The 72,089-nt window shown below is 39.4% G+C and overlaps 2 protein-coding genes across 2 annotated transcripts in view; one reads left to right on the top strand and one right to left on the bottom strand.

The window, feature by feature from the left end:
* LOC124709229 (mucin-19-like) overlaps nt 1–9,607 on the top strand; it is a 1,054,314-nt gene extending 1,044,707 nt beyond the window's left edge. Inside the window, exon 5 of the mRNA XM_047240824.1 lies at nt 7,727–9,607. Within this exon, the coding sequence (XP_047096780.1) occupies nt 7,727–8,219 (493 nt within the window). The 3' untranslated portion in view covers nt 8,220–9,607. The remainder of the gene's footprint in view (nt 1–7,726) is intronic.
* Nucleotides 9,608–34,148: 24,541 nt separating this feature from the next.
* Nucleotides 34,149–71,730, bottom strand: LOC124805493 (odorant receptor Or2-like). The gene is made up of 4 exons (XM_047266060.1): nt 71,631–71,730; nt 59,366–59,470; nt 45,743–45,898; nt 34,149–34,483 (listed from the first exon to the last, which is right to left on the bottom strand). The coding sequence occupies exons 2-4, from the start codon at nt 59,438–59,440 to the stop codon at nt 34,430–34,432; spliced, it is 285 nt and encodes a 94-aa protein (XP_047122016.1). The 5' UTR covers nt 59,441–59,470; nt 71,631–71,730; the 3' UTR covers nt 34,149–34,429.
* Between the last annotated feature and the right edge of the window lie 359 nt (nt 71,731–72,089).

The following is a 72,089-nucleotide window of genomic DNA, read 5'->3' as shown; positions in this document are numbered from 1 at the left end:
GATGCTATGGAGGGAACGGTGAATGGAAGAAGAAGAAGAAGAAGAAGAAGATACCAAATGGTGGATAATATGAGGATAAGAAGCAATTGTCAAAAAAGATGAGGGGCAGCAAATGACAGGAATGCATGGAGAACTAAAGATGATGATGCTTACGCCGCGTGGTTTGAAGCGCCTTGCCACGGTTCGCGCGGCTCTCCCCCCCCCCCCCCCCCACCCCCACCCCCCCCCCCCCCCCCCCACCGCCCCCGGTCGGCTCACACGGTCATGGGTATGTGTTTTGTCCTTAGCGTAAGTTAGTTTAAGTAGTGTGTAAGATTAGGAACCGATGGCCTCAGCAGTTTGGTCCCATAGGAACTTACCACAATTTTCCGATGATGATGATCCAATAATGGACAGAAAAAAACTGATCCTCAGGCTGCTATGTACAAACCTTAATCAGCTGGAAGAGCGAACTGCGCACAAGAGCTGTTTATGGATCTGAAAGTGGCCAGCTGTCTCTCACATTTTTGTTTTCGCTTATCGCTCAATTCTTCCGTGACGACCTACACAGAAGGCGAAGGTGTTGCGTAAGCCGGCGGTCTGGTGGCATTAACGAGGGGAGCTGGCGCCGGCTCCAGGCATCCAGGGAAGCCCGACCAATGAACGGGGCAGCCTCCTGCGTGCTCGCTGGCGTTACGCAAGCAGCCCAGCTGGTGCGCACCGCCTCAGCATCTGCCGCAGCTCGGTGCTGGAGTTCAGCAGGTCGCGAACCGACGGGTGATGAAGCCAAAGTTGCTCAGGTTTCTAACAGCGCAAGTTGTGGCGAAGATGTGACGAGCGTACCTTGAACACCAGTGATTTACTAGACGTGGTTCTATGGAAGTGGCATGCCGTTGCTTGAGCCGACTCACCCAGTCAGTTACGTAGGGGGACCACTGTTCACTTTCAATAGATCATTGCCTCTGGTGAAAAAGTGAAAAGTGACAGACGAAAATCCGTAGTCTGGCAGTTAACCACGCCCCGCGGCTCAGTGGTAATAGCGAAGCGTCATGGGTAACATGCGAAATCGACGGCTTTTTGCACAAACACAAAACCTTCACAACTTCGTATCAGAGGGCGACGGATGTTCCCTAGAGACTTAACATTGGTAATTTTGCAGCCGTTCTTACCCAGTAGTACTTCAATTAACGTGTGTCATGCGGGTAAGAATAAATGTTATGCGTCGTTTACAATCGATTTCTTGTTATTATTTTTACCAAAAATGTTTCATCTATCGTGTTAGGCATCTTCAGTGATCTAGAGAGAAATATGATAAATAATTGCCTAAAGGTAAATATTTTATGCAAATGTAGAGTTCCCTGAAGCACATTTAGGTTAAGTTAGTATTTTGTTTTGGCTAGCCATTTTACGTCATCTTGAAGCAGAAATAATATTTTTGATGGGAGAGCGTATCATCTGGGTAATGTATTCACTAGACTCGTGTGGAATGCATTTGAAAAGATTGAATTCTTGCAGTGCCGTCGCAGTTCATCGTATCTTTCGCCATATTTGTTGCATGAAAAACAGAAACACAATCTTTTAGAAAATAAAATACAGAGAAATTATGTACATGTGGAGACACACATTTTCCCGTCATTGACAAAATGTATGTTATTCAGCAGCATAAGTTTTCGACGGACATGTGCAAAAGCAGTCGGCGGCCTTTGACAGAAATGTTTTTAGACCCAAGTTGGAAGCCTGTAATTTCACAAATTCCTTTTATTCTCTCCGGAATTATCAAAGCTTCATTTAACTGCACTGTCCTAACTTACAAAAACATTAAGAAATATTGTTTGTGTAATGTAATAGTAACTCAGATTCGTTTTACGGGCCGGACATTCTCGTCTGGGTTAGCTAGGTTACACTGTCATCCCAGGTGGTTGCCCGATTGTTTCCTAACCGTAGCCCACGGCTGCCCTTTATTATTTGAAATTAATAACTTACTATTACTACCAAATTTCGGTATAGTAACAAGCGAAGCTGACTCAGTGTTTTAGGCATTGGACTGCAGTCGACACGAACGGGATTAAAATCTCCATCCTTATTTAAATTTTCAATTATTTGTCGTTAGAGTCCCATAAAAAAGGACGAAACGGACACACTTTCCCCATCCTTGCCCAATATGACCTTTTGCTCAGCCTAGAAACGACCTTGTTCTTGACAGTGCGTTTAGCCAGATTTTTTTTTTTGTTTCTTCCATCCTTTTCTTTGGTGTACTCGTTATTATTAACGCGATCCACGGTCTTATGGTACTGTTACAGTTGTCCTATAGAATTTTTAAAAATCATGTACAACTTCGATAGCATTTAGTCAGTCAGACTAGAGAATTAGATCATTTGTTCCAACGGGCTGCAATAGCTTTGAATATCGTCGAGGAATGAGTTCCTGGTCAAATGTTGGTTTTGATCTTTGTAATAATATTGCGTAACACATTGTGTGAAACTACAAAAATAAACTTAAAGCGCGAATTTCTGTAGCATCGAATTACGCTTGTAGTGCAAGTCACTAAAGCACGTACGTCGCCTGCTTAAGTTGTAAAGCATGTGATTGTTGGAAACATTAATAAAATTTTCACAAAAATTACTAAGTCGGTATTTTGTGTATACTACGACGAACCACCTTCCAAAAACACAGTATTGAAGAATCGGCGCGGTTTCCTTCTCGAAGGATAGTTGAACTTCTAATCATCTCCTCGAAAAAATAAAATTACTTTATCTTTTCGAAGCTCCCTGGCAGATAAAAAATGTGTGTTGGGCCGAGACTTTTAACGCAGTGGTCATCAAACAGCAGCCCACGGACCGAATCAAATGTTCGTGCGGCCTGCGTTCCTCAGCTGCTGGAAGCATATTATACAACACAGCCAACAGCAAAAATCCGGAAACGTCAGCTAACGTTTAGATCTTTTTAGGAGTGTGCTTTTCTTGCTCAGCAACAAACAACAATAGTTCCAGAGATAATATTTTAATGTGTGCTAAATTTTGATTGACGTTGGTGAAATCGGCCGCATACGTCAAGGACAGAGTGGTACGCAGCCTGGCCACCGCGTGGTTAGGGGAATATTTTATTTCTCTGTCTTCCAATGGCGACAACTCACTAGCGTGCGCAACTAGCACCGATATGCAACTGTGGCACAAATGTTGAACGGAAATAACATAGATTCATAATAGCACATTACAGGGACGGCCATCTCCAAATGTGATAAACGTTTGTAACAAGTAAATGGAATTAAATTGAAGCTGTTGTAATACAACCGTTCGCCGGGTGCAAGTCTTTAGATTTGACGCCATTTCGGCAACTTGCGTGTCGATGGGGATGAATTGATGATTACGACAAAACAACACCCAGTCCCTGAGCGGAGAAAATCTCCGACCCAGCCTGGAATCGAAACCAGGCGGTGTTAAAACTATTACAATGAAACTGAATGAAATGCTGTAGGTGTATTTGTTCAGGTGCAAACACTCATACGAAATAGTTTTTAAAATTAATGCAGTTATCTGAGATATGCTAAAATACTGAATGACTAGACATAACATGGAAGAAAATATTACCCATCAAGCTAGGAAGCTGGCGTGAATCAAATATGCCCCACAAGAACGGGCTTACATATATTTAATAAATGCAACTTTTAAGTTCATACCAAAAGAAAGTACCCATAAATGCTACTTCATAAGTTACAGAAAGCCGCAATGTAACAGCTGCTGTGGCTAGGGCAAGATTTCAGCACTCCTAATTTGATGATAAACCATCGTCAAATGATAAAATGGCCATCGTCAGTGATGACTCATATCTAAAACGAAAGAGTAGAATTAGGAATCAGAACTGATCCTTAATTAGAAAACAGTGAAACAGTAACTCAAATGAAAAATAGATGGAAATCATCCCCGTGTGACGTGGATCAATTGCCAAAAACGAGACTGACCTGTGTTAAGTCGCGGACTGTACACACTCCGATTAAAATATGCTCTTGTCCACCTACGTCAAGCAACTTTTGTAATTGAAGATGGTCTTTTTATCATTTCACTTCGTTTTTTTTTATCATTTGAGGAGTGCTGAAATCTTTGTCTAGCCACGTAACTGCATTAATTTTAAAAACTGCTTCGTATAGATATTTGCACCTGGAGATGCAACTCAAATTTGCGAAATCGGTGTGTGAGTTTGTAAGTGATGTGAACAAATACACCTACAGCGAACTGTTGGAGATGCCATTCTGTTTCTTGTATTTTAAAAAACTGTTGACTATATGAAGTGTCTAGCAATGATGTAGGATTGTTTTAACTTCGGTTGCTCCAGTTTTAAAATTATCTTGTTAATCAGTATAACACAGGTTATACTAGTTACCAACTAGTCGTAAGATCTGTAGGGGAAGGTGTGCTAATAGAGCCAGAACGGGAAAAGAGGCCATTGCATATTTCTTGCCTTGAACAGCGCTGCTGCCTGCTGAAAAGCGGTTAAGGCCATTGTTGTCAGGGAGATCGACAGACAAAGCTTGTCTTCTTATTTTTTGGTAGAAACTTTGATTTTGAGTCGTCTGATGTTGGGTAAGTCATTTAGATTATTATTGTTGCCTCATTTGCATGGATAGTAGTAATTTTTAGAACATGAGTGTTTAAACAACGTCTTTAACTTGCAAATGTAGTTCCTTGTTATTTATTTTAGTTTGATAGTTTCTCCTGCGAACCTCGCAAGACGCAGTCGCGTCGGACGAAATAAAGCCGTCCGCTGAAAAAGTCTTTTAGAAACGAAGGAACTGTAGAATGTGTTATCATATTATCATCTACTAATGACACAATTTAGGTAATTATACTTTTGTAGTAGTGCGTACATATTTTTTAAACTTATCATAACGCTAGTGGGCGCATCAAAATCGGTTTTCCTCTTCTTGTTATAAACGTACCCTTAATTAGAAACTATCATAACAGCACACAGCACAAAAAAAATAAACAGCACGTCCCTTAAATTCAACTGCAACGAACTGAACTGATTAACAAAACAACTACTGAGCTCAAGTACGTCCAGCAATAGACAGAAATTGGTCTTCGCTGAAGTAGGGATGGGCGATCCCCGATAATGCTATCGGCATATCAGTAGATTAAATCTAAACTTACGACCCTCCACCCCTCTCCCAGCCTTTACTTCCGCCAGTACCCCTTCTCCTACCTTCCAAACTTGACTTCGCTGCTGAGTGAAAAGTCATTCTGGACGGTTTTGTTTGTTTGCAAGGGCATGTCTGTATATCCTGCGCAGCAGTACTGCAGCAGACATTCCTGCGCAAACAAAGAAAACATCGGTACTTCCTATGGCTACCCCAAGTGCAGAGGCGCTATCGTTTTCCACTACTTTCCTCTCACTGAACCGTAATCAGTATTCACCTTCCGTACAAGTGATAATACACTGACGGAAAAAAATCACAGCACCAAAAAATGATTAATGCAGAGTAATAAAATTCTGGGATTACATTTCTCCATGGAATATTTATGTGACTAACGTTGCAAGGTAACAGGTTAGCGTAAGTGCGAGATAACCAAGCGTGAAATGACTACATCTACATTTATACTCCGCAAGCCACCCAACAGTGTGTGGGGGAGGGCACTTTACGTGCCACTGTCATTACCTCCCTCTCCTGTTCCAGTCGCGTATGGTATATTAATAATTGGTGTCGCCGCCAGAATGTTGAACACAAACATGGATGTATTGTGTAGTACAGGTGCCGGATATCGGTATGTGGGGTGAAGTTCCACGCCTGCTGCACTTGGTCCGTCAGTACAGGGACGGTTAATGCTGTTTGTGGGTGACATTGGAATTGACGTCCGATGATGACCCATGTGCGCTCGATTAGAGACAGATCTAGTGATCGTACAGGCCAAGGCAACACGTCGACGTTCTCTAGATCATGTTGGGTTAAAACAGCGGCTTGCAGGCAAGTGTTATCCTGTGGGAAAACATGCTCTTAAATGCTGTTTATGATTGGCAACACAACAGGTTGAATCACCAGATTGGTGTACAAATTTTCAGTGAAGGTGCATGGGATAACCACGAGAGTGCTCGTCCTAGCAAACGGAGTCGCACCTCAGATATTAACTACAGGTGTAGGCCCAGTGTGTCTAGCACGCAGACAGGTTGCTCGCAGACCCTCAACTTGTCTCCTTCCAACCAACAAACGGCCACCAATGACACCGAGGCAGAAGCAGCTTTCATCGCCTCTCCCCCCCCCCCCCCCCACCCCCTCCATGAGAGCTCACTTGACACCACTGAAGTCGCAAATGGCGGTGTCATGGAGTCAGTGGACAGCACGCCACAGAGGGCGTCTGGCTTCATTGTGTCAGTGTGGTGCCAACTGATGCCAGATGCAGTATGATGCACCAGAACCATACACCGAACATGATGCTGCTCCTCCTACGTATTGCCACTTGGCCGTCTAGAACCCGATCTTATTGCGACCGTACATTCCCGCGATCACCGCTGCCGGCTGTCATGTACAGTGGCTACATTCCTACCAAGCCTTTCTGCAGTGTCGCGGAAAAAACATCCAGCTTTTCGTAGTCTGGCCTCGTTCAAACTCAGAGAGTTGTCGATAATGGCGTCTTTGTCATCTTAAAGCCATTCTTGACTAACATCAACTTACCACGTCCAATCTTAAAGTTAACTAACGCTTACAACCGTTAGAGCGTGTATTTAAAGCAAACCTCATTTGCATCCACATAGTAGCGCTACTAGTCTAACAACCCTACCACAACAAAGGTAAAAAATTAATTATGATTTGTAGTGTTGCTCACGCTGCTAAATATTGCATTTTCGGGCAATAACGACGCTATATTATGTGACAGGTGTCATTAAAGCCCAGTTAATAAAGTCATTTCATGAAATAATGGATAAACTAGGCACTCATCTTTTTCGTGTTTCCCACGCTGGTCTCGTTGTGAACTCATGGCTCAATCGTCGAAAATCTAGGTAGTTATGATTCCAAGCTCGGATGCAAAGAGGCCTAGGTGTTATTCTGCGATATTCAAAAGTTTTATAGATGTTTCATAAACCATTCTTGAAGATTAAACTTTCGCAAGTTAGCACAGTGGTGATGTAAAAAAGTAATCAGCACTCCGAATTTAAGTTACATTTCTTTATTATTTTTGTTGCACCAACACTTCACAATATAAAACATACTTGAAACTATCATCCTCACTGTTAAAGTTCACATTTCATAAACTGACTACAATTTGCGTCTTTTTAACATGACGACTAAGACTTGACTCTCTAATAACCGCCTACGCGCCCAAAAATCAGAGTTACAAGTACGTCAAAGATCATAGTGACAAAAGAAAGAATTCACATAAGAATAATATCATTGCAATATAAACATATCGATGTATCAAAGTACCTCTATATTAATGAAATAAAATCTAAATGTTGTCTCAAAAATATGTTTACTACTTTACAAAAACACAGTAGAATGTTGCTGGTATCGAGAGGTTGAGGTGAGGTGGCGTAATGGTTACGTAATTCAAGTACCATTATACTAGCGCCACTCTTAAGCGACTGGTTCGAAATTTGAATCCATATCTTTCAGATGTGGAAACGTGCCTGTCACCTTTCGGTTATGACGCTCCTGCCATCCTTGGTGTTAAGGTTTTTACCGTCAGTATATTTCATGTCGTCGGCATAGGTGACTGCTTTACTGCGATTGCTTATGTGCCGGTGTGTGTTTGTTTTGCAGCACGGACAGCGGCTGGGACAACCCGTTCCGCCCGGATGGCGACCTGAGCCGCGAGGCAGATGAGATAGTGGAGCTGATCAAGGGCGGCAAGCCCATCACGCCAACGCCGGGCAGCACGGCGCCGCAGCTGCCGGAACCCGCCGCTGCCGCCAGCGCCATCGCCGGCGACGGCAAGGCGGCGGCAGCAGCGAACGCCGACGGCGCGCAGTCGCCGCAGCTGCAGCAGCAGCAACAGCAGCTGCAGGCCGCCAGCCCCCAGCTGGCCGCCAAGCAGGCGTCGCCGCTGCAGCAGCAGGTGGCCAACAGCAAGCCCGCCACGGGCGCCGGCGCCAACGGCAATGCCCCCGGGGCCGCTGCCAACGCCGCCCCCGACAGCAAGCCGGCGGCGGTCGAGGTGCAGCGCGGCACTGTCGTCCAACCCAGCGATGCCTCCCAGGTGGAGCACGTCGTCATCAAGAAGAAGCCCAAGTGCAAGTGCTGCGTCATACAGTAGACGGCCGACCGCCTCCACCATCCACTCGAATCGCACTGCACGGAGTGAACATTTGCGATGGCTTTCTCGTCACTTCTCCCCGGTCCACTAAACTTTTCACGAATCTCGCTAAACGGACAAAACCATCCGCGCTTCGGAAACGAGTATTTGACGGACGTAGCAATTCGGAGAGCTTACGTATGCGAGAATTTAAAATTTCGTTGCAGACCGTTCCGTCAAAGAGCAAATTTATAAGCGTACGACTAACAATATTTCCATTTTGAATTCTTCTCCAAACGACACAAGATTACAAGAGTTATTACCCACTTCAGTTTCATTAAAGGGTTTTTACAAATAAGTGCATCACATTGTCAAACACAATTTGCTGCAGAGAAAATTTTTTAAAAAATAAAGTTTGACCATCAGTTCTCGATGAATTGTATATTAAGAAACTGACCAGTAGAAACATAACTGCACTTCCCACTACACTATCAGAATAGAGAAAACTTAAAAAAAAAAAAAAAAAAAAACATAACACGCAAATGTTCACTGCCACACTGAGGACCATTATCCGCTGTTTCATCTCTCCTCATTTACCTTTCAGCGCCCCTCCTGTCAATTCAGCAAAATGCATTTTGTTAATAAAATAGAAAGGCCAATTCGTATGAAAAATTATTCTCCAGTGTGGAAAAACTGACAAGTTGCCTGCAATCACCGATAGTGCTAATATAAATGTGTATAATGAAAAAAAAACTTTGTACAAGAGTTATGGACTATTGTACAGTTAAAGTTCGTGTGGTGCATTATTTCTGCTTGTGCTTCTGACATAGACACTTGCATAACATACAGACTTCTGAAAGGAGGAAGAAACTGATGCTTAATCGTGAAGAGTGGAGTTCAGGTTAGCCTTCTGCTTCTGTCTGGGGGTAACAGTTGGTAAGGTATAAGAAAAGACTGTTGCAGACATTTTGTCCTGCCGGTGGGACTGTGCACCCTAGCTGCAGGGACTAAAGGTTCCTTAGTGTACAGAGATGGATGTGACCGTCACCAGAGTTTGTGAATTTCTAAAATAAAATTATTATAATATTAATAAACTCATTATATATTATTAATCAGAGCTTTAGAAAATCTGCAGTATATATTTTAACTCTGTATTTAGAAGAGATGTGATTAACTATGTTGGAAAGTTGAAGGGTTGGGCATCCAAATAAAGTAACAAAATTAAAAATTTGAGTCCAACATTTAAGTTCTAAGTCGCCATTTTTAACTGATTTATTTTCCTTATTACTGTTCAATAATATAGAAACAGTGATAGCTGTAATTTATTCATTATTATTACTGTCACTAACATTTGTAATTTAATTTTTCTTTATGCTTAAATTAAAAAATATATTGTATATAAAACACCACTTACAGATTAATGACACAATAAAAGTATAGATTTTTTCATAACAAGCAGCCTCTTGATGGCAGTAAAGAAACAGGTAGTAAATGTGTAAATGTGTTTGCAGTTGTACAAAAAAAGAGGATGACCTCAGACACCAGGATCAGTTAAGAATGCAGGTATTGAAAACGCGTGCGCACACGAGAGAGAGAGTGAGTGAGTGAGTGAGTGAGTGAGTGAGTGAGTGAGTGAGTCTTCCATAAAAATTCAGGAATATGGATGCACTTGGCAAGTTAAGGTGTTTTCATCCATCATTATTTTTAAAATCGTTTTTGAGATGATGATAACTGAAGTAGAACAACCTCCTGGAGTAGATTTGTTGTGATAAACCAACTGAATATCATTCCTTCATAACTTTTATTCGTGCTCACCACAGAGTCTGCTCATACTATCAACGTTTCATCGTTATGCATTCTAGTGCTTTGTTTGCAGGCACTGCGTAAATTTGTCACAGACCAACAAAGTTAATTAATACTTTCAACTTCATGCACTTTCTCAAAACACGGTGGTAAATTGATAAAAACTGCTACTAAATGAACGATAGGCCAAGTGACACAAAAAGTTACACTGTAATTGTTACAGTAATATGGTTGAAAACTACCACATATAAAACAGTGACATTATAATCCACTTTTCACACACAAATCGGACAAAACTGTAGAAAAGCTGTGATAAAGAGAAGACTGCTGCCTTGACGCTGAGGCATTATGTACCAAATGAAATACAAAGATGGTTCAAACTCGGAGAGAGATAAGGCATTTAAATGTTTATCCTTCTCTTATTCATGGGCTTCTGACTACATGCTCACCAATCAATGTATTTGGTTATAAACTAAACAGTATTCACGTGTGTTATTTGTTGTGTGTTGTGCACTCCAAAAAGAGTATGATTGAATTAGGCAGTAAGGCATAAGGGTCAGAAGCTATAGTCCAGGCAAATTAGGAAAAATAGGGGAAAAATTTATGAAGTAATGTAATTTATTTTCCTCTTTCAAACTTTACAAAAAATGGTTCATTTAACGAAGTTGTCTATATGAGAGAAAATATTTCTGGTGAAATTCTGCTCAGAGAAGGTTAAATGCATATTTAAGCAAGGTAATTAGTTTAAGAGTGCTAAAAGTTGAGGGTAAAAAAAAGGTGAAATTTCTCTTAAAACAGACTTCTATTTATACAGAACAATTTTGCTTTGTAGTCTTTTACTTTAGATGTATGCAACTTAAATAGTTGGAATGAAAATCATTTTTCATGAAAATAAGAATTACTGTAAAACTAATCAACAATTAGTTTTGTTATAATGTATTTACAATCATATGAACGGCGTGTAGACAATGAAAATGCACAATATCTACCAAACAAGTACATTCTCGTAAATGTTTTTTTTTCATAAAACGGCCATCCAAATCCTCTCTCAAATCACTGTGAGGGGCATTAGTGCAACTTCGTATGCAACAGCTTTTGCGCAATGCAGGTCAGCCACTTTCTCCGCAGCCATGAATGTACTCGCATGAAATCAGTAACAGTATTTCCTCTGGAGCAAGTGTTCGTTTCATGGGAATCGGTGAGAGGGTTGAGTTTGATTCCCTCCACCCCCCAGTTTCTGGGAATCAAGTTGTTCATCAGCCAGAGCTGGACTTGCAGGAAAACGCGGTAAAAGTTGAGGCGTCCTGCATAAGTAGTGAGTGGCAAATGAGAGTATGACAGCATTGTCTGCCTGACCCACAAGTACATTAAAACATTTCAATCGAATGGCGTTTAGGTTGTCATCATCAGTACACTCTACTGTTTTTATGTGTGGGGAGGGAGGGAGAGAGAGAGAGAGAGAGAGAGAGAGAGAGAGAGAGAGAGAGAGAGAGAAAATTCCTCTCCTGCTTGTGCAATGGTGGTAGGAGAGGAAGCAGGCTTGTTGAATATCCGTGGAATATTATGCAGTTTGGGGACACCAGTAGAACAATTGGAAAGCTTGCAGCTTTCCTTTTCTAAACAAGGCTGAAGTCTTGTCACAACCACTTACTGCATGAAGAAACAGTATTGAAATCTTGCATTCATGAGTGAGTGAGGAAATCGCCTATATTTAGAACTGTAACCCTTGTTCTGTGTCGTCTGGAGGAAAAGTGATAAGTAGCACAAGATGATCTACATCCTAACGCCCTATAATCACTTGCTGGTAAAATTTTGAGGCATTTACTGCTTTTGCAACAATTTAAACATTGCATCGTCATCCGCAATCCTGGTTTCAATACCAAAACTGTCTAGTTTTTGCACAAGCTGTGTAATAAACGTGTCCTTATTGCTGAGGTTACTAAGAAAGGCAGACTGTAATTCAACACACATGTTGTCATTAAAGAAAATTTCTCGTGAAGTCCGCTTCATCGTTCGCCTTGGCGTTCGATAGTTCCTATTTTCAGAGAACTTTTTAAATGTCCATTAAATACAACAGAAACATCATCTTTATAATGTCTTTGAATACACGCTATTAAGGTGTTATAAATGCCACCAAAAGATCCATTCTCGGACCACACGATATGGTGCATAAGAAACTCTCCATCTATAACTAAGAACGTCGATTCATTATTGTCTATTCCTTTCAGGTACATGATGGAAAAGATTGTAGAGAGACGACTTTTTTGTTTTCCTCATCAATACACTGCTGTAAGAGACATTGGTACACGCGATAATTCGTACATGAAGCAATCCTTCAAATCATCCGGTGAATGAAAAGTGGCGGTATTCTCTGAAAGAAATGCGTTATATCTACTTGAGTCATATTTTTTTCAAGCCTGACGGTTGACATGCACATTGTCCTAACCATGATCGCTTAAGCTTCAGAGAACCAAATTTTGGCGAGACAGTAACTATTGCTCAAAGAGCTACTTGACCAACAGACACAGATTTGTAGCTGTTTACTTCCTGAGAAGTTACAAATCCAGATCCTAATGAACACAATTGCTCCTTACAAACAAATGGAGTGTGTTGTTGCAACCATAGCTGAAATGTTCTGTGAATTTTCTCGTAAATTTCTATCCTCCCACTCCACTTGAAATCCAGTGTAAATTGCAGAACTGTTCCTTAGCTTCACATATGTGATGGACTATTGATATTCCGCAAATTCATCGGTTCAACACTCTTCCGTGTGAAACACCTCCAACACTTTTCAGGTTCTTCATAAGCGTTTGTTCTATCGTCATATCAGTCCATACTTCACACCGGTACTTACCAGAGCATCGAACCGTGAAGAAGCTGACCTTGGTGAACTTATCGAGCTCCACGTGTTTCATGGTTTCGTTCAATTCTTCCATGTCCTGCAGGTACAAATGACACGTCTTAGCATAAAAAGTGTCCAGTTGCATGGAATATTGGGAGCGTATCTCTCTCACATTCTATATGGAGCTCCCAATTCTCCATAAGCTGTGCCTGGATGAAATACAATGCCGAGATGACAAGCTGAATGTATTGTATCCATAACGAGGAATTTTTCCATCTTTGCTTAATGTCATCCATTGTGTTGACAAATTTATTTTTCAGCTTTTCAATCACTTAGTCTTTTTTCCAAATGCACAGTTTCCACTCAAATCAAGAATACAGTCTTTAATATGTTGCTTCCTCCACGACTGCCAGTTCGTCCAGCATTATGATGGAAAGAGCACATATGACTGCAGAGTGAGCCTGACTTGCTCTCTGGCGCTACTTTGATAGTTCACAACAACAAGAACAACTACTCAGCTGTCCTGGACACTGGGTAGGAAGAAACGGCAGCGACAGTAGTGGTAGAAGAGTGCTGAGTGAATGGAGTGAATCGGAACGGGAACTAGACGTTTTCATTGTTGGCACGTACTCCTGATTTCAACAGTACTGATCGCAAAAGAAATATCAAGTAGAATATGTAGGCTACGAAATATTTCCATACACTTAATCACGCTTTTCATTTAAATACTTTTATAAGTAACAAAAATTGCAAACTATTACGTTAACAGAATTTTATTCAAATTCTTATACCTCACACATACCATTCGTATAAGTGAAAAGATGCACAAGATATTTTTCGTGTACAACTTGGCGAGGAACATATTTACTAATAAGAGCGATGTTCGAAAAAAAATGAGCCTTTTGCGTATAAATCTAAAATATGGTGCGCCCACACTTTTCCCGAAGTTTCAAAACTTCATAAATTTTTCCCCCATTTGCTGATTTTTTTCTTACTAATTTGCTTAGAGTACTACAGAGAATGCGAGCGACATCTGGGTACGCGACATTCCCGCAATAAGCAGCAGCATCCATTGATACTCTTGGGTGTCCTACGTGCGAGCGACGAACTCCCACTACAAGCTGACAACTACAGCTGACCAGCTGTTTCTATAAAACAGCGCCCCTAAACGGTAGAGCACTGTAGTTAGAGTGTAAGGCAGTAAAATTAGCTCTGTTAGGAAAATAAGGCGGTAAAGGAGCGCTGTGCACGAAATTACCAAGGGAAGATTTTCATGGAGAATTTGATCATTTACATCATCTACGAAGACCACCCAACAAATTTACACGCGGATGAGCAGTAAGACATTAGACCATCTCATTATTAAATTAAACACAATGTTTCCTATATGATCAATATCTTTCAGCAAGCGATAAGTGCGGAAGGATGACTGGCTACAGTAAATATAGGATAAGGTCCACATTATAATTGGAATGTGTGATGTAATGGTAGTGTTGCAGGCAAGTATCTGGACATCTTTTTTGGTCCAGGGTTCGGTTCTCGCTACTACGTATATTTTTACGAACTCTTTTAAGTTTTATCTATGCTGTTTACATTATATTTCGAAGTGCATTTTTAAGGTCTTGCCTAAGCACTTGGTCTTTAAATGCATACACAGCATCCCAGTATATCACACACATCAAATTCCCAATAAAACAGAATTAACAACCACGAAATTCTACTTTTATTTGATTGTTGAGAGCGTAGTTCATCAGCAGTCAGTGTTAAGGCCAAGCATTTCAGTTAATCCAAACAGTCTGTATAAGTAAAGCATACAAAATTTTTGAAAAGGAAATAAAACGTTTTGCGAAATGATTCGTCTTAAAGTAAGAAATACAACATATTAGAGAAACATTTGATGCAACTCATTTTCTGTACGTGATTTCGAGCTTCATTCAAAGGCACGTCAAACGTTTCTCTGATCTATTTTATTTCTTTTAGACTAATCATTTCACAAAATATTTTACAGATTTTTCATTTTCATGTTTTCAAGTTTTATTCAGAACGCATAACTGATTGACACCTCATCCGCCAGTCTAACCTCTTCTGTTCTCGAAATTCCTAAATTTAGTACTTGATTCGAAGGAAATCTTTTTGACAAATATCACACGAATAAATCTTTTTATGCGCGAGATAGCTAGCTAGGCCTTGAACAGATGAATTTTTTGACACTGTTTACACAGCTAGCTGTGCGTGAAATATTTCAATTTTTCTTCGAATCCGTAAGTAACTTTTCCTTAATCATCCTTTTTTCAAGCAATCAAATACTGTCATGAAAAACTAGACCTCGTGCTGGTCACTTTGATACCACATTTGCTCTCTCTCTCTCTCTCTCTCTCTTTTTGTTTGACTGGAAATTTGGACGGAAATTCATTGTGTAATTTATAAGGGGTCTTGTTTTCGCTCCGCTCAAACGTTTGATAACAAAAGTGTTAATGATACTGTAAAACACGTCCTTTTTGCGAGCTGTCATGTCCAAAAAATTTTGTGTCGTTATCTTGAACCGTTTATGAGTCACTACTTTTACGACCACTAGGTTCACGATGCGTAGGAAAGGATTCGGACGCTCCGCAAACGACCCGTCCGCGAATATAACCCCCCAATATCTCAAGAGTGAAGAGACATCTTTACGCTCTCAACTTTAAATACAATTTCGATTTATTGGCTACATTTCATATGCAATAATGTATGGCCTAAAATAAACCACACGCAAAGACTACACAATGCGATTTTACCTCTGCAAACTCTTAAAAAAATTAAGTGCATTTACGTCGTTTCGTACAGCACAGTAATGACGAAAATAAATTTAGTTCTTTATCGAGCGAAGACAGTAAGTTGTAAGATGCTGAAGAATAAAATTTTTTCACAGAATAGTTTTTTTTTAAATCGGACGATATAGCAGCTAGCGCTTCCGCTCTCTCGGGTCGTAAGTTGTAGCAGAGGACAAGCAGCGCCACGAACGTCGCTCACATAGGACACTTCCATTACTATACTTGCTGTTGTGTGTCTCGTCGTCTCAAGGTGTCGCGCTCTGACGGTCGTTTCTGTCGCTTAGATAGGACGCTGCCTAACCGCCCTTCCTGCAGCTAATGGGATCACAACATTGAATGTTTAGTGCAGAAAACTTAAAAGTGACGACATTACACGTTAAAGTAAATGAGCCTCACTTGTAGCTGTTACCCCAGGAGGCAGTATTCACTGTGTGTACGCAAACATTTGAACTGAACAAAATATCAATGAAGAAACATTCCCTTTATCGATCAGTACTAACTTAAAATGTTAGTAGACTTACACTGATTTCGCAAAAATACAGAATGTGTGTTCCAAAAATCCACCACAGTCAGGCTCCATGTGCACCATAAGGTGAGAGATTACTAATTCCTGTGCACTACGGCTAAGCAGGGGGAGGGAGTATACAGTGGAGTTTTAATTTTATGTAGCTGCATCAGTGTTGACACTGTAACTACCAAAGGTTCGTGTACAGAAGTCTAAAATACATAATTATTACAACTGAATATCTTTAAAAAAAATCTGGTAAGGGATCATGAGTTACAGAACTGAACCCACCAGAAGGACTAGACCACTAAATAGTGATCTTAAAACTGAAGCCACTGATACATGTTGCATACTCACTCACTGGTGTTAGGTCTGAGTACTTTTTACTCATTTGATTCTATTTTGAATATGGAAATTAAAAAAAAAGGAATCTTTAATTTCGGTAAATATTTAGGACGTAGCTAAGTGAGAGTCTGGAAAATTATAAATCCAAAAGGTCCCCAAATAAATGGCATTATAAGTCAGTTCGGTGGGCCAAGGAAGGTACAGGCTCACCAGCTCCAGTAGGACCTTTGCATTATTCAAACCCATCTTTGTGGTGACGACAACTTTATCTTAATCTCTAAGATTACATTTGTGCCTCACCAAATTAGACGTAGTTCTATTCTGGATTTTTTTTCCCTTGTTGATTTAAACCCTTTTTGTTCGCAAATGGTTCAAATGGCTCTAAGCACTATGGGACTTAACATCTGAGGTCATCAGTCCCCTAGACTTAGAACTACTTAAACCTAACTAACCTAAGGGCATCACACACATCCATGTCCGAGGCAGGATTCGAACCTGCGACCATAGCAGCAGCGCGGCGCTGGACTTAAGCACCTAGAACTGCTCGGCCACAGTGGCCGGCTTTTGTTCACATGTTAAACACTTCCTCATCAGTGATACTTTCACACTTCCCCCACATCCTTCTGCTTTTAAGAAACAATTACAATCCTTTATTTTTCATCCTCTATCTTACAATGGCAAATACTCTCAAATTCATCTATTAGCATTTTAGAAATAATGGACATTTAAATGTCAACATGTCCTTTATCATTTCTCACCTTTCTGTGAGATAACTGAGAAAAACAGGAAGGAAGAGGAAAATTCTGCAGCAGGCTGTTAATCTTTCTCATATCCAAAGGTGTTGTCTCATAACTTCAAACAAAACTCTGATTGGCAATTTGTATGAGTTTTTTGATTTTAGTTCCCATGATGACGATTATGGATTTTTTCCCTCTATATCAATTTCTACAGATTTTGCAGGTGGTTCACATTTCTAGATGACCATAACTGTTGACTTTCCACAGGTGAATTAAGATAAAAAATAAGTTGTACCTTGCCCTTGACCATTAAGGACTGTTCTGACTCTAATGACTTCATTGTAGGCAGGTCATTATACTCTGAATATTGTTTCCTTCCTGAAAGCAACTGGTCATTGAAAAAAAAAAAATGGTTAACTCCATATAGAAGATACTAACACAATACAAAGATAGTGATGCAAAGGAGAGATGGCTTTTTTTTTTTTTTTTTTTTTTTTTTTTTCGCAGTTCAGTATTGAAAATAGTGTTGCAGTCATTATGGAGTTGAGATGCATTAGTACATGAACAGCACCCTTAGAGAAAAGTGATACAATGCAGTGTGAGCAAAGCTTATTTTGAATAAATTTATTTCTTCATGATGGTGTCAGTATACATAGCATGAGCAACCATCCTCTCTCGTGTGTTGGTCTGTGAGGACTCCTTACAAACAAAAATATAACAGTGGGAGCTTCAGGAAACTTGGTTGTCAGTGTAAGTCTCAGCCACTACATGTTCAACAAGTGTTAAATTCAATATTTCACCCAAAACTGGAAAGTGCAAAGGCTCCACAGTGATGAAACAATGTTCCTGTTTGTTTTTGACAGGAATGTGAACAAAAATTGCACCTTATTCTGCTGAATATGAGATACGTATTGTCAGCAACACGTCATAAACCATCTCGATAACAGATGTTAATCATTCTTCACGAGTGAATAGCTATAAACAGTGTCGTACAGAATTTTTCTGAAGTCATCTATGTGCATTATAAATGATGGCAATGGCATTGCAAGCAAATTAATTTAAAATGGAACTACTAACAGACAAACCTAATCAGTAATTTAAAAATCTGTTGACCTAGGTACTGATAAGTGCGGTGATCAATTCTAAGCATTGGTACTATACTTTCTCATTAGTTGATGCTAAGTTTATTGGTGCCCACACAATTTCACTACAGAACTGTTGAAAGAATCATGGAATTGAGATAATAGAACAGGCAATTACAGATGGAAAGCAACTTTAAGTAACATTGTTTGCAGGGAACATACGACTCAGTATTGTCAAGCAATTTGAAAACTAACTTTATTTTCTTGGTGGTACAAAAATTAGACACTTTCAGAATATGTGATGTCAACCCCTGCAACAGTTTTAAATCTGTAGGCTAATGAAGTGGACAAATTGGTAATATGGAATGTTTATATGGAACTAGCTGGGTTCGAAACCTTACCCAGCCGGCTTGATATTGATTGCAGTAAATTTAAAATTGCTTTTGTATGTCCATTTTGACTGGAGGTCCTGGGGACAACAGCCATTCGCCATTGTAAGAAAATGAAACACCTACAGCTGTCCTTATGATTGTATTTATTGTGTAGTTACCAGTTTTGGCACTTCAGTGCGCCATCTTCAGGTCATAGTTGACAATGAAGGGGTTATCACAATCCATACATACAATGCGTCAGTGGCCAACATAACTGGTTTATGCGGACTGCAGTTGATGGTTGGAGTGCTGACATCACAATTACCGTCTGTGTAAACCAGTTATGGCAGGCCACTGATGCAGTGTATATGTTACCGGCCAAACCCGATTTTAGGATGAACTAGTTTTGCCTAGGTCAAACTCATTCATCCTGTTGCCGATAGCATAAAACCGTTTAGCCTAGGTCGAATTGGTTTATCCTAGTTGGAATTTACATGCTTTAGGATAAACTGGTACATCCTAGTCTGAACTAATTTCACCTCATTTGTATCTTCTATAAGCTTTTCAAAGTAAACTGAATAAAGGAATCGAAATAAAATAGTCAATATGATTCACTAAAGTTATTTATTAACTAATCAGTAATTTCACATCTATTACTAGATTAACTTACATCTATCCATCCACAGAAATCACCTTATTTGCAATTTGCTTGCTTGCTTGCTTATTTTTGCAAGGTTTACTTTGGTGGCAGAGTACTTTGTTTTTCTTAGAATTGCATATGTTTGTTGTGCAGTTTTTTTTATGCAACTGTATTTCACGAAGCCTTGCCCTGATCCAACAGATTGTTTTGTGGCTGCAGTCCTTTAAGATATTTCAATATCTTCAACATCTAAAAACTTCTGAATGCAAATTTCGAAATCAGTTCTAAAAAATAAAAAAGAAGTTAAAACAAATATTTTTTAATATTTTACTACAAAAATTATGGAAAATTTTAATAACATTATACCTGCAATAATGTTTTTGAAGTACGCCATGTTTGGTGCCAACTTTGTAGAGGCCCTAATCAGTCTTTTGAAGTATTACTCCTATTATGTTTAGAAGGTCACACCTGCCTTTATCTACATCTGGAATAGGTATGGTTATGTTGTCTCCAATGTCAGCTGGTGAATGGGGTTTGTCTGAGGAAGCTTTCATTCTTCTAGCTTGTGTGTTTTTGTTTTTTTTTTATTTTTCCTAGCACTTTGAATGTCATTTGTGTCAGTTTTCATACTGTTCAGTATTGCTGTCATCTTCGATTGTCTTCTTTAATCCTGAATATCATTTAGGATTTCTTGAGGCAACGAGGAAGTGGAAAGTCTTACTCTAAGTTCAATTCCGAATAATGCTTCGTAAGGTGATTGTTTTATTCCAGAGTGGTAAGCTCGATTTTTCATGAATTGGACATACCTTAATCCTTCCGACCACGTTGTCAAATTGTTGTCCTTAGACCAAGAACCTATCATATTTTCAATGTCTTGGTTGGCACTTTCAACAGGACCCTGACTTTGGCTGCGCCATGGTTTTCCAAGAACAATTTTCAGTTCTGACCAAAGCTTTGCAAGTTCCCTTTTAACATTATTGACAAATTCTCTGCCATTATCAGACTGAAGAATGTACGACGCCCCTACAGTTAGGAATATGTCACCCAAAATGATAAGCCACTTCTTCAGCCCTCTTTGATGCTAACACATGAAGGAGAACAAATTTTGTGAGATAGTCTTGGTAAACTAGAATGAATTTTAAATTCCCGTCAAGCTGTGTTTGGAAATCAATCAAATCGACTTATCTGCTATTCATTTCTAAATGGAGAATTGGCTTTGAAACTAGCCCTCTTTTCTTTTTTTGTCTTCTTTTGTTGACAAACATCGCACATTGATAAATAGAGGCGTATCATTTCCTTTGTGATAATGGCATATTTTTTGGATGTCTTTGGCTAACATCCTATCGCGACCAATGTGACCCACAGCTACACGAGCTGCGCCAATCACATCATAAAGTTCATCAGGTGGAACAAAGTATTTTGTATTCCTTTCACACCTTGCAATGACCAATTTTCAAAACAGCAGATCGTTTGTCTTCTTTTTTATGATGATGATCCTTTTTCGAACTTTCCCGCGTCTTCTACTTGTTTAACCAAATCCGCATATTCATCTACTGATAAAACATTATAATGAGAAGACTTTTTGTTTTCACTCTGTAAAATTTCTTCCAGAAACTATTCTCTCCACAGCTCTTGACTGGCTTGTCTACTACACGAAGGCTCATCCATGATGAAACGCCTCACAATAATTATACCAGTATTATAATAAAATCTTTTAAATGCAACCAGCAACTTAACCCACACCTTCACCAATGCAAAATACCATTCAAAAGAAAGAACTGTGCAAGTGAAGTGATGAGAGGCACGAGGAGCGAGCCAGAGATGATTCAGTAATTCCCCATTCGTACGGGCAGCGACATGCGTTCCAACTAGGCAAAATTAGTTCAGACTAGGACATACCAGTTTATCCTAAAGCATGTAAATTCTAACTAGGATAAACTGATTCAACTTCGGCTAAACTGTTTTATCCTATCAGTAACAGGATGAATGAGTTTGACCTAGGCGAAACTAGTTCATCCTAAAATCGGGTTTGGCCGGTAACATATCTATATGGATGATGATAACCCCTTCAGCATTGAAGTGCTAAAACTTAACTACACAATAAGTAGGATCATTAGGATGGCTGTAGGCGTTTCATTTTCTTACAAACTAAAACTGTTTGGTCACGGTGTATCTAAATTATTCTGGATGAATCATAGTATCATTACTTTTGTAAAGTTACAGGTAATGCCTTCAGTCTTCATGCACACTTACCTCTAACTGCAACTTTAATGACTTCACAGTTGGCCAAATTTTAAATCCTAATCAACATTTAAACTGTATTGTACTCTTGAATCACACCAGTCTAATATTTCTTACTACTGTCTTACAACACCCTCCTTGCCACTACCCCCATCTTTTCCCTGCATTGTTATGTAGACAATAACAGCCTTGACACTTCCTGGCAGATTAAAAGTGTGTGCTGGACCGAGGCTCGAACTTGAGACCTTTGCCTTTTGTGGACAAGCACTCTTATCATCTGAGCTACCCAAGCACTCATGATCCGTCCTCAAAGCTTCAAGGGAGGAGACGAGGTACTGGCAGAATTGAAGCTGTGAGGATGGGTCATGAGTCGTGCTTGGGTAGCTCGCAAAGGTCCCGAGTTTGAGTCTCGGTCCGGCATGCAATTTTAATCTGCCAGGAAGTTTCATATCAGCACACACTCTGCTGCAGAGTGAAAATCTCATTCTGGAATAACATCCTTGTTTATTATTGTGTCAAGCTGAATCAGATTTTATGTACCTTATACTGTAGATGATATCATGATTTCAGTTTTTCATGTAATTTCTTCCTTTAAAAAAATATTTAAATATTTCTGGATTTAGAGTAAGCTGCACGTAAACAGCAAAATATAGCCTAGGCTAGAATGGCAAGTATTTGTACTGAAATAGTGTAGTATCAGATATGAAAGTGGAGATATTCCTCTTGAAACATTTCTGTGAGGAACAATTACAAAATAACAGCTTGAGTGAAAGCACGTAGTACACAGAACAATTACTCAAGCTGTAAGACAATGCATGATCAAATAACAATATTCGATGTTGAAAGGTCCTGCATCCGACCATCTTCATTTACATTTTCCGTGATTTCCCTACATTGCTTCTGGCAAATGCCGGGATGCTTCCTTTGAAAGGGCATGGCCAGCTTCCTTCCCCATCCTTCCCTAATCCAATGGGACTGATGACCTAACTGTTTGGTTGCTGTCCCCAAATTGTGCAACTAACCAGTATTATTAAATAACTTTTTAAAATTATTCTTAAAATATATTTCTCATGACAGAGGCAATGCATTTCGTGTAGTATTTTGTTTTCTCTAAGTACACTAAGATGTAACAGAACAGTATATACTATCTTAGATACTTAACAGTCTGAACTACTGTATCAGTTTTATGCTGAGAATGTGAGTGAATAGATGGGGGTCCCAGATGAAAACTGAAATTTTACAGTATTTTGCTCCAGAATGAATGTTCAAATTCATCATGGTATTAATTAAAACATAAGCACCATTACACTTAATATTCCTAATGTGTTTGCACAATCGGTTTCAGGTTTGAAATATTGTGCTATGATGGAGTATTAAATCTGTTTCTTGGAACACCATACACACTATTTTTGGTACGCTAGAACTATTAATAATAATACTATAAACAAAAAAGTTAAGATGACTCGGAGCAAGCAAACCATGTTGGCCAGACGGAGGTAAGTTCACCTGCCTAGTTCAAAGATTTGTCTCCCTTGCACCCATGAGTATCTAGCTTTCATTCAGGTGACTGTAGTGTCTCAAGCATAGCCGTTTCATGTTGAGAATACATGTAGAGTGCAGTGTTGTTGTAGGATTATTGATTTTGGGGCATAAGGAAGACTGAGTCTCAGTGCCAACACAAAGGTGAACTCTCTTACATAGCTTTAATGAGACCAATAAGCTTTTAATGGTTCTGTCCCACAGTCTGATCACCACCAATAGTGCCACAATCTCTCATTCTCACAAACTGCAAAAAGGCCTGGTATAAAATTTAGACTTCTGCTTACATTCTGGTAATGATGAATTTATGCCCCTACATTTGCTTTACTGATGGAAAAAGTCTGGTGATTCATTCATTCGTTCATTCATTCATGCACACTCCTTGAAACCAGTAACAAAAAAAAGCACCACAATTGATAATTGTAAATTATTGACCATTTCATCGCACAAGAAAAAAAATTTCAAATTGTCAAATCCAATTTACCAAAATGTTGACCTGTTCTCATGACTACCTTGAAATTTAAGAAAATCATCATACAAAAATGCTCCCTTTTTTATGTTTATGGGTTACAGTGACTGAATACCAGATGTAGCCTATAAGTGGAGATTCCACAAAACTTATCACTGAACTTTTAAAAATTAATTAGAATCACTGCTGCTGTCAAACTTAACTCTTTGAATAAAAAAAGAAACAGAACCCAGTAATTCTCAAAAATTTCGAGGTGACTATTGTACATGTTTTAACTCTTTAAGCATGAAATCCATAACAAAATGGGGCAATGATAAGAGTGCACTAACCATGAGCCCCACCACAGGTCAGAAAATGATTGTCCCCCCTTAGGTGATGGGGCACTGAAGGCATTCTTTCCTACAAGTGACATACTTCACATTTGTGTGAACACAAGCATATATCTTGTAGATCATAATTGAATATTATTCTTTTTGTGTTACATTCGGCTTGTTGTGTGCAGTCGACTGATGTTAACTGTATATGTGCAGTTGTCAAGAGTATTGAAATTACTTCATACATCTAAACAATAATTGATATATACAATTAAAAATTTGAGAGAGAGAGAGAGAGAGAGAGAGAGAGAGAGAGAGAGAGAGAGAGAGAGAGAGAGAGAGACCATGTCATCTCGGTTATTAAGAGCTCTCTCAGAACTGCCATCTCACCTAATGCAGAAAATTATTGGTTCATATTCAACTAATAAGGAAATATTGCTGGCACTTGTGAGTTTGCATCTGGATCAGAATCATTAGTTGTGTTGTCTTAGCTTGTAGGTGCTATGTATGTTTGTGAAATGGTTTGAAAAGGTCTTATCTTTCAAACTCTATTAATGGAATTATTACTGAAACAGCATTCTCCAACAAAAGGAATCACATCTTAAATTGCAGGATAAGTATTCAGTGGAATCAGATCACTGGTTTACTTGGAAAACGAACACATGCAACATGATTTAGTTTGGTTGAGATGTTAATTTGCCACACAGTCTACTATTGACCACCCATTCACTGCTGCCGTCTTCTATTTTTTATGCCCTTTTTAGCCAAGTTATGTAATAAATTTATTCACCTAGATTTAATAGCTCATCAGTTATTTATAAATCTAATCTTTAGCATTGCTCTATAGCACAACATGGCAAAAGTTTATCTTCTCTTGTTGTCTGTACTGTTAATTGTCAACATCTGACTTCCAGATAAATATTTTTAAAAAAGAGAAGATTCCCTAATACCTGAATTTAAGTTGGCATTTTATATCCTCTTTACACTGAGGCGAAAAAAGTCGTTTGAGAGCGATATGGGCATATACAGATGGTGGTAGTACTGTGTACACAAAATATAAAAGTGCAGTGCATTGGTGGAGCTGTCATTTGTAATTGGGTGATTCATGTGAAAAGGTTTACGGTGAGAATATGGCCTACCACATGAATTGATAGATTTTGAACATGAAAGGACAGTTGGAGCTAGACGCCTGGGACATTCTATTTTGGAAATAACTGCATAAACCAATGTGTGACATAGGATGAACATATCCGTTAGGACAGTGTGGAGAATTTTTCGTGTTAATGGGCTATGGCATCAGACAACTGATGCAAATGCCTTTACTAACAGCATGTCACTGCCTGCAGCACCTCTCCTGGGGTCATGATTCTATTTTTTGGACCTTAGATGAGTGGAAAACCACAGCCTGGTCAGGTGAGTCAAGATTTCATTCATGGCAGGGTTCAGATGTGGTGCAGACCCCATGAAGCCATGGACCCGAGTTGCCAATAAGGCACTGTGCAAGCTGGTGGTGGTTCCACAATGGTATGGGCTGTGTTCACATGGGATAGGCTGGGTCCTCTGGTCCAACTGCACCAATCAGATGCTGGAAATGGTACTATTCAGCTATTTGGAGACCATTTGCAGCCATTCATGGACTTCATTTTCCAAACAACAATGGAATTTTTGCGGATGACAGTGTTTGCGATTGGTTTGAAAAACATTCTGGATAATTCAGTGGAATGATATGGCCGGCTAGATCACCCAACATGAATTCCATTGAGCATTTATGGGATGTAATCGAGAGGTCAGTTGTGCACAAAATCCTGCACTGGCCAAATTTTTGCAATTTAGGATGGCTATAGGGGCAGTGTAGCTCCATATTTCTGCAGGGAACTTTCAACAACTGGTAGAGACCATGTCATATCAAGTTGCTGCACTACGTGGGACAAAAGGAGGTCCTACACGATATCAGGAAGTATCCCATGACCTTTTTCACCTCAGTGCACTTCGTTCATCATCAGTAATTATGCTCCGCTAATATAAAAACTCGCTATTTCATCCAGTATAAATTGACTTACTCAGCTACATTACATTACTTTCATTTCTCTTTAACTGGTGTTCACCTTGTTAACCTATTTGCAGGACACCAGCCATTCGCTTCAAGCAATCTTCCAAGTCCATTATCATCACTCACAGAATTACAGTGTTATCAACAGACCTTAACTATTATCTCTTCTCCCTGAATTATAATTTCAAAATTTCCCCATTGTTTCCATTATTTTCTGCACTATGCATACAATGAATAACATCAGAGATATGTTACATCATCCCCCCCCCTCCCTTTTTTCAACTACAGTTTGGTTTCTGTACGAGCTGTACATAACCTTTCACACACTGTATTTTATTTTCAATAAATGTCGCAGATTATCACAACGAAGTAAATCATTTTGGTCTCAATGAAAACTGAAGAACTAACGATTTTTTTAAAACTGCTGTGAAAGATGTAGCAAATGCAATCCTAGCATTAAAAAACAAAAGCACTGCATGTTGGGATGGAATAGCCACTCAAGTTATTAAATCATACACAACAGAATTGCAAACCCACTAGCTCAAATAATAAATCAATGTTTTGAGGGGCTGTTTTCCAAGGGTACTGAAATATGCCTACCGCTTTTGAAAAAGGGATCAAGAGAGGTCATGGGGAATCATCCTATCTCAATTCTCTAATTCATGTATAAAATATGTGAGAAAGTTGCTGTTGCCCAAATCCAATAGTTACTTGCAAAATATTCTGTTATTCTAAACAACCAACTTGGTTTTCAGTAAGGGAAACACATCATGGATGCAGTGAACAATTTAGTGAGAAAATAAGTAAATCATTAGACAAGAGCAATAAGGTCGCAGGAATTTTCTGCAACCTCAGAATGGCGTTTGCTTCTGTAAACCGTGCATTGTTTATTTACAACTTAAAAAGTATGGTATTGGAGCAGTGTGCTGCAATGGCTTAAAACTTTCTTATCAAATAGAAAGCAATGAGTTAGCATTTCTTTAAATGAGGCAAATTATTATTCTGACTAGCAAAAAAAAAAAAAAAAAAAACATAAAATAAAAAACATAAAATAAAAATAAAAACCATCAAGGTGTTCCACAAGATTCCCTATTAGGCCCAGTCCTGTTTCTCTTCTTTGTTAATAACTTACCATTGAATATCAGCTCCAAATCAGTTCTGTTCACAAATGATACTTCTGTGTCAGCTAGAAATCAGGATACAGAAAAAATTCCCAAATCTTTGATCAGTACCTTACAAACTTGGCTTCAGCTAAATGGACTGAATCCTGATTCACCAGATGCAGTTCAAAACCAAACTGTGAAATATGAGCAGATTACGACTATTCACAATCACCAAGCTATAGAAGAAGTTATCTCAGTCAAATTCTTATGATTAGTTCTGGACAAAAATTTGAGCGATTGGGCACACATTGAAGACCTAGTAAACAAAATTGAGCAGCTTTGCATTTGCAATGCAAATATTATCTACTACATTTAACATGGACGCACAAAAAGTAGCGTATACAAGCTACTTTGAATCCGCTGTTAGATATGGTATTGCGTTTTTGGTAACTCGACATAGTGTGGATACCAAAAATACAGAAAAAAAATATGTGCACTGCAAATCATAAAGAACAATGTCATATAATACAGATGAATTTAAATCCACTTAAAAGAAATCAATGTGATACTGAAATAATATTACTCAGTGGATGAATTCATGCAGGACAAGTGGAAATTGGGGCTGAGTACAACATGTTACACAGCCCATGAATATCATTTTAGTTTTAGTATCTATTTTAATACTATTATTTATTAGTATAAAAACCATCCACTCAATATAGCCAAAAGCTTTCTCTAGATCTAAAATGCTTTAAAATTAGGTTTGCATTCCTCAGTCTGCTTTAGAAGACAAGTCAGTGAGTATTGTCTTAACAGTTTCCTATATTTTTCCAGAACCCAAACTGATATTCCCCCACATGGGCTTCTACTAGTGATTCCATCCTTGGTAGATAATTCATGCTAGTATTTTGCAACCATAATTTTTAAACTGATGGTCTGGTAATATTCATACTTGTCTGCACCACTGTCTTTTGAATTGGAATTGTTAAATTATTCATGAAACCTGAAAATATTTAGCCTGTTTCATTAGGTGGGATAGCTTTGTCATGGTTGGTTCTGCCAAAAATCTTAATAAATCTGAGAAACTGTCACCTGCTCAAGATGCCTTGTTTCAACTTATATATTTCAGAACTATTGAAGTATTGTGCCTCCCAACTCATAATGCTGTCTTCAGATTTCTTTTCTTTGTATAGTGCTTTTGGATATACCTTCCATCTTTCAGCCTTTGCTCCTTCACTAAGTGCTTGTAGTGATAAAATTGTGCTCCATGTCAAATTCTATTAGGTGGCTTCATGTTTCATTAAGCCCCCCTACCTACAATTCATGTTCATCTGCTATTTTTCCTTCTCTTCCTTTTCATACTATCAAAGCAGAGTCTCTCCCCCCCCCCCCCCCCCCCCCCCCCCAAAAAAATCACAATTAAAGGCATCAAATAAAGTCCAAAAATAATTTGTATTTTGATTCTGCAACTTTTGAGGCACATTACTAACATTAATGTAAGCTCAAATATCTCTCATTTATACCTTTGTCATCTTTTCACAAGACATACATAGGAGAAGCAATTCATTGGTTGACTCGGAGGACAAGAAACTGAATTATACCTGATGTCTCTATTGTAATCACATTAAAATGTTTTTGAAATATAACATGTTTTCATTTTGAGTATAAAATATAAATTAATTTCTCCTAGCCCCATACAGATTCCTAACCTGACGCATGACTAATTCATCTCCCTACTGTTATTTATTGCATCCACATCACATTTATCATTATAAATCTTTGTGAATTTTAGCAGCTATGAAAATACTTCAGTCACAAGTTTTCAGGACTATCTGTAATGGATTAAGAATCTATATGAGACTAGGAGAAATAGACTTTTTAGTCTGATATAAAAACATGTTGTATTAAAATTTGAGTTTTATTTAAGTAATTACCTCATTATTAGGCCTACTCCTGGATGAAATGTAACAGCACAGGCACTTAAGTACTCACCGGGGCTGTCAGGAAAAAAGGGGGCAGCAAAGGCACATGGCAACAGGACAAGGATGAGATGTACAGCACATATGGGGGTGAAAACGTTTTGGGATGTGTGACAGAGGAGGAAACCCACAATTCTCAATGACAGTAGCAAAATGAGGACTGAAGAAGGTGGCATTCAAAAAGCAGAGTTGGGAGAGGAGATACAGAAGATAGTTATGTACAAAGTTCAGGCTAGGGATCCAAAGGGCATGAGTACTTAAGCAGCTATTGAAGTAATTGGTCTATTGTGGTGGGCAGTATCTTCAGCAACAGCTCAGTGGTGGCTATTCATGGTAGTAGGTTTTTTCACAAAATTTCAATCACCAGTTATCTCCTCCAAATGCAAAAATATCCTGTAGTCACCCATGTACATTTGGAGAAATGACCACCATAAGAGAAATCTGAGTGCCCTGCACATATTAAAGTGTTTGTCTTTCCTGCACACTGTTCAAGAATGAAATGGTAGAAAAATACTGGTTCGATAAATCCTCTGCCAGGCACTTAAGAGTGAATTTGAGCAGTTGTATAGATGTAGGTGGGTGTTTACTTGTCATCCTCACATAGAATTCTGCACAGTAATTGAAGGACAGCTGGTATATATGTGGCTGCTGTCACTTATGGTTCCACTATTTATATAATGGGAAGTTAATGACTGGGCTCTGAGATAAGGTGATTGTTGGATGTATGTAACAAGTGTTGCACCTGTGTCTTCCATAAGGGAATAACCAGTGTGCAGCAGGATTGCCTGCAGAGCCAGGAGAAGAGTAAAGTAGGATAATGCATAGGTTTGGCAGTGATACAGTTATTTCAATACAGACTGTAAAATTTTGGATAAGATATCTCTCATCTTGGGGCACAGTGTGGGGCAGTCTTAATTCCCTGGTGAAGGATGTTGTAGAGTTTTTACAAATCACATTGAAAGTAGTATGGGTCAGTGGCTGGTTTAAATACCATCCCCAGCTTGATTATTCTTAAACAGCTGGGGAACAGAGGGCTTGGTCTGCAAAGAGTCGGTTAAGTCACTCTCATGCAGAGCAAAAAGGAAGAAAATTTAACAGAATATGGAATCATATCAGCAAAGAGTAGTGAGAGAATTTGTGGGAAGTTTGTGACATTCTGTTCAGAGGATAACTAGTAAGTCAAAGAACACACCTTAATGGTTCAGATATTCTTAGTAATGAGAAAATGGGATGTTAAATAGCAAAAAATGTAACAGGAAAAAGACAAGATATAACAGACTGTTAGGTCAAAAGTGGTACCTTAGGTAGCTGAACCACTGAGACTACTATCATTACTGGTATTTGTTCATTTCGTAATTTCACTATTCATTAGTTTACATGAGCCAATGATTATCTTATCTGCAATACAGTTTCATTCCTCATTTATGGGTAATTAACTGAATGAAATTCTACAACAAACCAATATTTTTGCCTTTCGTGAGAAAGGCAAAAAAATAAAAAAATAAAATAAAAATAAAAAAATACACAATTAACATGAAATAGTAAAGTACCTGTTAACAGAGATTTTAATTTTGGTCTTTTATTAAAAATTGAAGCAACAAGTGGAAGAAAATCACTTCCGTTTAAATGGTTTCAAATTAATTTCATATCTGCAAAGAAAGGAAAGTGGAAGAATAAAAATACATGGATGACATAACCAGTTTCATTTAGTTGTATAATAATTTTAGGTATTACTGTACATATCATTGTGGTTTATTGTGGTTTTTGCAAATAAAACCTGTGAAGAGCAAAGAAAAGATTTTCCCCCCTCTCAGGGTTTTTATTGATCACATCTCATGTTTCTGTTTGAGTATGTTATTGACACTTAAATGTAAATACTTATTAAGTGGGTGAATAAATAAATGGGGCAAGCACAGGTGTCACATTAGAGCAACACCATACCTCAACACACAGTCTACAAAAAAAATTTACATTTCCTGATACTGAACATGCGGAGGGATGATCTTTTTAACATGGAAGAGAACTTTAGTGTGCTTAAAAAAATACAATTGTTTAGTTTTCTATGTGCTACAGATAAAGGTACAGTAGCATTTATTTTATTTATTTTCAAGTTCCATGGATCCTTGATGCAAGTGTATTGCTACAATATGGAATGTGTCAGATTATTACAATAATAAACATATGTAAATGGTCAAGAAACACAATCTGTGCCATATGTAAGCAGATACATGACAAGTGTTCAAATAAGAACGTAAATTATAGAAGTAATGATGGGTACACAAACAAATTATGAGGCTTACATTATAACTCATGTAAAATGCATTGTCAACAATTGATGTACAGTGCTACATAGTCATTTCTTATAGGAATGCTTAATATTGAACACATTTCACCAATTATTACACACTGTCAAAAAATTCCTTTAAAGAATAGAAAGAACTACTCAAAAGATCAAGTTTTAGTTGTTTTGTGAATTTAGTCTTATCCCCAATGACTGATTAAACATAAACTCGAAGTTTATTGTATAGTTTCATGCTTGAATAATGTACTACTTTCTGTACCATGCTGAGATTTTTATATCTTTGTGAAGATTATGTTTACTTCTTGTATCATGATCATGATATTCGCCATTTGTCCTGTAGATTGTCTGATTATTGTTAACAAAGCACATTAGTGAAAACTGTATTGCAATTGCGCAGTGAGGGTCCCCATTCATTTGAATAAGTTTCTACAAGAGCATCTAGGGTGCACTCTACCCATAATTTGATGACTCTCTTCTGTCCAATAAAGGCTTTATTTGGTTGTGGCGGGTTTCCCAAGAAATTGGTGCCATACATCACAAGTGAATGGAAATATCCAAACTATGCAGCTTTGATTGTTGCCAAGCCACAAACAGACGAAACTTAGTGAATTGAAAATGCTGCTGAATTCAGTTGATAGGTTGATGATGTGAACTGACTAAATTAGAGTGTTGTTAATGTGTAATCCCGTGAATTTGGAAGACTCAGCTCTCAATATTTCTTTTTTACCATGTTTTAGTTCAATATTCTCCAGTTTTTTTGTTTCCTATTTGAAACTGAAGGAATTGGGTACTGCTAACATTGGGAGACAGACCAGTATAAGTGAACCAATCTAGACTTTCTTTGAATATAGTGGTCCCAGAGTTCTGTAGACTGCAGTTTGGTACTTCCTCTATCATAATGGTTGTGTCATCTGCAAATAGGGTGTAGTCCGCTTTATGTGCCATACACTGTGGTAGATCACTGATAAATATTAGGAAAAGTAAGGGACCAAGCATCGTGCCCTGTGGTACTCCACAATTCCCTGTGCCACAATCGAGGCAGGAGGGTACCACTGCAGAATTATTCAGTACTAACTTCTGCCTTCTGTCCTCTAGATATGATTCAAGCTACATCCGTACTTTACTATGTAAGTCATAGCACTCAGCCTTCATAAGCAGAATTTTGTGATCTACGCAGTTGAATGCTTAAGACAGATCACAAAACATTCCAACTGGTGACATTTTATTGTTTACAGATTCGAGGACATGGTTGACAAATGAGAAAATGGTGTGTTCAGTTGAAATACCCTTCTGGAATCCAAACTGATTTTTATCAAGGATTTTATATTTATTAAGATGATTCATGATTCACTTTTATACAGTGATATCTTTATGAGAATCTCTGGCTAACATGATACATATTCAAAGAACATATTAAATGTAATTTCAATTAGTTATCAAAATAAGTAATATTTTACAATGCAAGTATTTTATTTGTAATACCTATTGTTACTTCCTCTAACCAATATTTGAACTGATTGAACAGTAAGTATTTTGCAAAGGCTTTTTGAGACTTTGGGACAATTTGTGAACTCTGCCTTAACAGTTCAGAACAGTATCACAGCCATGGATTTCAAAATACAGCAAATTGTAAAATGTCTCCTTGTGTCTGACACATTGCTATATGTAATCAGAAAAATCAATTCAGTTTCTCAACAGCCATTGAGCTCTCTCAATAAAATAACAATCAGTAATAAGTTTTCATTTCCTGTAAGTACATAATTTACCCATACATCTCAGTATTTCTGCTTTTGGTTATATAATGCTTCAGATAGAACTGAGTTTAATTTGATCTTGTAATGTTACAATGTATATAGCAAGAGTGTATGTAATATAGGGTGCATCAAAAATGGGAAAAATTCATCACTCATTTCCTAAGGAGAAACCATTTTGATTATGCTAACACCACTGATTACAAAGAACAATGTATAAAAATTAAATTTAATAGGTATTCTTTAATACATTAAAATACCTCGTGTCATCTTTGTGGGCTTGGCGATCAACAACTAATCCATTATACATTAGCATTTTAAGAATTTTTTCTGAAACCTGATATTTGTGAAACTAGTTCCTAGTTCCTGGAAAAAATCCATCTTTAATAGAGCTGTTTACTATTTCCAGCAAAGGTGTGTTTATTTCTTCACTTACTAATATTATGAAACTCGATGTTCCATCACCACCAGCTAATATCCTGGCCTTTAGTTTCTGTACAGCTTTTCCTCGTGTCATCTTTTGTGGGCTTGGCGTGCTTATTTTTTTTGTGTTGTTTGGACTGGACAAACATATTAAATATTTAGTAAATAAATTGTGTAGCTTCTATTTGCAATGCAAGTATCAAGCAGTACTACTGGCAAGGACATGTATAAAATAGCAGACCTTCGTTATTTTCAATCAGTTAAGAGAAATCCAATCCACGTACTGAAACTACAGAAAAAAAAATGGAAATGTGCTCTGGACACTCAAGGGAATGATGTCACCCACTACTTACAATCTTACACCTGTTAACAGTAACCTGCCTGAAGATTTATGACATTGTAATATTATATACACCAAATCACAGGAATCATTCTGACCAAGAAATACAATAAATAAACAGTTTTATGCTTGCTACCTTTTGTTTCAAATTATATGCAAATGAAAATACACAGGGTTATATACGTAGCAAAGTCCAATGGGAAAAAAAGGTATTGCACTACGGAAATGTTACTTACTCATTGACATCTGAGCTGATAGTTTGAGTATAGCAGAGTTCATTCATTATTGGGTGAGTAATAATTAAAAAAAAAAGATTGTCTGTCGTCAGCTGTAGTGTTATACCAGTGAAGTTATTGTAAGGTTAAAGGAATCAGAAGAAAAGAAAATTTTAAGGTGACTGTTTTCTCTCTCTTTCCTTCTTCATCTATAAGGAAAACAACTACCTGTACTGAGCCCTCTTGGTAAAATGAAACAGTGAAATGAATATTGTGTTAAGAAGTGTGTATCTCTAAACATTAGAGAAACCACTCAGTCCGCTAGTGCAGGCACAGGATAGTGATTACTTTTCTACAGTCAACATTTACTTCATTCATTGAGTCTGGTGAGAAGAGTAAAATATGAATATGAAATCTGCAAAACCTGAAAAGAGAACAAAGGCTGTTATTGTCTTATCAAGATCCTATAAAACATTTTCAGTTTATAAGGATGATCGCACATGCACACCAAATCACAGTAATCATTCTGACCAAGAAATACAATAAATAAACAGTTTTATGCTTGCTACTTTTTGTTTCAAATTATATGCAAATGAAAATACACAGGGTTATGTACGTAGCAAAGTCCAATGGGAAAAAAGGTATCGCACTACAGAAATGAGGTGCGCGCGCGCGCCCACACACACACACACACACACACACACACACACACACAGATTAGAACCATTAGAACCAACAACATTATGTGACTTCTCCCATAAAATAATGTGGAGAGGTTTGGAATTTAGCCCATGACACTGTGTGACATAGCATGGTGGATTCTTTCCATCTGTTATTGTTTTCCTACTCCCGAAAATGACCAGTTTTTGTACTTTATTTTCAACACATTTACCTACTGGCATGATTTACTTACCCAAAAATCTCAAGATCTTATTTAATTTCACACGATTTTATTATTGATCTGTTTACAGTGATGTAATTAGTTTTCATTGTGTTATTCGTAATTTGAAAATATAATTAATTGATGTCAGTCCTACAATTTGCAACATGCAGAAACCTATGGGCTAATCGGTAAAATCCGATGTAATGATCTACACCATTCAAAAACTAAGCATTCTGATTTTCCAGTAACGTATTTTAAATGACCTAAAACTAATTATTTTATGATATAATTGAACTTGAAGTTCTGAGTCACTACTAATATTCATTGCAAACTTTACCCTAACTACTGTTAAGATTCTGAGTTTTGGCTACTTACTGCTGTTACTTTTTCTGTGCAGAATGACATACATTAATTAATTACTGCACCAATTAATAATTTCACATAATGTATCCTAATTTGCATTACGATGCAAGGTGATCTGCATAACATAAGAATAATGATGTCCATGAATTTTTCTAAATTTGCCATAATCAAATTAGTAAAAATAGTGAAATCCAACCTAGCCATTTTTCAAAACATTACATAATTTTCAAAATTAGTTTTTTCCAATATCAGTCTTTATAAGACTATCTCAATCCCAAAATTTCCAGTTTTCTGTCAGAAAGCTCACTAGTAAGACAAGTATCAGGTGTACCACAGTGTTGACTAATGCCAATACTCTACATGTTCTGTACGTGAAAATGTAAGCACCCACATCCCCAAAATTCAAGAACTGTAGTAACTTTTGTATGATTACTGTAACATAAATTAAGGAATATTTTAACTGAGCTCTTTCAAGACTGATAGGAAGTGTGGAATGTCATTGTCATCAAAAAGAGTGATTGTTGGACGTAGTGATCTTCATTATGGACTGAATTAAATGAACTACTGAAGTGTAATCCACTGTAATAAATTTTTACAGGATTTTGCAGGTGTGAATGACTTTTTCAAGAAGATGTGACCTGCTATGTACTTTCCTACATACTGTTTTGAAAAATGGCTAGGTTGGATTTTACTGTTTTTAATGAACTGCAATAGAACAATTAACTACGACACAGTTATTGTAGGTATTGATCTTGTTCTGTGAGCTAATAAATTTTTTTTAGTTGACAAACTGGTCACCATTATCAACAATCAAATATTGCAAGGAATAAATGTGTGTGTTGTGATTCTTCAGTTTCTCCCGGCGTATTTGTTGCTCGAACAGTCCACGGGTATACTGCCGGTTCATAGTGTCCAACGGGCACAATATTTCGGCGATCAGACATGTCACCATCGTCAGCGCACCTGGCGATGGCAACATGTCTGATCGCCGAAATGTTGTGCCCACTGGACGCTATGAACCAGCAGTATACCCGTGTACTGTTCGTGTAATGTGTGTGTGTGTTAGTACAATCTAAATTATGGTGTCATGTATATGACTGCCGAACAGTGAAGTGAAGGCAGTGGTAGGTTGAACACAGCAGGAAAAAGTAAGAATGTATTTATCTTTTATTTTAAGGAGGGGGGGGGGGGGAGGCAGAATATGCAGAACCAGATCTCTGTAGAAGACATAGGAAATGGAGATCTGCTGTATGTAACACTGAACTGCATGGTGGAAGCAACTGTAGCATTTATGGGGTCACTAAAGTCATTCAAAGCAGGTTACGCATGCAAACAATAATTTAATTTGAGATTTCCATTTTTAATAGAATCAGTCTTACAAATTTAAGAAACTTTAGGAGTAGACAGAAAATATAGTTTTAATGAAATGTTCACAAATAAATAATGAATGCAAGAAACAAGGTAAACCTGGATGCCTGGTGCCACCTAAAGGAATCTAAATTCTTATGTCGTAAGTTTACATGCTTAATGCATACTTCAAGAATTAAAGAGTGCAGATATTTATTTGAAATGGATGAAAGATATGAAAGACCAGGTTGAGAATAATTATTTTTGTTACTTGTTTTTAAATTTAAGTTTCATCACTATGTCTAGCCAAAGATGGTATAACTTAAACTAGGATCTCACTTGGTAGGAATGAGGCCACCCTGAGTTGAAAAATACTGCTACTCAGTTCTTTTTACTATAGGTGAGCATCATGTTTGGACACATTATTAAATGATTAAAGATGCAGAATAGAAAGTAACATGAATACTGTGGTGTCACCGCCAGACACCACACTTGCTAGGTGGTAGCCTTTAAATCGGCCGCGGTCCGGTAGTATACGTCGGACCCGCGTCAGACCAAGCGCCGCCACACGGCAGGTCTAGAGAGACTTCCTAGCACTCGCCCCAGTTGTACAGCCGACTTAGCTAGCAATGGTTCACTGACAAATTACGCTCTCATTTGCCGAGACGATAGTTAGGGTAGCCTTCAGCTATGTCATTTGCTACGACCTAGCAAGGCGCCATTATCAATTGCTATTTATCTTGTGATGCATGTACCATCAGACCGATGTTCACCAATTATGGATTAAAGTTAAGTATTCCAACAGCTACGTACTTTATTTGCTAGACTCAAATCCTTTAACTGTTCCAGACCTCACGCCAGCCTGCGTGAGCTTAAACGCATGCCTTTCGGCTTTACCTCATAGTGGCTTGGCTGTCTTGCCAAGTCACAACAAATACAACAAAGGACCAAGCAAGCTATATAAGCACACACTCACACCCCAGCATCTTTAAGTTGGTCACTGTAGGAAGTCACCTGTGCACTGTTCCTCCACTACACTGTCACCACCCCTGTCTTCTACCTACAGAAGTGGTGAGAACAGAACACAGCAATTGTTGACTTCACTACTAATGGATGTGAAACCGCATTTTCTCTCATTCTCAATACACAACATGCTTGATAGTCAAGTGGCAAATACTGAGAACCCTCCATATGTTAAGTGGTGCATTATGACCAAGGCAAGTATTTTTTTACATTTTTCCTGGATAGAACTTACAACTAAATCCTTGTAGCAGCAACTCAGTGACATAATGTATTGACAAAGTTGTAAGAATTCTCTTTTTTTCAAACCGCAGATGGCATGAGCTCTCGCTTTTCAGTAACCTCTATATCAGTATTGGCCAGGCCGCCATTGAACTCATTGACAAAGCCCATTGTATAAGAAAATACTGAATGGCTAATAAAGATTCTCTTTCATTTACTGTGACAGTCTCTGTTGGGATAATATTCTCCACGTGAGATTCACTTTTAGGCAAAATCAGCCATGTAACATACATCAGTGCTTCAGTTTCTACAACATTTCTTCCATCTTTGTACAATATCGTTTGGCTGGATTTTCAGTTCAAGAAGGCACACCTACAGTTACACTAAGCCAACACCTCACTTGATGATACAGGCTGTGAAGCCTGCAAAAGGCAAGAATCCAGATTTGAATCCAGGATCAGCACACTGTCGTAATATCAGGAAGTTTAAAACAATATCCTTTCCAGAATTGATAGTGTTGGGCAGTTATGTTATTGAGGGAAACTGCAAGGCAGTTTAGCATTTTCAATCCATTTAGCTTAAAGAAAGAAGAGATTCTTTGTGGGCTACCTAAATCCCTCTACATTAGTGGATGTTGTTTTTCCTCAAGGTACACTCAACCTGTTTGGAGTATCAGAAGTCTGTGAAGTAAAGACTACTGTATTCTCACAAGAACTAGGGAAATGCAAGTCAGCTCAGAGTGAGTTTCAAATGCCTAAGTAAGTCTAATGCAACTGATATGTGGCAGCAGCACCATAGCTGGTATGCTGCTGACAGTTTTGCCTCAACTGTCATCCACCCTACTGAAGAAGACTGCACATTAGGTTTTATGGGATTTAATATTCTATCATTTCGTGATACAGATAGTGAATCCTAGAGTTTGTCCTCTGCGACACATATAGCTTCACAGGTGCACCCAATAGTGGTTGCTCAGAATTTACAGTAACAGAAATTGGGGTGGAGTAATGAAAGTCATCTGAGGCAGAACCTCAAATATCTCAGCAACCCTAATAAAAAAAGGTGAGTTCTGTCCACCAGAGGTTGTCTACTATGACTGTTTTGCCTCAATAGTCACCCACCCTGTCTGGACTAAGAGATCAGGAATCATGGGTTCAAGAAACCAAAACCTGGTTAATTCTAAGTGAGCTGTTCAAGGTGGTCACGATTTGGCATGACCTATGAGACAGTTGTAACTTATTGAATCTTCTGGACACAGCAAGTATTAGTGACCCCCCCCCCCCCCTCTCAGTTTCATTTAAGGGTACTGAGACCATAATTATAAAGACTTCCCTCTGAGTTCCACCGAAATTATTTTTGTCTCTTGTAATATTGTTGTGTAAGTTGCTTCTTATCTGGAACTGATTTGCATTATTGGCCAAAAAATACAACTAAAATGTAAATACACTAGGAACTGATTGCATAAATACCAAGGTCTTCAAAACATATATGCATAATAACCTTATTGCTCACTTTCACAGAAGAAATACTTTTTTTTCTGCTGTATTATCCAAGATAGTCATTGTTTGCAGATCAGCAAGAGAGAGGTATTTCTGAGTAAATAAACTTCAAACTAATGTTTTTGTTAGACTTTTGAATGTGCTGATTTATTTTGCTTGTTATCCATACATGCGCTACGAAACTTTACATTCTTTATGCTATTGTTAAATAAAAGTTAAGTGTATTAAAAGTTCACTATTTGGTAAAAGGCACAATTAATGATGAATGTTTCACATAGCTAACGGTGGTCCACTTGTTTTACAAAAAATGGTTCAAATGGCTTTGAGCACTATGGGACTTAACAGCCGAGGTCATCAGTTCCCTAGAACTTAGAACTACTTAAACCTAACTAACCTAATGACATCACACACATCCATGCCAGAGGCAGGATTCGAACCTGCGACCATAGCGATTGCGCGGTTCCACGCTGAAGCGCCTAGAACTGCTCGGCCACACCGGCTGGCCTTGTTTTACAACTAGCCACTCCATTATCAAATTTCCTTACATACCGTATTTACTCAAATCTGAGCCGCACTTTTTTCCAGTTTTTGTAATCCAAAAAACCGCCTGCGGCTTAGAATCGATAGCAAAGTAAGCGGAAGTTCTGAAAACTGTTGGTAGGTGCCGCCACAACTGACTTCTGCCGTCGAATATATGTAGCGCTACACAGGCATGGTTTGCAGGCACAAAGATAAATACTGGCACCAAAACCTCAGTGTCAATAAATAAATTAAAAAAAAAAAAAGTAGAAGACGAGCTTTTTTCTCCGCCCCGAGTTTCGACCACTGCATTTTCATACATTATGCAACAAAGTAAACAGAAATTCCGTATTCATCTTCGAATATAGCAGCCTTTCAAATATTCGTAGCAACAAAAATAAATTTCTTTACACTAAAATACCAACAATGCACAAGGCTTTAGGATTGTTGCACGAGTTGATACGCTGGAGCTCATTAAGATTTCACGTAGTGGCACCTATAGCTTTGTGGAATTTTGTAAAGTGCTTGTTGGTGTTAGTGAACCATAATGAATCGCTTTCATTATAGTGCCAAATTCAAGAGGGGAGTTATTTCTTCTGCGGAACAAAGTTCTAATCATGCTGCAGGTCTGCGATACGGGATTGAGAGCAACGTGTCGATGGCGACAGCCGAGAGAGAAATTATTTGGATGTTCAAGTAGCAGCAAAGTGTGGCCGATATCATGCACTAGATGTGATTTTAAATGAATTTGTTAAGGAACAGCGTCAGCAATTCCTGCCTGTGAACGCAGAAATTTTAAAAATTAAGGCACATTAAATTGCTAGAGAGCAAAAAATAAAAAATTTTAAGGCTAGTCGCAGCTGGATTGATCTGTTTATGAAGCGCTGAAGTTTTTCACTTCGGACACGAACTTCAGTTGCACAGAAGCTGTCGAAAAATTATTAAGAAAAGCTTGTGGAATTTCAACGCTTCATAATTAGGTGGCGCACAGAAAAGCAATACCTTCTAGGTCAGATAGGAAATGCTGCTCAAACTTCTGTATATTTTGACATGCCGTCAAATTATACGGTTTACGCCAAAGGAAAGAAAGACATAAATGTTCTTACATCAGGGGGTGAAAAGCAGTGGATGTCCGTCTTGCTTGCTTGCGCAGCAGATGGACATAAATTACCCCCATTCATAGTTTTCAAGCGAAAGACTTTACCCAAATCGGAAGTGTTTCCAAAAACTGTAATTGTACGAACAAACGAAACTGGGTGGTTTTCGAAGGACATGGTGCTGGAATGGATTAGGCATGTGTGGAATTGTCGTCCTGGCGCAATGCTTGGTTTATGCAAGTGATCTCTCGTTTGCGCAGTCTGTTGGTGATAGATGTGTACGCAGGTCATACAACATCTGCAGTAAAACGAGAATTAGAGGAAAGCAAACCGGACTTGCCATAATTCCAGGCGGGATGACGTCAATTCTGCAACCACCTGACGTCTGTTTGAATAAACCATTTAAGAACAAGCTTAAACGAATATACATAGGCTGGCTTTCGAAAAGTGACAGACAACGGACACCAACAGGACGTGTAAAACGCGCATGTTTGTCACAAGTGTGCCTATGGATTTATGATGCATGGAAGTGTGTTCCAAATCAGGCTGTGCAACAAGCATTTAAAAAATATTCGATATCCAATGCACTATATGGTACGGAGGACGATGCTCTGCATGAAGAAATGAGCAACAAAGACTAGACGATGCTCTGCATGAAGAAATGAGCAACAAAGACTCGAGTGATAGTGATACAGAATCATGACTGATCTTTTAAACATTTCTTATAAGATGTATTACAAACCTAATAAAATTTTGTTTTAAATTTCAGCGTTTAATTTCTAAGTTATTTTCATTCTTATTTTATAAGTGTTGCTACTCTGCATTGCACAGGTTAGAGAAGTGTGGAGAGCTGCATTAAACCAGCCTACGGACTGAGGACAACAACAACACACGCTGCATTTGAAGTCATCACTAAAAATCCACTACTGGCAAGACTGTTTGGGATATATGTCAATATGGCCAACTCTACGTTCTGAATTTTTTCCTACTTGTGACAAAAGATTTTTGCTAATATGAACTTTTATGAGTCGTGAATCACATGCAGTATTCTCTTCACCATAAGAATAATACGAATATAAACATTATGCCATGTATTCTTTTGTGTTTGCTGCTATCTCATTTAAATCCTGTCTGCCTAATAAATTAAAAATGGTTCAAATGGCTCTGAGCACTATGGGAGTTAACATCTGAGGTCATCAGTCCCTAGAACTTAGAACTACTTAAACCTAACTAACCTAAGGACATCACACACATCCATGCCCCAGGCAGGATTCGAACCTGCGATCGTGCGGTTCCAGAATGTAGCGCCTAGAACCGCTCGGCCACCCCGGTTGGCGCCGAATAAACTACGAAACTAGAGTGAGACAACAGCAAACGCGGAGGAATATACACGTCATGTTTATATTCGTATTATTCTTATGCTGATTAGTGATACCGTCAGAAATGAAGCACGGCAACTGACTAGATTTTTAAATCTAAGACGACTCTAATTTCTGTGCAGAACGTAATGTACTAAAGAAGCGTCTGCAAAGATTTTCCAACGGTGAAAAATTTGCGCTTAACTCTCATTCAGAACATCTATCATACGCAGTCTATTATTTGGTTCTTGCTGATCATTATCAACGAAAGCAGCAGTGTCAGTAACAACAAATATGGCCGTGAACGGCGACAGGTTGTCAACACTAATTATCAGAATGCGACAAACAATGCATGACACAGTACAATAATGCATTTTCGTCTTACAGTGACGTAAACACCTATAACAAAGAGAACGGCACTTATCAGATCAAAGCAAAATAAGCAATCGATTCAAACCAGACGAAGCACGTGAAAAAGGAAGGGTACCCGACTGTTCCTAAAATTTTCAGGCAAACAACAGGATGTCAGTAACTTAGTGACACAATGTTTCAACTCAGTCTTCTGGCCACCTTCAGTTATACAGGGTGTTACAAAAACGTACGGCCAAACTTTCAGGAAACATTCCTCACAACAAAGAAAGAAAATATGTTATGTGGACATGTGTCCGGAAACGCTTACTTTCCATGTTAGAGCTTATTTTATTACTTCTCTTCAAATCACATTAATCATGGAATGGAAACACACAGCAACTGAACGTACCAGCGTGACTTCAAACACTTTGTTACAGGAAATGTTCAAAATGTCCTCTGTTAGTGAGGATACATGCATCCACCCTCCGTCGCATGGAATCCCTGATGCGCTGATGCAGCCCTGGAGAATGACGTATTGTATCACAGCCGTCCACAATACGAGCATGAAGAGTCTCTACATTTGGTACCGGGGTTGCGTAGACAAGAACTTTCAAATGCCCCCATAAATGAAAGTCAAGAGGGTTGAGGTCAGGAGAGTGTGGAGGCCATGGAATTGGTCCGCCTCTACCAATCCATCGGTCACCGAATCTGTTGCTGAGAAGCGTACGAACACTTCGATCGAAATGTGCAGAAGCTCCATTGTGCATGAACCACATGTGTCGTACTTGTACATGTTCTAGCAGCACAGGTAGAGTATCCCGTATGAAATCATGATAATGTGCTCCATTGAGCGTAGGTGGAAGAACATGGGGCCCAATCAAAACATCTGCACTGAAATGAGGATTGACACATGGTTGGATGAACCATTCGCAGAAGTGTACCCGTGGAGGCCAATCAGCTGCTGATAGTGCCTGCACACGCTGTACATGGTACGGAAACAACTGGTTCTCCCGTAGCACTCTCCATACAGTGACGTGGTCAACGTTACCTTGTACAGCAGCAACTTCTCTGATGCTGACATTAGGGTTATTGTCAACTGCACGAAGAATTGCCTCGTCTATTGCAGGTGTCCTCGTCGTTCTAGGTCTTCCCCAGTCGCGAGTCATAGGCTGGAATGTTCCGTGCTCCCTAAGACGCCGATCAATTGCTTCTAACGTCTTCCTGTCAGGACACCTTCGTTCTGGAAATCTGTCTCGATACAAACGTACCGTGCCACAGCTATTGCCCCATGCTAATCCATACATCAAATGGGCATCTGCCAACTCGGCATTTGTAAACATTGCACTGACTGCAAAACCACGTTCGTGATGAACACTAACCTGTTGATGCTACGTACTGATGTGCTTGATGCTAGTACTGTACAGCAATGAGTTGCATGTCAACACAAGCACCGAAGTCAACATTACCTTCCTTCAATTGGGCCAACTGGCGGTGAATCGAGGAAGTACAGTACATACTGACGAAACTAAAATGAGCTCTAACATGGAAATTAAGCGTTTGCGGACACATGTCCACATAACATCTTTTCTTTATTTGTGTGTGAGGAATGTTTCCTGAAAGTTTGGCCGTACCTTTTTGTAACACTTTGTATACTGGCTACAGTACACTGAGCTGCCCCCTTAAAAACCATGGCGACACACGCATGGTGTACCCAATCACCACTGTGCATATGTTACTTGAGCACGTGCTCTTCTGCTGCAAGTCTGTGCACTCATAAGAGCACCCTCCACAGGGCACAGACTTCCAGCAGAAATGCATGTACTCATGCAACATATTCACAGCAGCATCTGGGGACACCATGCATGTGGCAGAAGGGTTTTAAATAGGGGAGCTCAATGTACTGTAGTCAGTATATACCTGAAGATAGCTAGAACACTCTATGCTGAAATACTGTGGCACACACAATTATATGGAACATATGCAGCATCTCTCTCTCAAGTGCCATCAGGTGCAATTGCTCTGTCATTTCTGGAGATATTTGCAATTTCGTTTCCGTAACGTGTAGCTGGAGTCAGCCCAAATGAATTCAGCTCATCATGTCCTTTATAGAATGGTCAGTGTCAACAGAAAGTGACTGTTTCCCATTACAAACATAATGATTTTGAAAGCAGAATTTTACATCTCATTTGATAAAGAGGTCCCAGATTGATCCAGTGTGATATTTATTTCATTGAATTAAATTAATTTAACAGGGGCAGTACACCATGATGAATAACCAGTACTCCAGGAGCGACTGAGCAGCAGCACTGCTGCCAGGCAGTAGCAGTCACCATGGCCTGGTTATTCTTTGTGTTTTATTGTCCCTGTTAACACATTTCAATGAAAGAAATATCAAACTATTCTAATTTTGAACCACTATAATGAATGAGCACATAAAATTACATTTGTTTTAAAAAAATTCTTTTAACGGAAACAAAGGGTTGCTTTCCTATGACAACAGGCGTAACATGGGTGATGCAGTGAAAAATATTTGTTTGGGGATGACTCCAGCTACATGTTACAAAAATGAAACTGCAAATATCTGCCAAAGCACCAGGGAAAACTCTGATGACTCTTAGGAGAGACTCTATATAGTGCACAATCTGCGACACTATTTTCTAACATTATGTCCTCTCAAAAAATTTTAGTGAACTCAAAAACAGTCAACAGATGAATAGAATTTTCTGTGATTTGTCATAAACATCAGAATTATGCTATACACAAATCAGAGTTCTATGCTTCAGGCAAAATACATTTTCAGCATTAATTCATGTAATGTGGTTTATAACTCCCCTTCTACTATCATTACTAACAAATAGTAAGTTCAGAATTCACATATATCTCCAAGAGACACAACACCAAACATTTAGCTTAGCGTCACAACAAATGACACCTGACAATGAGATTAGTAACATGGAAATTCACTATCCATACTGTACAGATATTAACTGACTTTATCTATAGAATTAAAAAGTTGATTACACTTACTGAGGCGAAGTTTTCCATAGTAAGATCTGCAAATTTTCCAAATGTTATTTTTGGTGGGCGGGTACAGCGAGCCATAATTATGCTTACTGATATTCCATAATCTTTGGAAACATAATACCACTGAGACTCATAAGCTGCCTTTCCAACATTGATACCCTGTTGGTATGTCAAGAGTTTTTACACGTGAATTTTGGAAATGAAATTTGGTACCTATTATCAGATTTATGATACCAAAAAAAACTAAGCTAATTAAAAGAAAATGAAAGAGACAGTTTAACAGCAATGGCTATTTAGAATATAGAGTTAATAATAAATCAGCTTAGAGCTAGGCATGTACAGGGGGAACACAATCTCCAACAACAAAATTTCAAAGGCTGTTCAGAGATGTTAACAGAGTATTTTGGTACCAGGGACCATTGGTCTCTGATGGCTCACTCAATAACTGCATTATTCTTATTTTATTACCTACATTTATCTTTGTATGTGTTGCTACTACTACTACTACTACTGCTACTGCTGCTGCTGCTGCTGCTGCTGCTGGTGTTGTTGTTGTTGGTGGTGGTTTACAGTCCCACAGCTGGTTTGATGCAGCTCTCCAAGCTAGTCTACTTTATGAAAGGCTCCTCATCTCTGCATAGCTATTGCAACCTGTATACATTTGAACCAGCTTACTGTACCTCAAGACATGGTCTCCCTTTATGATTTTTACTCTCCCACACTTCCTTTTATCATCATACTGACAATTGCTTGATGGCTTGAGATGAGTCCTGTCAATCCATTCCTTCTGTTAGTCAAGTTGTACCACAAATTACGGTTTTCCCAAGTTCAATTCAGTATCCATTCATTAGTTATCTGATCTAGCCTTTTACCCTTGTGTATTTTTCTGTAGCACCACCATTTCAAAAGCTTATAAGCTCTTCTAGTCTGAACCATTTACGGCAACATTTTGGCTCTGTACAAGGCTACTGTAATGTATCCATCAGGCAGCAGTGAGCAAATATGATAAAGTTAAATGAATCTGTTCAGTAATACACAGTGCATAAATTAAAGGATTGCCATTACAAAGACACATCACAGATGGAGTAGCATGATGTATTGGATTTACATCCAGACATCTGAAAATATTAATTATCTCATTGAGTACTGAAGTGAATTTCTGTAAGAAAAATGAAATTGCTATCATTTACTAATTGGTGAGTGTATCAGGGGTGCCAATGAATGTACTACTGTCTAATAAGCAGATTGACAGTGAGAAGTTATATTTTAATTTCCACCTTAAATAGTGGTAGCAAAACTGAACTGGACTTCACATTTGAAGATGGAGGTTCTATTCAGAATACAATGCTCAAACAGCAAGATGCAATCCGCAATCGGTCTCATTGCTTTCAAATAATGTATGTTGTCCTTCCCGACACACCGTCTCTAAAACACAAAATACAGACATATGAGAGGAATGTATAGGTGACTACATTAATGGTACACAGGATATGTCAAGTTGTTATTCAGAATAAGACAGAGTACAACATTTGCCAGTTACTTATATTTGTGTGTGCTTTGTGCAGCCAGTCAAACAAGAGTGAGTAATGGAGAGGAGCTTCTTCCCTCAACTAACTCTCTACTGTTTTAGAGATGACAATTTTTTCATATACTTATACCTTGACTTTTTACTATTATTGAATCATCTATTCTCTGTTTATCTTATGCTTGGATGGGTGTACAGTTTATTTTGACAGTATGGATAAATAAAAACAAATGTGACAATATTTTATTTCTTACACTTGACTGCACTGTGTACAAATACTTACAGAAAAGACTACATGACACACAAAATATATTTGACACCAGTGAATTTCTCTTTTTCACACATGCCTCTGTTGCTAGTGCCAGTCCACATTTTACATCCTCTCTACTTCAACTGTCATCAGTTATTTTGCTGCCCAAAAAACTAAACTCACTGACTGCTTTTAATGTCTCATTTCCTAATCTAATTCTGTCAACACAAATGATTTAATTCAACTACATTCCCCTATCCTTGTTCTACTTTTGATGATGTTAATCTTATTACCTCTTTTCAGGACACTATACATTTAACTGCTCTTGCAAATCTTTTACTGCCTCTGAAAGTATTACAGTGCCTTCAGCAAAGTTTTTATTTTTTCTCAGTGAGCTTCAATTCTCTTTTAAAATTTCTCCTTGGTTTCCTTAAATGCTTGCTCAGTGTACAGACTGGATAACACGGCAGAGATGATACAACCTTGTCACACCTGCTGCTCAACTATTGCTTCCATTTCACACCCTTTGACTCCTATATCTGCTATCTGGGTTCTATTAAACTTGTATTTTAAACCTTCTACAGACAGAATTTCAGAATGTGTTTCCATTAACATTGTCAATAGTTTTCTTTATTCACAAACACTGAAAATATACGTTCACCTTTCTTTAACCTATCTTCTAAGATAAGTCGCAGGGACAGTATGACCTCATATATTCTACATTTCTTTGAAACCCCAATCAATCTTCCTCAAGATCAGATCTTCCTGAAGTCTGTGGATATTTTGTCTGTCTCACAAATCTTGAATGTCAGGTGGAACAGTTTTGTAATGACTGGCTCTCCCATGAACCTCAGTTACTCTGTACGAACGTCATCTATTTCAGGGGCCTTGTTTTAATTTCAGTCTTTGAGTGCTCTGTCAAATTCTTCTTGCAGCATCATATCACCCATTTCATTAATTAATCACTCAATCAATTAATCAAGTTCTGTGTATCACATCAAGAAGGAGAATCTCCAGGGAGGTGGTACTAATCAATGTATTCAGGTCAAAGAAAAAATGCCACACTTGAAGGTCAGCACGCGATTTTTTATTGAGATTCAACACAAAAGTTTATCCAGTAAAATCAGATTGGATGCATTTTGAAAACACGTTTGAAAATGAAGACCCGGCAACACCGTCACATCATGCAGCACATCAGAATGTGTATCACATGACACTACCATACCAGCCATCGTAGCTCACTGAGTAGACTGCTGGAACATCAAACTTACATCCACCATGGAGCTTTGGTTGAAATCCTTGTCAGATTCCTTTTTTATTTTTTGGACATATATTCCCTACTTATTGTCAATTACAAGCAAGATATCATTTTGTCACATGACAATAGCCCATCACATAACAGCGGGATTCATTACACTGTATGAACATGTCCATTAACCACCCAGTGCACAATCATAACTGGTCAAGTCAAGTTCTTGGAGGGTGGCTTCTCAATGGAGTACAAAAATGATGAATATGTTGTTAGCTTTTGGTGCTGGGATCATACAATAACCAAGCTGCTGCTGTTGCTTGTGTATATGCTGGACAGTGCCCTCAAGAGAATATATTTCACTGCCTGGTAATCTTCAGCACGAGTAAAGGACAGGGGTCATCCACAAACTAAACGTACTCCACAAACAGAGGACATGATTCCTGAAAGTATTCACCAGTCACCTCTGTGAAGTACCTGTGATATTGCACCGCAAAAAGGAAGCCACGCTATGTGTTGGTCCTCTTCTTGTATACAACGAGCAAGATAGCCAGAGTCCTGAAGAGGCAAGGAATAAAACCAGTTTTCCGACCACCTAGGAAAATTAAGGAAATGTTGAGATCAGTCAAAGGTAGTCTCGGCTTAATGTTATAACATTTAATCACTAATAAATTGCGTGGATATACAACAGTAGAAACACTAGCGGGTTACATGCTACTAACTCCGTATCTGTCATTCGACTGCCGTGCCGTGACATGCAGCCGGCGCCGTTCATAGCCAGGTGGCGCTCCCGCGCTCGGCCGTCTGCAGAGCGCCTCTATCGCCGTGTTCGCGTACTAACGTAGCGGCACTGTTAAATGTCGTGGCACTGTCACAACACTTTTCCCCCCTTGGAAAAAAAAAAAAAAAAAAAAAAAAAAAAAAGAAACACACTCACTTCCTTGGAGACACGGACAGTGTGGAGACATCCGTGGCCTCTTGGGAGGCCCCGAGAAGATCCCGCGGAGAAACACGAGAGTATGGTCGAAAATGTCCAGGACGGAAGCTTGCGCGTGGAACGTGCCTCCTGGACGAGATGATGGGTGAAAACTCCGGAGCAGCATCCATAGGTGTCGTGGACCTGGGGGTGTGCTCCAGCGAGATGGGTCGCGGTGAAGGCGGCGTCGCGACTGGGGCCGGTTCCGGCGTACTCGGAAGCGGTAGCGACGGCGGCGGCAGCAACATGCCCGGAAGATCGGCAGCAGCGACAGGACTGGCTTCTCGGGCTGGTGGAGACGAAAGAAGGGGCGGTGGTACCGGCACGGCCACCACTCGTGGGTGCATCTGGTCGTAATGGCGAACAACCATGCCATCGTCCGTACGTATTTCACAAAGCCGGCAGCCGCGAAGAGCCTGGACCACCCCTGGAATCCATTTAGGGCGAGATCCATACACCCGTGCCCACACGTCGGCGCCCACCGGGTATTTTCCCGCACTAGGGGACACAGTACAAGGCCTGACAGGGTGAAGCAGGTGCAGTAGAGTGCGCGGTTGGTGGCCATGCAAGAGTTCAGCAGGGCTGCAATCACCCAGAGGCGTGAAGCGATAAGAACTCAGAAATTGCAACAGAGCGTCATCTGTGGAAAAATCACTAAGGAATTTTTTCATTTGGCTTTTGAAAGTGCGGACAAGGCGCTCGACCTCCCCATTCGATTGCGGATGGAAGGGCAGTGCTGTAACATGATGAATCCCTTGTCCAGTACAAAAATCACGGAAGGCCTGCGAAGAGAACTGAGGGCCATTGTCCGTGACAATCGTGGATGGAAGACCTTCTAGCGTAAAGATTTTGGACAAAGCCAGCGTCGTCGCTGCAGTGGTGGGCGACGGACATCGAATAACAAACGGAAACTTCGAGAAGGCGTCAATCAACAGTAGCCAATAAGTGCCGAGGAAGGGGCCGGCAAAGTCAGCGTGCACCCGTTCCCACGGCTGCGCCGGATCAGGCCACGGAGAGGGCAGAGTACGAGGCGCAGCCAGTTGTTGAACACACTGATCACACGCAGCGACCATGTGGGCGATGTCCGAATCAATATCGGGCCAATAAACGTGCCTGCGGGCCAGGGACTTAGTCTGAGAAATCCCCCAATGGCCCGCATGCAATAGTTTGAGAACATCTTTGCGAAGAGAGGCGGGCACCACAACCCGTGGAGATGCGCCATCCGTGGCCAGAAGAACAACACCCTCACGAACAGACAGACGAAGGCGCAAGGCATGGTAGTTGCGAAGCGGATCCGATGCCCGGCCCTTGGTCCTGTCCAGCCAACCCCGCTGAACAAAACCGATCACCTGACGCAGGACCGGGGCCCGCGCAGTAGCCGACGTGACCTGCGAACCCGTAAGTGGAAAACCCTCGACCGCACGACGTTCTTCCTCATCAATGTGGAAACAGAGTAGTTCATCTCGATCGAAAACCGGGTCGGGGCCCATCGGCAAACGCGACAACGCGTCAGCGTTGGCGTGCTGGGCCGTGGGGCGATAGTGAATCTCATAGTGAAAACGAGACAAGAATAAGGCCCAACGTTGCAGGTGGTGAGCTGCCTTATCCGGAAGCGACGCCGAGGGGCTGAGCAGAGAGACCAGCGGCTTGTGGTCGGTGATGAGGTGAAACTTAGAACCATACAAAAAAACGCTGAACTTTTTTAGAGCATAAATGATAGCGAGCGCCTCCTTTTCTATTTGAGAGTAATGCCGTTGGGCATCGTTGAGGGTCTTGGAAGTGTAGGCGATGGGTCGTTCCGACCCATCCTCATACCGATGGGCGAGAACAGCCCCTAGGCCATACTGTGACGCGTCAGTCGCCAGAACCAAGTGCTGACCCGGACGGAATGTGGCAAGACAAGGCGCCGACTGCAAATGAGCCTTTAGGCGGACAAAAGCCTGCTCACACTCGGCGGACCAACAGAAAGGAACGTTTTTGCGTAACAGCTGATGCAGAGGATGAGCCACCGCCGCCGCGGAGGGAATGAATTTGTGATAATAAGTAACCTTGCCTAGAAACGCCTGCAGTTCTTTGACCGTAGACGGCCGGGGTAGAGCGGTAATGGTCGCAACGTGCTGTCGTAGAGGACGTATACCCTCACGGGACAAGTGGAAACCAAGATACACAATGGAGGGTTGGAAGAACTGTGACCTGTCCAGATTGCACTTCAACCCAGCTGAATGCAGAACCCGAAACAGTGAACACAAATTGCGAAGGTGCTCCTCAGTGGAGGCCCCCGTGACAACAATGTCATCCAGGTAGTTGATGCAGCCGGGAACGGAAGCCGTGAGCTGTCCCAATACCCCTGAAAAATGGCCGGCGCGCTAGCGACGCCAAATGGTAACCGCTGGTACTGATACAACCCACAAGGAGTGTTGATGACGAGAAATTCCTTGGAAGATGCATCCAACGGCAACTGATGGTACGCCTCCGATAAGTCAAGTTTGGAAAAGAACTGGCCCCCAGCGAGCTTGGTAAATAACTCCTCAGGACGGGGAAGAGGATAAGTGTCAATGAGGCTTTGAGCGTTGACAGTGGCTTTAAAATCACCACACAATCGCAGACTCCCATTTGGTTTAGAAACCACCACGATGGGCGATGCCCATTCGCTGGACGTAACAGGAAGGAGAATCCCCGAAGCTGTTAACCTGTCTATCTCAGCTTTGACAGGTGCACGCAACGCCATTGGAATAGGGCGTGCCCGGGAAAACTTAGGGCGAGCCATAGGTTTAAGAGTAATGTGGGCTTCAAAATCCTTGGCACGACCCAGACCAGCAGAGAACACGGACGAGAATTCAGAACACAAGCCATCCAGCTGTTGATATGGAATGTCCTCAGATATGAGGTGCACATCATCATCATCAATGGAGAACCCGAACAACTGGAAAGCATCATAACCGAACAGGTTTTCAGTGCCCGCATGATCCACCACATAAAACGTGAGGGGCCTAACAACAGACTTGTAGGCAGTGGAAGCATAAAACTGTCCAATGATAGGAATTTTCTGCTTATTATAAGTTCGTAGATTTCGCGTAACTGGAGACAAGGGAGGGGAGCCCAACTCCAAATACGTGCGAGAATTAATGAGAGTTACTGCAGAGCCAGTGTCCACTTGCATGCGAATGTCTTTATCCAGAACACGAACAGTAACAAACAACTTATTCGTTTGAGAAAGCACACAGTTAACATCCATGTCCGATGCCTCGTCCTCGTCGACAGGAACTTTAGGGGACTGACACACAGAAGCAATGTGGCCTTTTTTCCTACATGAATTACACGTGGCCCAACGTTTTGGACACGCGGCCCTGTCATGCTGTACGAAACAACATGGACAAGAAGGAAGTGCGGAACGAACCGGCTTCTGTGGTTGCTGTTTTCGCTGCGAGCGTGGCGGCCCAACGCGACGTTGTTGACGCGAGTGCACCGCCGCCACATCGTCGTTTCCCTGTGAAACTGGCAAATTGTCCGCGTCGAAAGTGGTTTGTACAGCGCCTACATCACACCACGCGTCTATTTGCGCACCAGCAGCATGAGACACTTCAAACGATTGAGCGATGCTGAGAACTTCCGACGACGACGGGTTTGGCAATTGTAAGGCACGTTGCCGAACTTCTTTATCAGGAGCAAGCTGTAAAATAGCGTCCCTAACCATTGAATCAGCGTAAGACTCATGATGAGTGTCCGTGACAAACTGACATTGCCGACTCAGACCATGTAGTTCCGCCGCCCAACCCCGGTAAGATTGATGGGGCTGTTTACGACACCGGTAGAACGCCACGCGGGCGGCAACGACATGGATGTTTTTTCGGTAATAGTTAGACAATAAGTCACACATTTCTTGGAAGGACAGAGAGGCAGGTTCCCGCAGAGGGGCTAACTGAGATAGCAGCTGATAGACCCATGGGGAAATCCAAGATAGAAATAACAACTTACACATAGGAGCGTCGACAACGCCGAAAGCCAAGAAGTGTTGCCGCAAACGCTTCTCATAATCCTCCCAGTCTTCAGCGGCCTTGTCGTAAGGAGGGAACGGAGGCGGAGAAGAGGAAGACAGACGATGAGTAAGCGACGTCGACAACGCCTGAATAGCAGCCGTCAGCTGCGTTTGTTGTTCAATAAGCGCTTGCGTAAGCTGTTCCATGTCTGCCCCGACACGAACACACAATTCCACAACGCAGGAAAAAAAAATATCCGACCTCGTCGCCAAAAAGTGTTATAACCTTTAATCAGTAATAAATTGCGTAGATATAAAAAAGTAGAAACACTAGCGGGTTACATGCTACTAACTCCGTATCTGTCATTCGACTGCCGTGCCGTGACATGCGGCCGGTGCCGTTCATAGCCAGGTGGCGCTCCCGCGCTCGGCTGAGCTGCGGAGCGCCTCTATCGCCGTGTTCGCGTACTAACGTAGCGGCACTTTTGAATGTCGTGGCACTGTCACAACACTTAAGAGCGCCGGGAATATTCCTTGCGAATGCGGCAAGAATTACGTGGGCCAGTCTGTAAGAACCGTTGCCGACCGCTACATCGAGCACCAGCGCCACCTGAAATACAGGTATTTGGACAAATCAGCGGTGGCTGAACATAGCCTGCTTCACAAGCATAAGATTTTATTTGAAGAAACCAGAGTAACAGCCCACGCATCGAATTACTGGGACTCTGTGATCTGGGAAGCAGTCGAAATTAGACACAGAGACAATGGCTATGCACTTAGCAACACTTGGAAGAGTGCACTGGAGAAAGAAAAATTGCAGAGAAAAACTTCCCGCACTTTACCTCCTGATTCAAGGGATGGCGCTGCAAGCAACGCGGATTAGAAACTACATCTATGGAAGTAGAGGGCACCACTTCACTGCACGCCATATCACTGTTGCTATGACGCATTCCAGCCAATCAGAAGCCGTCCTTTGCTTATAAAAGCGGGAACCTCACTAGTTCACGACAGTCAGTTTTAGCCCTGACGACAACCATGGAGATAGTGGTCGAAAGCTTGGAGTTTTATCCTGAATTGACGCGACATGTACACCGAGAGATTTTTATTCAAAATGGACAGAGTTTGCACTCAACATGCCGGAATGCCTTTTGAAGGATGAAGCGAGTTTGTTTCAGTGACAAATCAACTTTTCATGTTTCTGGGACATTAAACAGACAAAATGTGAGAATATGAGGATCTGAACACCCCCATGTGACTATGGAGCTTCACCGGAATAGTCCAAAATTGAATGTGCGGTGTGGAATCATTTGCAACCAAATAATTGGTCCATTTTTCTTCTATGAGTCAACAATTACTCCAGATGTTTACCTCGACATTCTGACCGAATATGTAGCACCACAATTGATTGACTTGCAACCAACTATCATTTTCCGGCAAGGTGGTGCACCACCACATTTGGTGCTGCACGTTCGTCAGTTCCTCAATGAAACGTTTCCAGGCAGATGGACTGGGAGGTATGGGTCAATTCCTTGGCCACCATGTTCACCATATATCACTACCTCCGACTTTTTTATGGGGGTATGTAAAAGATATCATGTATCAAACACAGATACGGGACACATTGCTGACTTGAAGCAAAGGATTCGTAATGCCATTGCCACCATCGCTGACACTATGCTACAACGAAAATGGAAAGAAATTGAGTACAGTCTTGATGTGCTTCATGCAACTAAAGGTGCCATACAGAGGTCTATTAAACACTGACAAAAAACTTTTATAAACACTGATTACAATAAAAGAAATATTGTTAAAATATTTCAACAATTGCCGTTGTAATAAAATTTTGAAGTTGTAAAGGGAATTTATGGGCATCCTGTATTATGAAAAAAATATGACACTCTGTAGCCTCATATAAACTAAATGGCATTCAGTAATTGTGAGACAAATCTTTAAAGATCAATGCAGCCATCATATCACAAAACTCGTTATGGTTTGTTTTATGTTACGCAGAGTTTGGATTGGTTTAGTTTATGATCAAGAAACATAATTTTTATAAATTTTTTAAACTTATTTTCCCAAAAGTGAGACCCCTAAATTACACCCCTGATCTTTACTAATTTTCAATAAAATAATTATTTTCAGGTAATAAAAGAAATCAACAGTGACTCAAACTTTTGGTGATTTGTAGATGAAACAACCAACTCATGTGGGAGATGTACTGCCAGCATCGTCTTGTGAAAAATGATGGAATATGAACCAGAATTAACCTATCCCATTGCCTCCAGAGAACTGCAAGAAGAAACAGTTCAATTTTAGCTAGGGTTGTTTGTGATGCATTTTGTGTCCTGCTACGGAAAGTGAGGAAAAATTCTTGGTGGTATTTACAGCACCACACATGAGAAAGCTGTCAAAGCTTTGCAGGTATTTTATCCTAAAGTACTTCATAGGACTTGTTTCACACAATGTCTTCATTGGCTGGCATAGGAAATTTGAGAATATTTTCTAGAAGAAAATGCCTTAATTTTTTTGTGAAAAAAAGTTTTTGTGAAGATGACAGCAAGAGTGAAATTATTTACTGATATGGTGGATACTCATTTACTCCCAGAGCCAATCATCACAAGCTGGAGAACATGCACTGAAGCAGCTCTGTATTATAGTGATCATTTAGAAGAAGTGAAAAAGCGCTCAACATGATGAACAAAAATGAAGCAGCAAGTATCCCTGCTGCAGTTAATGCTTACAATGAGAAGAGTCTCCAGAGCCAGTCAGTGCTTATTAGGACCTGTTGTAGTAAACTTCCAGCTGCAATCACACGTTTGGAAGAAAATGGGATGTCTCTATCTTCTGCCCTCCAGGTATACAAAACAGCTGTTACTGGATATGTATGAGGAGACATAGGAAATTGCCTTTGTAACAAAATTGAGAGAACTGAAGCACAGAATACAGGTTTAACGTTTCTTTGGGATGTGAATAAAGTGCTACAAGGAGAATCTGAAAAACAACTTACAAGCAGCGCCAGGCGGGCGCGGACAGCAAAGAGCCCTCTGGGCATAAATACTGGATAATATCCTCCAATACGGCAGTCTCAGGTAGCACCTGAAGAAGGCAACGAGTTACATGGCCGAAATATAGTGCCAGAGTGACACAAACATCCGGCAGTAGACCCAATTATTCCACATGTCGACTTCATGCTTATTCTCTAAGTGACATAAGCTCTTTTGGTTCTGCCCTGTGACTTTGTGTGAAGTAGAGAGATCTTTCTCTTCATATAAAAACATTTTAAGTGGCAGAAAAAAATTATTTCTTCCACAAAACTGTGAAAAATATTTGTTTACTGTAATAAAAACAGCTTTGCTAAAATAGACTGAGAGAGAGAATAATTAATTTTGTTAATGACTGAGTTTAAGAATAAATTTACAGTTTGATTACTTCATTCAGATTAATAAATGTGAGAAAGTTGAAATAATATATTTTATTTTTTATGCATATTTTAACATTGGTAAGCATATGTATGAGATTTTTTAGTGCTTTGATAGATGCATATATTCATACTCTATAGTGCACATAAATCAGAACTCTAATGACCATTGACATCTTCCAATGTAGATCTTTGAGGTCTAAAATCTGGTTTTGAACTCTCAGTCTTATGATTATGTAATCTATTTGAATCCTCCTGCTGCCTGCAGATTTCTTCCACATACATAGCAGCAGTGCCTGTCCCAAGATCCAAATGGAGGACTATTTTCCCACTGGAATATTTTACAAAGAGAAACACCATCATCATTAAACCATACAGTGTAGCTGCCTGTCCTCAAGGAAAATAGCAGTTGTAGTTTCCCTTGGTTTTCATTGTTCACAGTACCAGCACAGCAAAGTCGCATTGACTAATGGTATGAAACATACATTTGTCTAATCTCTCCACCGATAACCATCTGATGTGGTTGCACCTATGATATGGCTATCTTTATTGTAGAGACCTGCAAGTCGCCCCACCTCGGCAAGGTCAATTTTTCATAGATATCTGTATTGCACTGAAAATATCAGATCAACAGTGCAAATGTTGACAGCATGCACTGTGAGTCCTGTTTGTTTCCAAACTTGTTTAGGCCACTCAAGATAATAATTGTTGATAACAGCAACGCAAAATTCACTATTCATCCTCAAGCCTGCATTAAATAATGCTTGGTTCTGTCTCGGATTTCTTTCTCCAGCAGTGTTCTTTCTACTCCCCAATGGTACACAGATTTGGTATACATTTATTGGTAAAGAGCTGCAAAAGCTGCAGATGCAAAAGTGTTGTAATGTGGTTGCCATCACTGTGGCAACAGCTCGCTTAAGTGCCATCATGTCAATCTTCCATCACATTCAATGAACCCATATACGAGGTGCATCTCGGCCAAAGCTTTATCAGTAAACCTATCCATATTGCAGTGTTGTTGTTGTTGTTGTTGTATCTGGATCCCGCTCCAGCTACTGCCAGGTCTGGGTGCTGACGAGTCCTCACCATTTGGTTCAGTTCTCCCACCACATTTCTTCCTCCACTTGCTGCCAGGTCACACTTCTCCTTTCCAAAGATATTCTCATTTCTGTTTTCCACCATGTTCTTGGGTGCCCTCTAGGTCATTTTTCATCCATCTTTAGTTCTTCAATAATTTTGGAAAGTCTCTGCCCACACTTCCTCTTAACCTGCCCGTACCATGTAGCTTTTTTTTTCAATTTCTTCTCTCATACTTTTTTGTTTAAGGTCCTTTCTAATATCTACATTCCTTACTCTGACCATTCTTGTTTTTCCCTTAATTCCTCTGAGAAATTTCATTTCCCCTGCTTGAAGGCTGTTCCAGTCCCTTTCTGTCATTGCCCATGTTTCTCCTCCACAGGTGACAATAGGGAAGTAATAACTCTTATACATAAGGAGTTTTGCTTTTTCTGAAACTTCTACATTCCAAATCAGGTGTTTTATTGTTTGGTAGAAATTGCCTCCCTTCTGTAACCTCCTATTAATTTCATTGGTTATTCTTCCATCACTAGATATTTCACTCCCTAAATAAGTGAAACTGTCTACAACTTTGAGGAGTTCTCTATTCAAAGTAATATCTCCGTTGATCCCTTTGTCTCTTCCAAATACCATTATTTCACTCTTATCTTTATTTATTTTTAATCCATATTGCTGTGTATCTCTGTTAAACATATAACTAATGCTACTACAAAAACAAATGCAAAACAGAACCAGATAATACTGCATGCAAACTTGAGAGCAAAGAGTAAAGTGGGCACTACTATTGTCAACAACAAGTGCTGTGACAAAATGGAGCAATTTTGTTTGCAAACAAGACACACAGCACATACCATGAATATTTGCCCTACTGTGCATATGTTTCAGTACAATATGTGTACAAAGATAAATGTTGGTAATAAATCAAACGAAACTCCGTTACTGTACAATAAGCCACTGAGGACGGGATGTCCATTATACCAAAATATTCAGAAATACGCCTGAACAAATTCCATAATTTTGTCAGTGGAGTTTGTGATCATTCTACACATGCTTTCACCCTCTGTCAGAAGTAATGAATAAAAGAGTCAATAATTTTTGTGACACACACTAATTGTTTATTTAAAAATTACTAATTTTATATTTTTGGTTACTTACTTCATCCATCACTCTATTTGCAAAGTAACAAAACATTCCCATTTCAAATATGGCTGCACCTAACAATTCCATCATATTAAGAAATCTTGCAAGTTGTTGTTCTTTCTGGAAAACAAAATTTTGTAGTGCAATACCAGTGAGTTCTAAAGATTATGAGCACATTAATTGCAAATATGGACTGTTCATGGTAACAACATAAGAGGGAGTGTAGAAACAAAGCTGAAAGACACACAAGGAATACAGGAGCAGAACAACCCTCTTCTAACTAGTCTTTACAGTTGTTCGTGTGCGAAACAGAAGTAAAACTGGACATTTAACACAGTATGCTAGTTGTTTCATTCACTTTTCCATTCACTGCCTTGAACTGCTCAAAGTACAGAAATTTCTTGACTGCTTTCATGACTTCATTGTCAGTTTGCACTGTTTTCTATTTGATGTTTTGAATATACATTATTATGTAAGTATTATTGTAGTTGGCTTTCAAACAAACTTTCAAAGGATCTTACATTTGTAAGATTTTCCAAAACTAATGACAAATAGCAAAATGAAGGAAATTCAAATAGTTTCCTCCTCCTCTTTGCCACAGTTTAGTGATCTGGATACTTTCTCTAAGGCTGCAGGGAGTACTTTTGATCATATAGTAACTCCCTGTCTGAATTCTCTTTCAACTCTGAACTTCACACTACACTTCTAAAGTGTAATAGAAGCTATAACAGTAAATATAACATTCTTAAGTACATTCACACAGGTTAAATCAATGTTAGTATAAATTATCAATGACATGGGAGGTCTAGATTTTACTCACCATACAGAGGAGGCATAGAGTCACAGACAGCCACAATGAAAAGCAACGCTAGAAATATTTCAGTTTTGGTGTGTGTGTGTGTGTGTGTGTGTGTGTGTGTGTGTGTGTGTGTGTGTGTGTGTGTGTGTGTGTGTGTGTGTGTAGGGGGGGGGGGGGGGGGCGGCACAATGTCCACATTCACTCTCTGCCTCTGTGATTGTTTGCTAAAATGGAATTTTATGTGGTTATTTGACAGAGCGGTCCCAAATTAATCTAGTGTGGTATCATTGTTATAAATATGTATTAACAGGGACAGTAAGACACAAATAATAACCAGCACTCAGGCAGCAACTGAGCAGCGATAGCAGACAGCACAGGCCAGGGCAGTGGCATTACTACTGGAGTACTGGTCATTCTTCTTCTTTTACTATCCCTTTTAATACATACTGATAAAACAAATGTTGCACTAGACTAACTGGGGACCAATCTACCGAATGGGAACGTAAAATTTTGCTTTAAAAAAATTTTGTTTGCAACGGGAAACAAACCAACGCTTTCCATCCACACTGGATGTCAAATGAAAAATGTGATGAGCAGTATTCATTTGGGCTGACACCATCTACACGTAGCAAGAATGAAATTCCACATATCCACTGAAACCATACAAAATGCGCCCGACTCTTAGGAGAGACATCAATTTTTAAATAAAATCTCATAATCTATATTTCAAGTTGCAAAATATGACACCATATCTTAGTTACAATCAAGGGACTCAACAGGATCCAATACAAATGTTCAGACAATGTTAATATCCAAAAGATAACCAATCTTTATGGATCATCTTATAGAGAACAAATGTGGATGGACTTTTTACCAACCTGAATGTTTGGTGAGGCGAAGTCTTCTACACTCTGAACTAAATGCATTAGAGTGACACATGAATTGACTGACTGCCAAATTACAGTATTGACTGGAAGTACGAGGGCTGCGCCAACACACAATTGGAACATGAACTGTTCATTATCATCTTAGGCTCAAAGATTCAGGTCTGGAATGAAAATACTGTGACCATAGCTCTGCTGAAGTTTAGCACTTTTTATGTGCCTCAACCAGTTCTTCAGGCCCTAGCAGGCTCATGTATCATTGGCAGGATTGTTGGAAGCCCTGCTACCACAAGCAAGTTCCTCAGACATTGGTATTCTGGTTTGGCACTGACTAATGACTAATGAGCACTGACTAATGAAACTCAGGCAGTTGGGCCATGAAGAATATGCTCAGCTAATTCGTGGCCCTGCCTTCATACACAAAATTTAGCTAAGAAGAAATTAATATGGACTTTAGAAACCAAGTTGTTTTTACTACTTTTTTATATTGGAATAATAAAAGAATAGATGATGATGATGATGATTGGTTTGTGGGGTGCTCAACTGCACAGTCATCAGCACCTGTACACATTCCCAATCTGTACACAGTCCACTCTAACCACTCTCATGAATGGTGATGGAATGAAGATGGCAACACAAAAAACCAAACCCCAGGCAGAGAAAATCCCCAACCCGGCCGAGAATCGAACCCAGGACCCCGTGATCCAGAAGTAGCAATACTAGCCACTAGACCACCAGCTGCGGATTAAAAGACTAGAAACACCCAGATCTGGGCTGAGATTGTAATGAGCAGCCACTGCTAGCAAATGGTGCTAAACCTTGCCATATCTTGGCTCACAGCCATCTCAATCCAGATGTGAGTACTTTTTAATCTGATAAGTTGTGATGCCATGAGTCCTTATGCTGATGGTGTGCCAGGAGATACATCAAGTTAAGATAGTCACATGCAGTCAGTCAGTCTTCAAGTCTAGATGATTGTAGACAATAGCTCACCACACTGTCTGCAGTGGAGTTCATCCACATTTCGTAGCCATAAAAAAATCCACAATGGTGGACTAACCACTGCATGACATGAAAGTCTGAACTGGTTGTTGGTATCTTCCCTAGTTGGTTCCTTTAATCCTCATTAACCCTGCTGTTCTGTTCGGGTCTATATGACCCGAAACGAATATGAACGTTATTTTACATTATGTAAATACCAATATATATTTATGAAACTTTGTGACTTTGTCTGAAAATGGATGAGCAGCATGTGTTTTAAAAGGTTTTAAAAAAGTTTAAGAAGTTTGGGCTTCAACTGTAATAGTTGCATATGTAATGTTCGGGTCATAATGACCCGACACAAATATGTTTAGTGTAACTCGTATTTATTTCTAAAATCTGGAAATGGCGAAAATTATTTTTGTTGTGTTGTGTGGGAATAGTGACTGCATCATTCCAACTTACTCTCAACAATCACCTAAAGCTCCATGCGTTCACAACAATGGGCTTGTTTGTTGCTTTCCCCAGGAAATAATAATTGGCAGTTCTCAATAATTGGAATGCTTTGTTTCTGCCCAGTTTGACTTGTGACACCATGGCGATGAGACCATTGAATGATCGTGAGTTGGAAGAAATAGTAAATGCCTCACCAGATGAAGGATCACTTTCTGAGTTTGAAGATCACATCAGCAATGCATCTGAAAGCGAGTGTTCCGATGACAGTTACGACAGTCCACAGCCCATACAAAATAGTGTAGAGACTTTTCTTTCTAAAAATGGGAATATAGAATGGCAGTTGCATCCACCAGCACAACATGGTCGCCTACCAGCTTCGAACATCATCAAGAGTACCCCAGGAGTTACCAGGTATGCAGTCAGCAGAATATCTGATGTAAAATGTTCATTTGAAGCAGTATTTCACACAGCGCTTCAAAATGAAATAATAGAGATGACAAATATTGAAGGGCAGCGAGTTTATGGTGAACAGTGGACAGATATTGATGGTTCTGTTTTCCATGCATACTTAGGACTCTTACTCCTAGCGGGTGTATATCGATCTCATGGGGAGTCTACAAAAAGTTTGTGGGATAAAGATACTGGGCGAAACATATTTCGAGCAACCATGTCTCATGAAACATTCTGTAAGATATCACGTGTCCTGCGATTTGACAAGAAATCTACTAGAGAGGAAAGACGACGTACTGACAAACTTGCCGCAATTCGTAGTATTTGGGAGAAGTGGGTAGAGGTCCTTCCTAAACTGTATAATCCAGGAGAAAATGTTACTGTTGACGAGCAGTTAGTAGCATTTAGAGGTCGCTGTCCATTCAAGCAGTATATCCCAAGTAAACCGGCAAAATATGGGATCAAAATATGGACCATGTGTGACAGCAAAACTTCATACGTACTGAAAGCCCAAATTTATACAGGAAAGGTGAGTGGAGCGGCACCAGAAAGAAATCAGGGAATGAGGGTGGTATCTGATCTCACTTCTGAGTTACGTGGTCAGAATATCACGTGTGACAACTTTTTTACGTCGTACAATTTGGGGCAGCTGCTTCTGAAAAGGAAATTGACTATGTTGGGAACTATACGGAAAAATAAGCCGGAGCTTCCACACAAAATGACCAACAAGGAGGTACACAGCTCTTCATTTTACTTCACAAATGACACTACTGTGGTTAATTATATTCCTAAGAGACACAAGAATGTTGTACTTATGAGCACTCTCCACCATGATGCGGAAATCAGTGACAGGGCTGATAAGAAGCCAAAAATGATTTTGGACTATAATTCAACCAAAGGTGCTGTAGACACGCTTGATCAGTTATTAGGTACATATACATGCAAACGAAAAAGTAATAGGTGGCCAATGATAGTTTTCTACAATATTCTTGATGTTTCTGCTTATAATGCATACGTTTTGTGGATTTCGGTTGACCCTAATTGGAATGCAAGCAAATTGACTAGAAGGAGAATATTCTTGGAGGAACTTGGAAAGTCACTGATAAAAGAACATATTGCATCAAGAACGCATTTCCCAAGAACAGAAGATTCTTTGAGAATGGTCACAAGCATCCAAAACCCGAATGATGTGGGTGGTGTGTCAGAATCGGTAACAACAAGAAAATCTACAAAACGTGCACGCTGTAAGTTCTGTCCATCAAGTAATGACAATAAAACAAACATGGTGTGTGGAAAATGTAGTAAACATATTTGCAAGAAACATGTAACCTACTTGTGTCCACAGTGCAAGCAGTAAGAAAAGAACTGTAGTATTTTATAAGATGATTGTATTGAAAATTCTGTTGTTTCAAATTTATGTGAATACTTGTGCCTAAACTACAATCAGTAAGAAGAGAGGATTCTAAAGTTGTAGTGCTTTCTATGTTGGAATGTAATAAAAAAACTGTAGTGTGTTCTGTACTGTAGTGTGCTCTAAGATGAATATCTGTAATGACAACTGTCTGTTGTTAGAAAATGTCAATACTTACGTCTAAACTGTCAACAATAAGAATAGAAGTATGGAAAAACTGTAGTGCTTTCTAAGTTGAATGCCTGTAATGGAAACTGTCTGTTGTTTCAAATTTATGTGCATATTTAAATGAAAAATATCCCTCAATAAAGTTGTATGCATTGTTATTATTATTATTATTACCATTATTATTATTATTATTATTATTATTATTATTACTAACAAGGTACTGGAATAGAACAACAATGTCGATAGCTAAAACTGTACCAAAATTTATGTTTCTAAAGCATTTTGATATGTCGGGTCATATTGACCCGAACAGTATATATGTCAAGTAAAAGTGAACAGAACAGCAGGGTTAAGGTATAATTAAAAGCTCTCCTCCCAGTCATCTTTTTTCTGTACCAGATTTACTAAGATGGAGGTAAAAGTAATATGATTCTCCAGGGCAAACGTCATCTTAAAATCATGAAGAAAGGTGAATGAATAATATAGCAGCAGTGTGTATGCATGTCCCAGCATCTCCTCTCAACCTCCTGGGTGGATTTCAGCCAAATTTGGTACACATACAGCTTACTCAAAAAAAAAAAAGCATTGTGTTGGCCTTAGAACCCCATAGCTTCCATAGGAGCAGAGATATGGGCAAAACTGTGTTCTCCCCTCCCCCCTCCAAAACCCTAGCATGTAGACAGCCCTGCACAACAGGCATGTTCTGTGGGGATGGCATCAGACAGCTTTATCAACCTCCTTTGCAGAGCAACCCTGCAAGGGTTACACGTGTCGATGGGCATGGTTGAGCAGAGGGGTGGAGGAGGAAATTGATAGCGAGAAAGGGGGAGCATGAGTGGTTTGAGTAGTTGGGCAGAGACAAGTGGGAGGGGGAGGAGGAGATGGACAGAAAGACGGGGAAGAGGAGGGGGGGAGCATATGCATGCAATGCAAGTTTCGAATGCGTATGTGGGCAAAGCCGCAGGAAAAAGGCTAGTATCTAAGTTAAAGACACTAAAAATTGGAGCTCAGTGAACCTGACATTAACCAGGCAGCAAAAATGCTGAAGTTGTAGTTTACAGTACACAACTGGAACAAAGGAGTGCATTAAGCTGACACATTTGACTATTGATCTACTTTGTTGGCAACAGTCAATTATGAGTGCAGAACACATTTTGCAGTTACATACAGTTTTTCTAGGAGTGAACTCATGATTTTTGGACAACATGGTTGGAAAGAGAAGCAGCGATTAGTATGATTAATCAATAATTCAAGAACAGTCTTAATCGCATTTATTATTGTTATAACACCGCCAGCCGGTTTCAACCCGACGTAGGGGTCATCATCTGGGCGTTTACACCATTGGTCGACTGCTGGTGGTGTCACTCCTGTCTACATAATGGCAGGAAACTAGTGGTGTAAACGCCACGAAGATGACCCCTACGTCGGGTTGAAACCAGTTGGCGGTATTATAACAATAATAAATGTGATAAAGACTGTTCTTGAATTATTGAACTCATGATGATGTTAATTATGACTATAGGAGCCTCGGCAATAACTGGTGACACTTTGGAGACCAGCTGCTTAGAAGAAATGGGGCCTAGGAAAACGGCAATTTATGCCTTATTTAAAGCATTGCTGGCACATATGTAACTGATGTATCATCAAGAGTAATACATAATAAAAAGGAACAAACTTCAAGGTTTATTTTTCATGCTTACTTTTGTTCTTTGATACGTTACAAATTTTAAATAATGATGACAGATAATATGATTATCCTCCCACGAAAAAAACGCAAGATGAGTTATTGAGCAATTTCTTCCTCCTGAACTTCCCAGATTTCTTGCTCACTCAACAAATCTGACATGTTTGTAGCAGAATTACAGCAAACTGTGAAATATAACGAGTATATGCACGGGAACATAAATGTGATTGTAGTGGCTCAGCCATTCACGATAGCAGCTGTTACGTTCATTAATATTTCTTTCAAAATAATTATAGAAATTGACAACAGAAAGCAGCTCCAGTCAAGAGACAGATAGTGAGATGTCTGCACATGAAATGAGTCCAGTTTTGGAGTGACAGATCATTCATGTGCCGAGGAACCCGCAGCCCAACATTTATTCGAGTGCAGTCTTTTTAACACAAAGTTGTGCCCCAAGCTATGCTTGGGCTTTGTCTCCAAAACGTTAAATAATTCTCTTATATAAAGATGGATAAATATTTAAAAATCAAATTTTTATAACATAAAATGTTAATTAATACATCATTTATCATTCCCAACCTCATTTACGTACAATCACAAGACACATTCAATTTCAACAATAAAAAGCCTTACAATTGTTGGTACAATCTTTGCTTTAAAATGTGTTGTTAAAATGTATATACAAAAAAGTAAAACCAAAGCTAAAATAATAGGTCACAGCAATGTGGCTGGTCGATTGCTTACTGAATAAATAGATGAGACAGCCACCATGAAAATATCTAATAGGGGAATGTCACATACAATACACCACAGGATCTGACCAGATAGCGTAAAGAGCAAATCAACTGGCACATTTCATAGTTTCAATCTGCACCTACCTATGTCGTACTTTCAAAACTGCTTAAAAGCTCTTCTGCATATCTCGCTGGAGTGGTACTTCTGGAAAAAGGCTACGCCAGAGAAATATCAGAGTCAAGGTCTAGGGGATGCGTACAGAATGAATCATTTGGCCAGCATTGAAGAATATACTGTGATAAAACTTCCTCACAGATTGGAACCATGCGCCAGTCTGAAACTCAAACCTGGTTCAAATGGCTCTGAGCACTATGGGACTTAACTGCTGAGGTCATCAGTCCCCTAGAACTTAGAAGTAATTAAACCTAACTAACCTAAGGACATCACACACATCCATGCCCGAGGCAGGATTGGAACCTGCGACCGTAGCGGTCGCATGGTTCCAGACTGTAGCGCCTAGAACTGTTTGGCCACTCCGGCCGGCCTCAAACCTGGATCCTTACCTTTTACATGCAGTGGTCTTATTGACTGAACTCTCTATCCATCACTTCATGTCAACCTAACAAATGCGATGAACTGGTACAGACAGAACGCAGCTTGGAAGTGAACTGAGCAGAGTGGATAACTCAGTTGGTAAGCAAATTGCTAGCAAAAGCAAGATTCATGACTCAAGTTCTGGTACAACATATAATATTCTTATGTCAGAAAGCTTTATAACATCACATGCTCCATTGTAGAGTGAAAGATACTTTCAAGAAACAGTCCCAATGCTACAGTAAGTCACTTTGTCCTGTCAAATGGGGTCACTAAAAAAACATTAATCTGGCACTAAGATGACACTGATAACATTAAAAGTTTGTTGTTATTATTATACTGGTACATATTGATACACATTACAAAAATGTATGCATGTGAGGTATGTTCCACATCACCTCCTAAACCACTTAACAAATTTTAACCAAATTTGGTACACGTATCACTTACAGTCGAGAAAGAAGAGTTCTAAGATAAGAACTACTTGCCTATTGAAGGGGTGGGGATAGGTGTGAAAAAGCAGTGTAGCCCACGATGTGCAAATACTCAGAATTTACTCATACAGTATTTGAGAATTAGAGCGCTTAGTCCCCTCAAATAAACTTAACACACAATTCCAAACCTTTACAAAACTTTTTCACACTGACACCCCTGTGGAAAGAGGAAAGGAATAAAGTTTATTGCGTGTTACATTTTCGTTGTTCATGCATCAGTCACAATTTAATTTATTGGCGCTTTGCTATTAACTCTACTAATGACACATTTTGCAGACAGTATTCACATACTTCACTGAATGTATCTGCAAAATTATATATTGTACAACACACAGTTCAGGAAATGGGATGTCATAAACACTGAGCTGCATGGAAACGAAACTGCACTAAGTATCTATACCTGGTGTAGCAGAAATAAATCGTATACAAAAACCTTTCTTGTGAATCAGTATGTCTATTAGTGAAAACCATACCAAAATTCCTACTAGTTCCTCAGATTAACCTTGGCATACAGGCAGAAAAACACAGCAGGGGACTTTAATTTATAACTCATATAGGTGATTCTAGGCTCCATGTCCAGGATGAGAAGAAAGTAACTCCCTGCCGAGAGCTGCTGGACTTTTAATTGTCAAGTCAACCTTTGATTAAACAAAAACTTTGATTCAGTGGTGCTAAACGTATCTCATGCTGCCTTATTTACTTAACAATTATTATTGCAAAAGCAGCTAAAAGGTGTCCCATAACGAAGTGTGATAGTCCATAAAACAGGTACCAAGAATGTGTCAGACATGTGGCATGTTCATCGGTGGATCAAAAGGCCTCTGAAACCCACATCTTAAATCAAACTATGTATCAAGGGCAACAGTGCAGCCACCACTCAACACCAAGGACAGAAAATTTGTGCAGGTCCTGCTGGTAATGTCCACATAGCTTCAAATGCTATGTGTGTCAAGACAGTTGCTTACCCTGACACTATACATACTTTGGAGCAAAGCATAAATTTTATTGGTGTTTACAGGCACATTAAGTAATCAGATGACCAAGCGAATACATTAAATTTTATAAACTTGTGTGCCATATCTCTTTGTAAGAAAAAATCCCTATATTCCTATATATTTGATCAGAATTTGAAGACCATGCTTACCCAACTCACTTTCTGTGATTTAAGTAAGGCCTTTGACTGTATTGACCATTTTGTTTTTCTCTCTAAATTGAAAAACTATGGAATTTATGGCAAAAGTTTAAAGCTAGAGGAATCATATCTTAATGAAAAGCAAGCAGGTTGAGAAGTTTGCAAGTTCTGGAGGTTACCCATCTAACCAACCTGAAGTTTAATGTGGAGTGTCAAAGGGATAAACATTAGGACCTTTTCTGTTCTTTGGATCACAGGGATAAAAAGTAGAATCTCTTCTGTTCTTTGTACAGGTAAATGACTTACCACAAAATATTGATGCAAAAAGACATGTATGTTTACAGATGATACCATTTTTGTTTCTGTAAACTCTGTATTGTAGGAACGGGAACTTAGAAAAAATATGAGTTAAGTTCAGCATCTTGGTGTAATGTAAGTGAGTTGCCATTAAATGAAAGAGAGACCCAGTATATACAGGGTTATTACAAATGATTGAAGCGATTTCACAGCTCTACAATAACTTTATTATTTGAGATATTTTCACAATGCTTTGCACACACATACAAAAAATCAAAAAGTTTTTTTAGGCATTCATAAATGTTCGATATGTGCCCCTTTAGTGATTCAGCAGATATCAAGCCGATAATCAAGTTCCTCCCACACTCAGTGCAGCATGTCCCCATCAATGAGTTCGAAACGGTAAGGCTTCTGCTTTAGCCTTTTCCGTAAGATTTTCCAAACCGTCGGCTATGGTACGTTTAGCTCCCTGCTTGCTTTATTTGCGGGCTATGCGTGAAACTTGCCCGCACGCGTTCAACCGTTTCTTCGCTCACTGCAGGCCGACCCGTTGACTTCCCCTTACAGAGGCATCCAGAAGCTTTAAACTGCGCATACCATTGCCGAATGGAGTTAGCAGTTGGTGGATCTTTGTTGAACTTCGTCCTGAAGTGTCGTTGCACTGTTATGACTGACTGATGTGAGTGCATTTCAAGCACAACATATGCTTTCTCGTCTCCTGTCGCCATTTTGTCTCACTGTGCTCTCGAGCGCTCTGGCGGCAGAAACCTGAAGTGCGGCTTCAGCCGAACAAAACTTTATGAATTTTTCTACGTGTCTGTAGTGTGTCGTGACCATATGTCAATAAATGGAGCTACAGTGAATTTATGAAATCGCCTCAATCATTTGTAATAGCCCTGTATATTTTCAGCCTACCAAAAACTTAGAGAAACAAAAAATATAAATGTAATTCAGAAGAAGGCAATCAGAGTAATAGTAATGGGTAGACAACCTAACACAGTGAACACTTTTGTTACTTAAATATGTCTTAAGAGTAATTAATTTATATATTTCTGAAGGTATTAACACATACTTGCTGAACTATCAAATATAATTGTAATGTGTAAAAGAGACAAGTATACCAGAACCTGTACATCTCTACTCACAGTGTAAAACACATTAGAAAATGTGAACAATAATCATGTTTAGACAGCAATCAAAGTATATAACTAATTGCCAAGGAACACCCAATGTACAGACTGTCCAAGGAAGAGCAAATCCATTTTACTCATTAGAATAATTTCTGCTTTGTCAACACAAGTATGGGTTTGTAGGAACATATTTATGTAGAATTACCCATTAAGAAATGTTGACACTGTAGGTTAAGTGCATTGACAAATTGTATTGCATGTATTTATGGCAAATATAGCTTATAAAATAAATAACATGAATGTAAATGTAGAGTATGAATGGGGAAGGGGGGGGGCTGTATACTGAGAGGCATGTGCACCCCTGTAAGAAGGTAGAAAGTACTTGCCAGAGAAACAGGGCTAGCACACAGTAAAACACTGCCCAACTATATATATTTTTTTTTTTTTAAGTGCAAAATATTAGCTCTCATCCAACAACTTCCAGAGCAATGAGCAATTTCTGTTAACTACTCCCATCAATGTTAAGCTTCTCATTGCTCCTATAGTGCATTAACTTAATATCAAAATTGGTCCACAAAAAATTGGAGTTGAGAAGTCCAGGATTAAACACAAGCATAAAAATGGTCGGGATGTCATGAGGAATGACAGCATAAATGTCAGGCCATAATATATAGGATATCCAAGAATACCCACAATTTATTTCCCAGTAAGTGCTTGGACCAACTGAGAGTATACACAACTTGTAGCTTGTCTTGTAATAAAATGTCCTGAGAGGAATAAAACATTGGAAGGGGTACAGGTAACTGCTAACTTTGTAGTCAAGGTACTGAATGAAAGACAGGTGCCTAAAGAATGTGAATCTGTAGCAAAGTTATCCAACAATTGCCCCCTCCCCCCCTCTCTCTCTCTCTCTCTCTCTCTCTCTCTCTCTCTCTGTGTGTGTGTGTGTGTGTGTGTGTGTGTGTGTGTGTGTGTGTGAAGTAACATACTTGATCATGTGCAAGGGAATATGCCACTTTTAAGTAAATTAAATCTTTATTTAAAAAATTAAAACACCTGACTCACCAAAATCACTGTGAGTTGGAAACCCGTGAGACAGAAGAGTGTGGCACTGCATAAAAACTGTGTTAAAAACACAGCATTTACAATAGCCTCTACACCATCAATGTACCTATTTAGCAAATAAAAATGCGTTAAGTTATTGTGGTTAGACAAGCAAATGTAGACAATGGATGCCAATCTAATTACAACAGAAAAGAAATAAATGAAATACCTTATTTCTTGTGTTGTCTTACTCTTCACTGACACATAGAATATTAAACTCTTCTATCTGATATCTATTATAAACACTACAAAAAGCAAACTTCTATCACAATTTTTGTAGCTCTGTCCCAAATTTTTTTCAAGGTAATCTTGGACACCTATTTGATTCAGATTTAGCAATTATTAAATGATTTATCCAGAATTAGATATATATTACATTTGTATTTGTAGATTTTGTTATTAGTTTTAGTTAAGCTGGTG

This window comes from Schistocerca piceifrons, chromosome 1 (genome assembly GCF_021461385.2).
Source record: "Schistocerca piceifrons isolate TAMUIC-IGC-003096 chromosome 1, iqSchPice1.1, whole genome shotgun sequence".
NCBI classification, from domain to species: Eukaryota; Metazoa; Arthropoda; class Insecta; order Orthoptera; family Acrididae; genus Schistocerca; species Schistocerca piceifrons.
This window is presented reverse-complemented; position numbering and strand designations above follow the sequence as displayed.

Coding starts and splice junctions, on each gene's coding strand:
- LOC124805493 (XM_047266060.1), bottom strand. CDS start 59,440: ATGATGGAATTGTTAGGTGCAGCCATATTTGAAATGGGAATGTTTTGT. Junction 45,899..59,365: donor CAAATAGAGTGATGGATGAA/GTAAGTAACCAA, acceptor ACATACCAACAG/GGTATCAATGTTGGAAAGGC. Junction 34,484..45,742: donor CTATGGAAAACTTCGCCTCA/GTAAGTGTAATC, acceptor TTCTCTTTTCAG/GTTTTGCAGATTTCATATTC.